Source organism: Symphalangus syndactylus, chromosome 2, assembly GCF_028878055.3.
Source record: "Symphalangus syndactylus isolate Jambi chromosome 2, NHGRI_mSymSyn1-v2.1_pri, whole genome shotgun sequence".
In the NCBI taxonomy this organism is placed as follows: domain Eukaryota; kingdom Metazoa; phylum Chordata; class Mammalia; order Primates; family Hylobatidae; genus Symphalangus; species Symphalangus syndactylus.
The window spans coordinates 65083124-65144071 of record NC_072424.2 but is presented as its reverse complement, the minus strand read 5'-3'; the positions used below and the strand labels follow the sequence as shown (position 1 = coordinate 65144071).

Sequence of the window (60948 nt, the reverse complement as noted above, 5' to 3'; positions counted from 1 at the left end):
TAGGATGGTGGGAGGGAGCTACAAAGTGTACCCCTCCACACATTCACCCGTGGGGCTTGGCATCAGGAGAGTACATCCAGTATGTTCAGAGAAGGGCGTCCAGTTCTCCCCCCCCATCATTCTTGGCTCCCTGCCCATGTTTGCTGGAAGGGTTAAGGTTCTGAAACCACTCTTGCAAAACTTATGACAGTGAGAGAAATCTAGCATAGCAGACTCCATCTTGCTTCTAACCTCAAAAGCTTATTGCCCTTGCTCATTCCTGAGTGTAGGCCAAGCTAACCATGGGAGGAATTTATTGTTTAACATTAAAGCAAAGAAGATAATAGCCCCTTCCCAAAACTACCCTCCTCCTAGTTCAGGGACTAAAACCACCTTTGTAAAATGAATGAAAGGCCAAAAGGTTAGAATTATGGGAGGAGCCTGAATTCTGCTAAGACCTATGCATAGTTCAGTGATAACCAGCCATGTTCCCTAGCTTGCATACTACTCTGGAGTCATGTAGCCAGAGGTCACAAGAGTTGTAACTTTCCCAATTGTTCCTACAGATAACATCACTATTGTAAAACCTAAGATTGTTCTTTGAGATATTTTTCAGATGTTTGCATCCTGATGAACTGACACCACTTGGACCCATGACTCATACCAAGGAAATAAATCAACTGGTCCTGTAACTCCCACCCAGAAGCTGACTGGGTGTGCAAAGACAGTTCCAACACTCCTGTGATTTCATCTCCAACCAATCAGTAGCACCCATTCCCCAGCCCCCTGCCTACCAAATTATCCTTTAAAAACCCTAGCCTCTGAGTTCTCAGAGAGGTGGATTTGAGAAGTATCTCCTATCTTTTTTTCTTTTACAACTGGCAAATATAGGTGAGTCTGTAGCCATACCAGACCAAGTTGGCCCAACTTTTACGTAACAAAGTAGTACATTGTTTTTCAGTTGCCATGGACCCTCAGGTCATGTAATCTGAGCATGCCCAGATGGACCAAGTGTTCAACCACAGAGGGAAACTGATTGCTCTGACTCAGGAGTGGGAACTGAATTAAAGAAGTGGACACTGCATGGCAGGATCCAGAATCCAACTGGATTGAGCTTTGGCATCACCCCATGGCAGGCTCCAGTTAGATCATGCCTCCTAACATCCCCTCATTGCAAGATCCAATCAGATCATGCCTCATTACCCTATGCTTATAAAACCTGACCCAGCCCCCAGCTCAGGCAGACACTGCTTTGGGGACTATCCCTGGTGTTCTCTTTACTCCTTATAAGTAATAAAATCCCCTTGCTAAATCTTCTTTGGTTGTGGTCATTGAGTTGACACCCACTAAGTGACTGAACCTGCCTGTTGTGTGGGTAGCAGGTCTTTCCTGAATTACTTAATATGGGAGTCCCAAAATTTAAATTTTATCCTACTGAATTTGAGAGAAATTGCTTTTTTAAATTCATAATGCTACTGCATTCACCAAATGATAATCTCTCTACTGGAACTTAGCACACCTGCTCAAAACAGGAACAACCTAAGAACACTTTCCTTTACTTGTTTTCTATGGCAATAAATGCTGAAATAATTAATTATATGTCTGATGTAGAAACGAATAAAGACAGATACCGAAGTATGTTTAGGCTTCATCCAAGAAACCTTTCCCCTCTTAATCAGTTTGCTCCCTCTCACTGTTTTTTCTTCTCAGACTTGGCTCACTATAATCTGGAATGTGCTTTTTAATATTTTGGTTTTCCATGAAAATTCTTATAACCCAATAGTACTCTGCACAAGGCTGGGGAATCAATACATGGTTTTTGAGTAAATTTATTTAGTCTGGAATGATGTCTTTTGTAGTGAAATTTCAACTGAAGACTTCTAATCAAGAGTTGTTTTGTTCTCCTTAATAACAAGATTAGAAGGTGTTTTCTTTCTTTCTGGCAGAATAAAATCTGCATGTCCTGGTGAAAGCTTAGGAAAGGTATAATTGATGTATTTTTGAAATGCCATCCTGGTTTCCTGTAATTCCTCCTCTAGGAAATCTTTCCAATTTGTCATGATTCCCAGTTGTTTTGCTATAGACAGCAGCTCCCCCTGGGTGTTAGCCAGTTTATCCATCATATTGCCAAGAGTGGCCTGATGTGTTTTCTCTGCTTCTTGAAGCACTTCCTGTACCTCTTCTTGCCTCTGCCTCTGAGCTATGCCATAGAGGATGTTCATTTCATGTTCTTTTTCCCTCATCAGTCGGGCCACACTGGTCTTCTCATCCTTAATAACTGTGACACCAGTATTCACAATTTCCTCCACGGCTTTGCTACAAAAGATAATATGGATTTATAATTTAGATGGATTGGCCACTAAAAACAAAATAATTTCATCTTTAAACACAGATGAATGAAAATTGTTGAGATGAGCCACCAGCCTGAGACAGGGTGATACGGATGAGCTTTTGGATTGCATTAGCTGTTACCAAACAAAACACATTTTCAGAGCAGGGAGGCTTCCTATGTACTTCCCTGCTGTGGGCTAGGGTGAGGCCACTAGTCTAACATCTAATGGCAACTTTAGGAACCTGAGACCACCTTTTTCAGGAAAATGAGGAGATAGGGTCAGAGTTCCAAACTCTGTAGAGAAAATATTTCTTTATATTAATCCAGCTGCTGACCTTCAGCCGGAGATGAAAAAACTTTATACTCACAGGATAGATTTAGCTTTAATCTTGATTTTATCTGAACAATACTCTATGACAGTCACCTCAAGCTTTTTGGTCTCGGGAGCTCTTTACAGTCTCAAAATTATTAAGGAAGCCAAAGAGCTTTTGTTTATATGAGTTATAGGCATTGACATTAACAGTTATATAAACTAAAACGGCGACATTTAAAAAATATTAAAAATCTCTTATGAAAAACGTTTTCCAAAACAATGAAATATTTCATGAGAAGAATGGTATAATTTAACTTTTTTTTTGAGACAGTGTCTTGCCGTCACCCAGGCTAGAGTGCAATGGCCTGACCCTGGCTTACTGCAACCTCCAGCTCCCAGGTTCAAGTGATTCACATGCCTCAGCCTCCAGAGTAGCTGGGATTACAGGTGTGCACCACTACACCCAGCTAATTTTTGTATTTTTTAGTAGAGATGGGATTTTACCATGTTGGCCAGGCTGATCTCAAACTCCTGACCTCAAGTGATCCACCCGCCTTGGCCTCCCAAAGTGCTGGGATTACAGGTATGAGCCACTGCACCCAGCCTAACTTTTTTTTGCACAACTCTTTAATCTCTGGCTTAGTAGTAAAAAGCTGAATTTTCATACTGTTTCAATTTATTGTGATGTCACACATCACAAAACCCCTGGAGAACACCATTTTATATTCATAGGAGACTAAGAGTGAAAAAGGCAAATAAAGTCTTAGTGTTATTAAGAAAATAGTTTTAATCTCATGGACTGCCTCTGCCTCTTTAAAGAGTCTCAGGGACCTTGAAGGGTCTCTGGACCACATATTCAGAAGCACTGCTAAATGCTTAATATACTTCTGGCTATAATGTAGGGAATTATATAAAATTCATAGCAGCCAACCATGTTGACCTCTTATCATGTCCAAGCAAGTTAATGAGCATTCTATGCATACATTAATTCAATGAATCCTCAAAACAATTCTGTAGTGTGGTTCCATTACTATGCCCTTTTTATGAAGAAGACATTGAGCTCAGGGAGGTTAAGTAATTGGACTAAGTTTGCTTAATAAGTAAAAGAGGCAAAATCTGCAACACAACTCAGGCAGTCTGAGACCAGGGCAAAAGCTCTTAGCCACTGTGATACATTTCCAGTGGATTTCTGCAGTTAACATAGTTTGAGCAGAACCTCAAAGATTTGAGGTTTTAAGATCTCAAATGTATGGTTGTTAATAAAAATCCTCCCCCTCTGCCTCCCAGTCTAATACAGCCTTTCCAAGATTTACCACTGGCCCTATCTCCTAAATTCCATCTTCCAAGATGCAATTCTCTCATCTTCTCTAAGTCTTTCCACTTGACTTTCAAACCTGACAGACTACCCTAGTCTTGAAGTAAATTACATCTTTCTTTAGCCTCCGTAGCCACTATACTATTTCTCTTCTTCCTTTTCCCACCAACTAAGCTATTTCCAATATTAATAACAGGGGTAATGATTATTGAGTACTTACTGTATTGCAGGAACTGTGGTAAGCATTTTACATGCACAATATCTCATTTAATTTTCACAATAACCCATTGAAGCTGATACTTTATTTACTTATTTACAGATGAATCTTGCTCTGTTGTCCAGGCTGGAGTGCAGTGGCACCATCTTGGCTCACTGCAAGCTCCGCCTCCCAGGTTCAAGTGATCCTTCTACCTCAGCCTTCCAAGTATCTGGGATTACAAGTGTGCACTACCACACACGGCTAATTTTTGTATTTTTAGTAGAGGCAGGGTTTCACTATGTTGGCCAGGCTGGTTTTGAACTCTAACCTTAAGTGATACACCTGCCTCGGTCTCCCAAAGTGCTGGGATTACAGGTGTGAGCCACCGTGCCTAACCTATTTTTATTTATAACCTGTGACTATTCCCTTGTAACAGGTGAGAAATGGAGGCTTAGAGAAGAGTGAGTTGTTGTTCAATGTCACACAACTGAGCACGCTGGGGAGTTCCTGCCCTTAATCATTACCTGTTTCAAGCTCATGAGTGGGTGCTATAAATTTTTTGTCAGGAGGGTAGCACAGTGAAAATAACACTTGAGACTTGTTATTCAGGTAACAGTGAGTGAACTGAATCTTAGTGGGGTGAGCTAGAGAGACCAATTGTATCATTTCATAATATTCTTGAGGTGCAATGATGAGGGTCTGAACTAATGACAAAAGTGAGGGTTGGGAAGAGGAGAGAATGGGTTAAGCCTAGGAAATATTAAAAAGTCATAGCTGCCGGAATCTGTGCCTGCAAGGATATAGGGGACGTGGGAAAAAGAGGAATCAAAACCAACTTGCTGATTTTCAACCTGGGTCACAGGAGAATGGAGCTTCCATTAATAGAAGTGGTGCTGTGTATAGAGTGGGCAGTGTGCATCGGACACACATTCTTAGGATTTAGTCTGATGTCTGACAACATCCCCAGACTATTGATGAGATTGTCAGCGTGATGACCAGGGACCAATCTCCAAGGAGGAAGCTGTGCTCCCTGTGTCCTCTGACACAAGCAGGCATGAATTTCCTGCCAGGTGGGGCTGACTTTCCTCGCACCCAAATGGGAGGTTTCATTTATGGGCTAACTGGAAGGTTCTACCAGAATTGAGCTCAGGTAAAAGTGATCCAATAATGTATATCTTGGATGACTCCAGCTCCCACCCTCAATGACAGTCCCTTTCAGACTCCCTGATATCAAAATCTCTTACTGCTGACGGAATCTGGTACTTTAAAAAATCTTTCCAACTTTTCTTTCTTCTTTCCTCTTTTTTTTTTTTTTTTTTTTTTTTTTGGTTTTAAACAGGGTCCCACCCTGTTGCCCAGGTTGGAGTGCAGTGGCACCATCTTGGCTCATGCAAACTCTGCCTCCTGGGCTCAAGTAATCCTCCCACCTCAGCCTCCGGAATAGCTGAGACTACAGGCATGTGCGACCATGCCCAGCTAATTTTTGTATTTTTTGTAGAGACAGGGTTTTGCCATGTTGGCCAGGCTGGACTCAAGTGATCCTCCTACCTCGGCCTCCCAAAGTGCTGGGATTACAAGCATGAGCTACCGCGCCTAGGCCCACTTTTCCCAGCCTGCCTTAGTGCTTGAATATTTGATCCTTTCATTCTGATGAGTTCCCTGAAGTTGTGGTAATTGAAGCCAGGAGTGGGGTGGGGTGCAGTGCGTCAAGGGTGTGACCTGGAATGCCCATTTATCTTTGTATCTCCCCTGCCTAGTGTGGTGTGTGTTGTGGATACAACAGGCAATCAATAAATGTATGAATGAATAAGTGGGTAATACAGATGAAGTTCTCTCTAATACATGTTGTGCTGAATAACACTAAATTTTAAAGCAGCTATATTGGAACATTACAAAAGCTTAAAAGAATTAATGAGGCCAGGCGCAGTGGCTCACGCCTGTAATCCCAGCACTTTGGGAGGCAGAAGCAAGTGGATCACTTGAAGTCAGGAGTTCAAGACCAGCTTGGCCAACATGGAGAAGCCCCATCTCTACTAAAAATACAAAAATTAGCTGGGCATGGTGGTGAGTACCTGCAATCCCAGCTACTTGGGAGGCTGAGGCAGGGAAATTGCTTGAACCTGGAAGGCAGAGGTTGCAGTGAGCAGAAATCGCATCACTGCACTCCAGCCTAGGCAACAAAGCAAGACTCTCTCAAAAAAAAAAAAAAAAAAAAAAAAAAAAAAAAATTCATGCTTAAAAAGGATTCTTAACAAAAGTGAAATATTTGCCATAGGAAAACAGCCAATTCTTGGGATATGTGTAAAATGTTTTTCAATGTACATAAATTAGTCTACCTGTATTTTTTTTTACCGAAAGAGGGCCTAGAAAGCTTATCATATGAGAAAGAACTGTGAAAGAACTAGGTATTAGTACTTTTTGGTTTTTCCTTCCCTTCTTCAAATTAAATTTTGGACATAATCTCTCTCCTCAAACATTTGAAGGATCGCCATGCATAGAGGAGGAGCAGGGCCAGAAGCCAAGGGTAAAGGTGAGGCCCAGAGTTTTTGGATCCACATTAGGAAGAACATGACAAGTAGAGGTGTTCAGCATTTGGACCAACCACCTCAACCAGCGACATCAAGGAGGCTCACCAATGACTGGCTGGCATCTAGCAGAAGGAATGGCACGTCCAGCTCCATAACCCCTAATGCCCATTCTGATGTGAAGTCAATGTCTATGCTTTCTGTTAGCAGTGAGGTTCTTCTGGCATCTCTATCTTTATGAGGCTGTACACTTGTAATTTTGAAATACACACCGTATTTCAGGGTGGCACTGGCCAGAAAAGTAACTATTTTCAAAATAGTTGTAGTGTGTGTCCAAATTTATAGGATTCAGTCTGATATTTTATAAAACAGACTCCTGGAGAATGAAAACAAGTTACTAAAAAAAACATAATCTGATATCTAACAACTCAATCTTAACTGATAGGGAAAAAATAAACCACGGAAAATCCATACTAGCAATTGATCCTTTGCCTGGTTAGTCTGTAAATAAGCTATTAATCTACTTTTCATTAGAACTATAGGACTGTTAGCACTATTTCAATCAGGTACAACCACTGTGTTTGCCAGTAACCTATGTTCTGATTTTCCACCTGGGATATGGGGAACCCCTGGCTCTCTGGTCTGGCAGGAGACTGCAGGCATTTCAGAAGTTAGGCAGGTGAGGAACATCTCCAGATGCCAGCATTCAGCAGTGCATTTCTATCCCCGAGTTATTAACTCTCTTGAACCTCCCCTTGGCTCTGCCTCATTATACATCACACTTTCTCCTTCTATGGCTTTGCTCATTCGATTCTCATTCTTTTGCCTCTCTAACAAGTGGGACCTCCTACTTTCTCTCTAAGGCCCAACCCACGACTAACTTCCTCCAAAAAACCTACCTCACTACACACTCCACCCATACTGCTTGATCTTTCCAGGACTTTGAACTCTTCCAGCAACTATGTGCTATTTGTACCAGTCCATCCAGCCTTGCTTGTTGGGCGCAGCCATGTTCTAGTGATTTTACCCAATGTTGAGGAAGGGCCCTTAATTTGTGCCACATCCACAGAAGGTACTTGATGAGCTCTGGTGAAGTGAACAAACCCTCTAGAAAACTCACATAGCTTCTCTACCTGTAAAGCAGGTAGCATAATGGAAGGTCATAAGCTTTGGCATCATAAAGGCCAGGGTTCAAATCAGGCCCTGTTACCTCTTTCCTCTGTGACATCTGGCAGTTTGCTTAGTTTCCCTTTAAGGCCTTAACCCTCCAGGGTCTTTGCCTGAAGATATGTAGGATGATACAATCTCCTAGGAAGGGATATGCAGATGCAAGAAGGAGTATACAAAAAGCCTTGCATGTGTTGAGAATTGAATAAGGGAAGCTGTCAGTAGGAATTACAGCCATGACCACAAAAAATCCTGAGTGGTCACTTCATTCACGCCTTGCCTTGGGCTAGAAAACAACTAGAACTTTTACAAACAGAGATTTTTTTTTTTTTTTGAGACGAAGTCTCGCTCTGTCGCCCAGGCTGGAGTGCAGTGGTGCCATCTCGGCTCACTGCAAGTTCCGCCTCCCGGGTTCACGCCATTCTTCTGCCTCAGTCTCCCAAGTAGCTGGGACTGCAGGCGCCTGCCACCACGCCCGGCTAATTTTTTGTATTTTTAGTAGAGACGGGGTTTCACCTTGTTAGCCAGGATGGTCTAGATCTCCTGACCTCGTGATCCGCCTGCCTTGGCCTCCCAAAATGCTGGAATTACAGGCGTGAGCCACTGCCCCCGGCCTTTTTTTTTTTTTTTTAACTTTAAGAGAGAGTACAGTGTCTCCTGGGCAATCTGTTTAGAATCTAATCACCTCAATCCACAAAAAGGTTTTCTGCATAGTTAACAAATTTCTCATGATATATAAGTGTTCTGAATCCTTAAGTCTTGATGAAGGTTTATAGTAAAAGATCTGCATAGAATTCTCAACAGTGGTCTCTCTCCATATATTAGTTTCTGCAAATTCTCTAAAGAACAGAGGAATCTAGTATTTTCTAGAAATAAGATTTGGTGTGCTGAAGAGTGGCTTTGACTAATTGGAAGAAATTTAAACCATTCGTTCAACAAATATTTCAAGAATGTCTACCATGTGCCAGACTTTCTTCCAGGCACTTGGGAAACATCAATAAACAAAATGGGCATTCTAGCAGGATATATTTTAACAGTACACATGGCAGTTCCTTAATCCTAGTCTACGGATTCAATAAAAGGCAGACATTGAAAACCTTCCATCAAACCTCACAGAGGAAAGAGCTGGAGGGGGCTCAAAAACAATCTAGCAAGAGAGGGAGGAGTCTGCAAGTGTGTGTGAGGAGGGGACCCAGAGGCTCCCACAGGTGAGACAGAGCTCCTGCAGATGGCCAGCAGGAGAGAAAAGAAAAGAGGATCCACCTTCCAGTGCATTGGGCCACGACGCATTCCCTAACCCCCTCCTGATATCCCCTCTCATCTTCCTCTTCTACCTCCACAATGACCTGCAGTCTATGCAGGAAGAGAGGTACCAGTTAAACTGTCACAGCTGCAGCTCTCATTCTCATTTATCTGTACCTCCTCCAGGATCTTACCTGTGTCCCTGTTCTAAAGAGTTCTAATAAAAAAGATTTTACCCATTAATTATATAGAAATGGATCTGTTAACTCAAGCAGCAAAGCAAAAGGGACCAGTCACAGACTAGGAGGCCAAATAGGGAGGTCTCAGTCTCAGCTCTGCTGCTATAAATCAGTGATTGTGGGCAGGTAAATGACCTGGTAAAAAAATCTGGAAATTATGGTTTTTCTCTTGCACCTGACAATCCCTGAGCTCCTAACTGCTGTCCTGTTCCAGCAAAGAATCATTATGTATATAGAAATATACCTTGGTTTTCTTAAAATATATATATATGTATGATCTGATCTGTGATTATGCACATACATACGGCTGTAAACACATCAAAAGGGCATGGAAGGATATAGACTCTATTGTTTAAAATAACTGTCTCTGGGAGGCAGGGAGAGTGTAGGGGAAGCAATGCATCAGGACTTGCAATTTTTGCTCTATATATTTCCATAATGTCAACTTCTTTTGCAGCATATATTACTTGCATAATAAGAAAAAGACCAAAAAGTAACACAAACACAATAATGTATGATCTAGGCTAGAGAATGTGAAGATTGATTTCAATGATGTGTTTATGGGAAACTGTTTCTTGATTCCTGTCCTTGGCTTCTTAAAACTGGTGACACAGAATGAAAAATACCATATTTACAGAGTAGCTATCTTTCAAGCAGGGACAGGAAGAAGATATGATTGAGGAAGAACACACGAGAGCTTTAGAAAACAGCAATTTTCAATCCCTTAAGCTGGGTGGTAGGTTTTTGAGTATTTATGTTATTATTTTTCTTTAAGCCACACACATACTCTACAATATAAATTGTTCCCTATGTTTGGTATTTTCCATAATAAAAATGTAAAAACACAAAAACTGGGCAATATCTACCTATGTACTATAACCTTATCTGTTTCTCCAGGTTGATTTTGATAAAGGAAGATACTAATTTGCAAATGAGTTCTGGAATACCTTTTCTGGGCCTGGATTGCTTCCTGGGCGATGCGTCTTTCTTCAGCCCTGGCTTTCTCCACAGCTTCGACCTTCTCTCTGTGGCATTCCATCATAATCCTTTGGATTCTGTGGACCATGCGCTGTTCTGCAGCCAAGTGCTCTCTCTCCATTTCGTGATCCATGTTTTGATACATCTCTGTCTTAGTTTTAGCTGTCACTTCCTGAAGCAATGGCAAAATTAGGTTTAGCTATTACAGATTTGGTGTTTAAAACTGCACATTAAGAGACTATTTAAACCATAGTTTTATCTATCTGCTGGCAACTGTGCCTGTTAACACTGATGATTTAAAAGAAGAGTGTGTATGATACGGAAAACTTTTATTTATATGATGTTAGGTGAACCAAAAATGTACAAACAATGTAGCATAAATATCTACGTAGATAATATTGAAAGGGAATATGGAAAAAAGAAAATAGTTGGGTTAGAGGGGTAGGGTTGAAGGTCTTTTTTCTTGATTAAATATTCTAGTATCATATTATCATTATATATAATTACATAATGCAACTCTGCTTTAGTAAGCCAGTCCTGGAAAATGGCAGAAATAATTATTATGCCTCCTGAGTGTCTCCTGGGTAGGAGGGAACCTGAGGTTCAGGCAGAAAACAATGGCATGATATGACAGTCACAGGAAATCTGCCCACCTGTCCCCACCATTTTTCAGTATTCCAGCTTATTAGTGTATTGGGGCCCTTTCTCCTTCAGGGAAGGGACAGGAATAAGTGCTCCATTGTTCCAGGAAGGAGGACCTGAGGAGGGCCTTCAATCAAATAAGGAGAAGAAGCACTAGTCAAACCAAGACCTGTGGAAAACAGAGCCACAAATTGTGCTCAAGGAAAACCCTGTCACCATTTTGGAAATGCCTACTAACTCCACAGTGTGCCTGGCACTCTGAGGCCCAGAAGCTACATACACAAGAAGTTGGGGATCTTGGTCCTCAGGGGGGATTCACTGTCTAGTGAAGGAGGCCAACAACCTAATTGTGCAATACATGTTCCAGAAATATAACAATATGCAGAAATATAACATTATAAAGAGGAGGAGCAATTCATTCTGTCCAGGTATTTTAAAACTTTCATTTAAAGGTAATTTTTTTTTTTTTTGAGACAGGTTCTCATTCTGTTGCCCAGGCTGGGGTGCAATGGCACACTCATGGCTCACTTCAGCTTCGACCTCCCAGGCTCAGGCAATTCTCCCACCTCAGCCTCCCATGTAGCTGAGATGATAGACACTTGCCACCATGCCTGGCTAATTTTTGTATTTTTTGTCGAAATAGGGTTTCACCATGTTGCCCAGGCTTGTCTTGAATTTCTGGGCTCAAGTGATCTGCCCACCTTGACCTCCCAAAGTGCTGGAATTACAGGCATGAGCCACCGTGCCCAGCCAAAAGGTAAATGTTTATCTCTATTTGGGAAGACATCAAAAGAACATAGAGAAGTTATTTCACATAGCACATCAATGGAAGAACTAAGGATAGAAGCCAGGATTGCTGACTGCCAGTTTCTCACTTCATTCCTGGCTGTGATGCTGGAGTCTTTCAAGAGATTCATCAATTGTACAGTCTTTTAAGATATAGTACAGTGGGTTTCTTTCTTTTTCAATAGCTGCAGAATCCCTTCTTTAAATGAAATCTTACCCAGAATAGAAAGGAATAAAACCAGTAAGAGTTCTCCTGGCTGAAGATTGCTCAACTCCCTTTAGCACCATTTCTATGGGAGCCCCTGAGAGAGCCAGCTCTGTTTACAGTATCCAGAGAGAATCCTCAGCTGAAGCTGAAAGTCAAGAGAACTCTAAATTATAAGGCAAACTGAAATTGCTTCAGCTTCTTAGAAGATTATTTCAACAATTAAAATATTTGTTAAGACAAACCTTTCAGCTTTTTCAAGAGAAAAAGTTCTCAACTTCTCACTTTGGCTACTTCAAGGGTGAAAAGTTAAAAATGAAACAGACACCAGAAATCAACTTTAAGAATCTCTCCAAAGTGGCCTCAGTTCATGTATTTAGAAAATCTTTTTAGGAAAACATTGGCCATTTAGAAATGCTAGCTGGGTTTCCTACACTGCAGAAGGCTTTGTCTCTTAAATCACTAAAATTTTTTTGACAAAAGAATATTTTGAATGGAAATGTTTCTAAATGTCTTTAACACCATAAAAAGAACATTATGAAACAATCTAACACTTTCTTAATGATCCAGGCTTGGTAGACAAAGATGAATGATTGTACTGGGCCAAAAACTTCATGTGTCATTTAGTAATTGTTGAAGTTCATAGAGCCACTTGTATCTGTCATAAATGACCCCAGATTACATTGCTTTTTGAAATTTAATCTTTGCTCTTTGTAGGTATCAAATCAAATTTTTTCTTTTCTTCAAAGAACAAGAAAATTACTTGCCATCAGGCTGAGGATGCTGCTGTAGCTGCTATCGGTGAGCCTCCTTTTGTTATTTTTACTTTCCAGTATTTAATCTATTTCCAATTTGAAAAATCAAGCAACCTGCTGGGTATGGTGGCTCATGCCTATAATCCCAGCACTTTGGGAGGTTGAGGAGGGCAGATCATTTGAGGCCAGGAGTTCAAGACCAGCCTGGCTGCCAGGCCAACATGGCAAAACCCTGTCTCTATTAAAAATACAAAATTAGCTGGGTGTGGTGGTTCACACTTGTAATCCCAGCTACTCGGGAGGCTGAGGCAGGAGAATCACTTGAACTCAGGAGGCAGAGGTTGCAATGAGCCAAGATCACACCACTGCACTCCTGCCTGGGCTACAGAGAGACTCCATTTCAAAAGAAAAGAAAAAATAAATAAAAATCAAGCATCTAAGTCTGTTGGGTTTAGGTTGCCAAATAAGCATAATGACATCTGAGTGGGGGTGAAGAGGTTCTGCTGTGTGTAATAAGCCTGAGTTACTCTCTTGTAGTCAGAGGCCTTTATTTAACTCCTTAGGGGGACATTTTAACTTACTTCTGGGTTTTCAAGTACATTCTCAGTAATTCAGACTGCTGGGTGGTGGTTGAGTTTAAGACAGGTGAAGTACTACCATAATATATTCCTATATGAATCAATATTTTTTTCAGAATGAAATGTATTTAATGGAACTCTTGCAAACATCTGTTGAAGAAGGAAAAAAAGCCAGTGTCAATAGGGTGGTGTAAGACTGTTGTATGCCTGATTTTTTTTGGTGCAAAGTGATTGTGGTTTTTTTTTTAAAATTTTCCATTTTTGGGGTGCATGAGGTATTTTGATATAGGCATACAATGTGTAATAATCACACAAGGGTAAATGCAATATCCCTCACCTCAAGCATTTATCCTTTCTTTGTGTTACAAACAATCCAATCATACCCTTTCAATCATTTTTAAACATACAATAAATTATTGAATCATAGAATTTAAAAATGACATTCCAGCCTTTTATTTTGGCTGGGTTCTGAAGTAGGTATTCAGATAATTAGAAATTATCTGATTCCTAATTACTAACTAGGAATTCAGATAATTGGACTCAGTCCCTCTTTTATGTAATGATTTAATAAAACAAAAATTCATTTACTGCCTCACATAGCATGCGGAATACATATTTAAAGCTCCAAAAGTAATTACGTAACCTGCTGTTTGTCAGTGTTCTTATTCAACGTAAGGAGACCTCACATGGAATTAAATTGCTTTTACTGAAATGCATCTTGAGTGAGTCACCCCACATTTTGAGATATTGTAAGAAACAGATTCATGGACTCCATCATGTTAACTGTACAGATGTTTGACAGGCATTTTTACATAATGTCCCCCTCAGGAGACATTGCTCTGAGGTTTCATAACTAGGAATATTTGAGCCTCTCAAGTGCCTAATTTGTCTGTACCTTATGGGCATGGTGAGTCACAACATTTCCCTCTTTGCATTGGCTGCCAGAAAGCTCAAGGCCCAATCAGTGATAATTGCACAAGACATCATGGCATATATACATTTTTAAGTTTTAAATTTACCTATGACTTTATTATATTTTCTACTCTAGTTTTTCATTTATTTATCCTTTAGCTTTCATCTTCTCATTTACTTTTTGATATTATTGTCTTTCAATAATATAAACACCTTTTCAAAAGATTGCCTATCCATCAAATAAGATCCAGAAATTTTATCTAACAGCATGCATTTGAGACACACCAAACTCTTAACATCATGTAAGAGCAATACCTGGTGGTCTCGACACATCAGAATTTAATATTTGGTTCTAGAGGAACTTGGTTTTCTGCTATATATTGGTAATCTCAAACTTTAATGTGTGAGAATCACTTGGGATGCTGGTGGAGTCTGTAGGTCAGAATGAGGCCCAGGAATCTGTATGTCAGGCCCCCAAGTGAACAGATTCTGATGCAGGTGGTTCAAAGACAAGCCCTGAGAAGTAGTACTGATGTCTGTGTCTTGGTATCCTACAGATATAACAGGTTGAAATAACCCCACACACTACTCTTAGACAAATCATTCCTTCATACATAAAAAAATATCTGAAATGGTGGTATAAATGTAAATTCCCAACCCCCAGACAAATATTTCAGGAAGGTCAATCCCCCTTTAACTATTTACCTTTAAATAGGGCTTCTTTCTACTGAAGCACTAAGTGCATCAACTCCACTCAAAGGCTGCGTGGGGTACAATAACATTATTTAAAGAAAGACTAGCATGTGAACCTTCAAACAGGCATCACATCTTCCTTATGTCTTTACAACCTAATGCCAGGAAGGACATTCAAAATGTGTATCAACCAGCACAGTAGGGCCCACCTATCTGAATGGCCTCTGGCTGCAGCATTATAGCAGGGAACTAGAGCCCCTTGCCAAGCCATGAGTTGTCCTTTTAAATTGCTGGATTGGGAGAAGTGCAGGAGTCTGCTGGGGAAGCAACCAGGGTGACCAAGGTGATAGAGGGCTTAGCGGGTGACTATTTGTCAACTGATAGAGAAGTATTTTAATACTTTAATTGCCAGTATGGCCATACTTGTACATAGCAGCTGAACAGCAGGACTGCCTAGGACATGCTATAAATGCTCTTCACATTTTGAATTGAAATGGGGAATGGGCAGTGGACCACCACAGCCAACCCCTCAGACACCATACCAACCCCGGCTGAGGTAGGCCACTGGAGGGAAACAGGGAGCATGCCGCCAGCCTTCAGGACCCATGGAGAGGAGCTCCCCTTCCTGCCAACAAGTCCTCTCTGGGTAGACAGTTGATTTTATCTCATGTGGTACAGATCTAATACATGGTAGGTGCTCATTGTTGCAACAATGAATAAATTGGCCTGCAGTCCCTCAACTGCTCATTAGTGTTCCTAAGTTAGGCCAAACCTGGGGCCGGACCTCTGTCACTTTCCTCCAGCTTCTGCCCATGTATTGTCATACCTGTACCTTACCCTGTCCTGTCCCTCCCTTGACCAAAATGTGAAAATAGTTCTGTAACATTTTCCTTTGAGCAGATTTTGTAATCGAGGTACTGAACTAACAATGAATCCTAGGGTCTCCACCTGAAAGTTTGTAAGTTACCTAGAGTCATGTGCTTGAACAGGCTACAGGTTAGTAACCTTCATCTGTGACATCTGGCCCTGCATTAAATTCTTGAGGGACAGCTCAGATGTCCCCCTTGGCAGTACAGTAAATGCAAAATTTAGAAAAAAGGATGCAATCAGAGAAGGAGGAGAACAGCCTGCTTCACTTGTTCAACTATTTAAGCACGTACTAAGTCAGGGGATTGTGCTGGGCACCAGGGCTAGTCCAGTGATGAGACAGACACCCCTGCTGAAAGCTGCAGTCATGTGGGGGAGTCAGACATTCAACAACTAACCACACAATCATTTATTTAATTACAATGGTGAAGACTGCTATGAAAAAGATCAGGGTGTCATGGACAGTGTGTGGGTGGCAAGGCAAGGTTGGTCAGGCAAAGCTTCCCTTGGGAAGTAAGCTATGGGGTTCTTCTTCACCTATTCATCACTGCTCTAGAGAGCTCAGCATCTCATCTGAGAACCTCCCAGGGATCCCAGCTAATGGCCATGAAACACCAATCTAGATTTTCTTATTATTTTTTTCTCATTCCCTTGCCAACTTTTCTTTCTTTTTACTAATGTAATTACTTTTAAAAGACAACAAATAAGCCACTATAAAAACCTGTAAATCTTTTTGATGTTCCTCTTTCAAAATCTGAATTTCAATTTTGTGTCTGTCATTTGCTTCTTCAAGTGCTTTCTCCACTGCTTGTTTTTGACGTTCATTAGCCTTTGAAAGAAAGAGTCCATTTATCTATTAATGTATCAGAATAAGCACAGGGAAACTTGGCTTATTTAGGATGTTGGTACATCAGGTTTTCAAGTTTACTGAAAATTAGCAACAACCATGGAGTCCCTAATTTCCTGCCCCATTCCCATCTCAAACCTCCCATAGCAAACTGTCTGCCTTAGCCACAGATGCTCTAACGCATCCCAATCCAGGGCTAGCCTTGCTGTTTCGGGAATTGCTAAAGGCAAGGCAGCTTTACTGTATGTAGGCTGCTGGGCTGCCTTTTCTCTTTGGCACTTTATTTCTTGCTTGATTGACTCTCAAAGTAACATATGTGCATTGTGGAAAATCTGGAAAACAAAGTGAAGTGAAAAGATGCACAAAGCTAGAAGGAGCTGTGTAAAGAGGCAGAGTACCATCCAGGTCCCCCACATCCGGTCTTCAGAAAGAACTTTAACTCTATTGGAAAAGAATACACAGAACACTAGACTAACTTACATGCAAATTGTAGACTATTTACAAAAGCATCATCTTGTATTAGGATGTATAATTGATGGTTCACAATCAGTTTGAATTTTACCACTAATAAAAATAGATGACTACAAAGATTTTGAGATAAATCAAAATCTGGGGTATACAGAACTGGAGTATTCATAAAGAACTGGAGTATTATGTATGTTCAAAATATTTTCATAGCAAGCTTTTGCTGGCATTAATACTGAACAATGCTAATACTATTTGCTATAATGTCTATTTTATAAAGAAACTGAGAAACATTGTTCTAAGCACTGTGGTTTGTTCTGCTCTCAAGGAGCTGTAATTCTCTTTAGGAAGTTACTGATGTCATTCTATGATTGGAAGAAGTGGGGCTACAGGACTGAGGCTTTGCTTCAGTTTGATGCCTTGGATCCCACTGTGAGCCCCGATATTCAAATTGCCCTTATAGTGCTCAGCAGTCATATGGACAAGGTATCAAGGATTTGGGAGAGAGGGGAGGAAAAGCGGAGTAGGCCATAATGAAGCATTTGAAGAAACAGGAGTGTTACATGCTCCACAAATGGATGGTCTATATATTAAATGTTAGGCCATAAGAAACAACTATCAACAAGGAGTCTTCTTAGACATTTTTTTTTCTTTTTAGTTTTGGTTTCAGTCAAATGAAAATAAAGGGAGCAGCAGTCCTCCATACAGAGAGGACAGCTGAGAAGGAAGGAAGCTCCTGATGATGCCGGCTTCCTACTAAGCACCTACTGTGTGCCAGGCATATTATTTCACTGAACCCTCCCAACTATCCCACAGAATGGGTACTATTATTACTCTTTTACAATGAAGAAACCAAGACTACAGAGGTTGTAGAACTTGCCCAAGGTCCCACAGCTAACCAGGATTCAGTCAATTCTGACTACTACGCTATACAATTGTTTCAGACAAATCCAAAATGTGAAAGAACTGTAAAGATGGACTTTAGGTTGACATGTAACTTCTTTTACCTGAGCCCATACTTCAGCTTCCGCTTTCGCAATGTGTTCTCTGAGTATATCTTCTTGAAACTGCTCTTCTTTTTTCAGAATATTTGCCCCAATATCTGTGTATTTGAAGAGCAATGGTCACAAACCTCCACCGACTGCTTCCTGGCTTTCCTTTCCACCATTATCTAGTTATTTATGAGGGCTATTTAGGAGATATGTCCTTTTAGGAGATGCCAGTATATATATTTCAAAGATACCCATTGAAAGAGTAAGATTTTCTCTGATTAGGAGGGAATTCATAGCACTGTCAGGCCTGGATAGAGTTGGTCATTCCCCTCATCACACCCAGTCCACACAGCAAGACAACTGGGGAGGTGAAATAAATGCCCTGAAGAAAGGGACACATTTTGTACCCCCAAAGGAGAATGATGAGTGCATATTCAAGAGGTCTTAGCACATTATACAGCTCTCTCTCTCCCTGCTCCTATTTGGGTGCTAGTGCTAAGCATCAGGAGAGGGGAAGTGGAATGCCTTCAACATGTTACATGCCTTTCTTTAGCGTGTGGTTCTTTGTGGGTTTAACTGCTTCAGTATGGAGTGAGCTAAGGGGTAGAAGTTTACTATTTTTCTGCCAATTATCTAATTTGATTTCCAAATAATAACATTCCCATTATAAATAATATCCTCTCTACCCAGACAAGGTAATAAAAGTCTAGAGAGGTTAGAGGACCACGCAATATCAGATAGCCGGGTCTTTTTCCACTGGGATTTATTTTTTTTTTTTTTGAGAGGGAGTCTTGCTTTGTAGCCCAGGCTGCAGTGCAGTGTTGCCATTTCGGCTCACTGCAACCTCCGCCTCCCGATTCAAGTGATTCTCCTGTCTCAGCCTCCCGAGTAGCTGGGATTACAGGCACCCACCACCATGCCTAATTTTTGTATTTTTAGTAGAAACGGGCTTTCACCATGTTGGTCAGGCTGGTCTCGAACTCCTGACCTCAAGTGATCTGCCCACCTTGGCGTCCCAAAGTGTTAGGATTACAGGCGTGAGCCACCGTGCCTGGCCTTCCTCTGGGATTTCTAAGCTTAAGGTAATAGATTCTTAGAGCTATCTGGATCCACATTCCTCCTTTCCCAGCTGCTGGAGTAAGTCTAGCTGCAGCAGTAAACCATTAAGCCAACTCACTAAAAGGGTAAGCATGGACAGATTGAAAGCCTTGATGCTAGATTTCCCTTGGGTTTCTCTGTTAAAAAGAGTCAAGAAATTCCATTTTGTGCAGTCTATTCTGAGTTATGTTTCTGTCACTAGCAATTAAATGTATACGTTTGGTGGCATAGAGTCTCCTACTAGTTCATCAGTGAATCTTAAAAACACAGGGCAGCATATATTACGGTACAGATGGACACATGCTGCAAAAGCCCAACACTGTGTAGAAATAATTAGAAAAGATTTTCTAGGACAAAATGTGACTAAGCATGGACCATCAATGTACTGAACTTCATAAAAATGTGATACAAGTGTAGGCTACCACTATCCTCTTTTATGTTTAAATCCCATTGGTTTTATTAGTTGTTCTCAACCCTGATTGTACAACAGGATCCCTGCAATGCTTTTTTAAAAAATGCATGTACAGTAAAGGGAACAAACTATTAATAAACAACTTGGATGAATCTCAAGGGCATTATGCTGAGTGAAGAGAGCCAATCTCAATGGGTTACATAATCTATGATTCTTTAGATAGCATTCTCAGTGATAAAATTATAGTGATAGAGAACAGATTAGTGGTTGTCAGGGGTTCAAGTTTGGGGAGAAGAGAGTGACAGCTAAGGGGTAACACGAGGGAGTTCCTTTGTGGTGATGGAACAGCTCCATGTTGTGATTGTGGTGATGGTTACATTAATATACACACATGATAAATTTCATAAAACTATATGCCAGGGGAAAAAAAGTGTACATAAGGTCTGTACCTGACTTAATAGTATTGTTTCAATGCCAGTGTTCTGGCTTTGACAAAGTGCCAGGATTACGTAAGATATCAGTGGAAGCTGGATGAAGGGTACAGGGGAACTCTGATCTATTTTGCAACTTGTGAGTCTTAAACTATCTTGAAATAAAAAAGGTTATTTAAACGTGAAGGAAAAAAGACACATGTTTAGTCCTGACCGTAGAGGTCCTAATTTAGTGGCTCTGTGTTAGATTAGTATTAAATCCAGCGGGTCTGTGTTTGGATATCTGTATTAATATTTTTTTTCAAAGTTCTATATAGTGCACTGCCAGGATTGAGAACTATCGTCCTATGAAATACTCACTAGCTCTTCCATGGACATTTCAACATGCCTTTGAACTTACTTATAAAGAACAGAGAATTTCGACTTTTTTTTTTCTAACTTAAAACAGTTCAAAAACAAATAAAGGTCACTGAATAGAAAAGATTAATTTCTAACAATAGATTTAACTTAGCCACTTAAGGTTTGGGTTAGATATTCCATAAGGCATGAGGAATCAATCATTAAGGTGTATCTAAGAATGGAGATACACTGTCTGGGTATGAAAACTCACTTTAGAGATTATAATGAATCATTCATACTAAGCATTTACTAAATGCTAAAAAACAATTTTGGAATTGATGTTTTTAGAAGATGATTCCAATTTGATCTCCCCCTACATTTTAGTTTTTTTTTCCAAACACCTCTGCTCTCCAGCTTCTTATATTTTCAAATATCAGGAGTGAAACGGAATCACCCTTAGTTTACCATTTTAAAGGAAGAGAGGATCAGAGAAGTATTTTGAGAGTTCTTAGGAAAATATCTACAAGGCTCAAGGTCGGATTGAAAACTCTTATGGGGATAAAAGAGAGATGGAAACCTATAGTACAATTTGATTTGCTTATGTATTATATATACATATGTATGTACAGTAAATGTCCTCATGTTATCTATATGTATCTACTTTTATGCCACCAGCTACTATTTAAAGGTTATAGTTTCTTTTACCCATTTATTAGGGTACTTTAAAATTTTTTTCTTTTTTTTTTTTTTTTTTGAGGCAGAGACTCGCTCTGTCACCCAGACTAGAGTGCAGTAGCGCAATCTCAGCTCACTGCAACCTCCACCTCCTGGGTTCAAGCGATTCTCTTACCTCAGCCTCCCGAGTAGCTGGGATTACAGGTGCATGCCACCATGCCTGCCTAAATTTTTTTAGTAGAGACGCGGTTTTGCCATGTTGGCCAGGCTGGTCTTGAACTCTTAGCCTCAAGAGATCTGCCCACCTCGGCCACCCAAAGTGCTGGGATTACAGGTGTGAGCCACTGTGCCCATCCAATTAGGGTATTATTTAGAGAGAATATTTCCTCTCCTACACATACTGAAAGGTGCTCAAGTATGGCCAAGGGCAAAATGAACTCACATTTACTATTAGGTGCCAGGATTTATAATAGATAAACACTTCATTAAAGTCTCATAACAACCTGTAAGATAGGTAATAGTATATTTATTTCCACATAAGGAAACAGATTGAGAGGCTAAATACCCTGCCCAATACACACAACTGTAAGTGGAGAAGCTGTATTCCAACCCATATTCTCCTCAAACATCCCTGAAGGGACAAGCAACTCTGAAGAGAAAAAAGCTGATCAAAGTCTATGTAACGGAAAGAATGACACACAAGGCTATGAAGCGTTAGAACAAAGGAAAACAGTAAAGTCACTTACCTAGTATGTCTTTGTGAGTGTAAAAGCGTGTCTTAAGTGGCTTGTATTCATGGATCCGTTTGAAGGTTTTTCCAAAAGGGGCTGGTGGAATTATTTTATTACAAACAGCACAGCAAACAAAGTTTTTGTAATCTGAATTTCTGATCATAGTTAAATTTCAGATGTCTTCTCCTATTTACAGTTAAAATAATCTTAGAATCAGAAAAAGTCGTTTCAAGAAAAGCTGAACGTTTAAGAAAGCTGGAAGAGGTTCAGGGTTTTAGGATAATGCTAGAGGCTGGTAAGGATTAAATGGTTCACATGATTAGGTAGTGGCTATGTGTCTAACATTAAAGAATGGTACTAAAAGCCCCTGCCATAGAAGGTATGGGCACCAGATTTGAGAAGATTTAAGCAGTTGCTCCTTCCCAGACTCTAGCATTAAGTTGTTAACTTACTTAGCAACTGTTGCTAAGTAAGACAAGCTTTGCTCATAAAAGCAACTTCAAATGACAAAAGGGAGCATGATACAGCCATTCATTTTCCTGATACTTTCTATATTAGTTTCCTGTTGCTGCTGCCTTACTCTGTTTTCTGTTGCTTGTAACAGAATACCTGAAACTGGATAGCTTATAAAGAAAAGGAAATTATTTCTTACAGTTTATGGAGGCTGAGAAGTCCAAGGTGGAGGAGCTGCATCAGGTAAGAATCTTCTTGATGGTGGGAACTCGCTAAAGAGTCCTGAGGTGGTATAGGGTATGACATGGCCAGGAGCTGAGCTCACATGCTAGCTCAGGCCTCTCTTCCTCTTCTTATAAAGCCACCAGTTCTCCTCCCATGATAATCCATCAATCCCTTAACCCATGAATGAATTCACTCACCCCTTAAAGGCCCCACTTCTCAATACTACCACATTGGGGATTAAAGTTCAACATGAGTTTTGCAGGGGACAAATATTCAAACCATAGCACCACTGTGACAAACTACACAAACTTCATAGCTTAAATGTAACACAAATTTATCCTCTTGCATTTCTGGAGATCAGAAGTCTAAAATGAGTCTTAGGGGCTAAAATCAAGTTGTTAGAAGGGCTGGTTTCTTCTGGAGGCTTCGGAGGAGAATGTGTTCCCTTGCCTTTTCCAGCTTCTAAAGGCCATCCATATTCCTTGGGGTCATGGCCTCGCATCATACAGCCTTTTCCCCCAGTGCTTCCATAGTGACACTGTCTATTCCTCTGATCTGCTGTGCTTTAAGGACCTTGGTGATTATACCAGCCCCATCTAGATAATCCAGGATAATCTTCCCATCTCAAAATCCTAAACTTACCCATATCTGTAAAGTCCCTTTTGCCATATAAAGTAACATATTTACAGGTTCCAGAGATTAGGATCTGGACATTTTTGCAGGAAAGGAGAGCATTAGTCAGCCTACCACACTTTGTTTTAAATTGGTTTTTAAAGAATTAATTTCTTTTAAGGCCAGCAATGGAGGTAGCTTAATTTCTTTTAGGTTTTTAATAAACGTGATATTTTGGTGCCATGGTAATAAAACTGGGAAATATCACGGTATCTTGAAGAAGAAATTACTTTCATTAAGTCAGCATTCACAATTACTAAGCCTGGTTTTAAAAATCACATGGCTAACTAATTTGTTCCTATAATTTTAGATAAACAGCCATACAAATTCTGCCTATCACAAAAATCTGTGCAACTGATTACACCGAGTAACTGAATTTTTAAAAATTGCCTGACAATGTCATATGCTGCACTACTTGGCAGGACTATTTTATAATAAGTGAATGCCATCAGTGAAATAAATTTCAACAATAGGACTCCCATAGGGCCCTGAGCTAAGTGTACCACAACTTACTCTATAATTTATATTAACACATACGGCCTGATAACTGGCTGATGACCTTAAGTAACTATCAAACTGCCAGATTTGACTTCAAGAAAAGGGTTAACTGGGACTTGAAGAGGAATTAAAAACAAAGAGATGAATTCGTACTAAGAATGGGGATTACTGCATCCACACAGTTAATTATCTGGATTGAGAACTGAGGCTACTTGTGCCAATGACTTTCCTATCTGTTACTAGAAATTCTTGCCCAGATGGAAGGATAACTGGCCTTGATTTGCCTGGGACTGTCCCTGTTTTAAAACTGAAAGTCCTGAACTTCCTTAGTGTCTGGCAAATTGGAAGAGTTGGGCCTCCTATGGAAGATAAGGCTGTAAAACCAATAAATACTTTCAGTGTTTGCCTTAGGAAATCCTTAAAAACCAACTCATTAATTGGACAGCTTGCTGATCTAGGCAAACAGCTCTTCCATCAGAAGACTAGATAGAATCTAATCTGGGCAAAATCTAGTTTAGTACCATTCTTTAATGTTAGACACATAACCACTACCTAATCATGTGAACCATGTAATCCTTACCAGCCTCTAGCATTATCCTAAAACCCTGAACCTCTTCCAGCTTTCTTAAACTTTCAGCTTTTCTTGAAATGACTTTTTAAGTGAACTCTGGGCAAAGAGTTCACTTAACATTTATTGAACAATAGTTTACTAATCAAGACTTTCTTCAGGATCTAATCTGTTATGTCAGGTATCTTGCCCATTCTCAACCAGATTCCTGCATTGAAAGACCCTTCTTTAATCACTTGAACTCAGACTTCAAAATACTTTAACATCTTCCACTGATCATCCCATTCTTAAATACAGCTAACTTTGTAAAAGTGGTATTTCCCCTTAGTGCAGTAGACTTAATAAGCTTAGTTTTGTTTGATCATCAGATTGTTCTGATGGTCTTTTGAGGGAGGTGGCAGTTAACAGTCCTTCACATAATTCTGTTTAAAGTACAGGAGTGTTTCTCTACTTAAAATCTAAACTTCTGATTTTTAAGGGCTAATGTGGCTCCTTTATAATTATGTGCACATTACACATAGAAGGTGGTATAGTATGGCGAAAAGATCCCTAGACTTTAGAGCAAGAAGATACAGGTTCTAGTCCTGACTGAGAATCTCCATGATCTTTGATAAATCCCTTAGCCATTCTCAGCCTATTGTCTTAACCATAAACTGACAGGATTGGATCAGGTGAAGTTCAATGTTGAGAATCTTTGGACTATTTGAAAGGTATTTTATTTTTGATGGTTATACCCTCATTCAACAGAGAAAGGATGAAAACATCAACACATAGCCAGGCAGCTGTCGACGCTCAGCACACACAAGGACTGTCCTACAACTTGTAGCCACTCTGTAAAAAGTATCATAGTCAGGTACTTGTTCCTAAAATTCAGTATGATTCTTTCCTCACACCACTTTTCACAGCTTTGTGCTTGACTGACTCTAGTTACTTTGGTTCATTGACATAGATCTTACATGACTAAAGTCTGTACCTTGTACAGTTTCTGTTGCCCTCCTGCACTGCAATCTCTTGACAGTTCACGAAACTAATATCTCCTCTGCCACCAAACATCGACTTATTCTGTTGAATAGTAAAAAATTCTAAAAGATGGCAATGTGCATTAAATGCGTAAATTAAAAACAGAAGAACCCTAGTTTTGTGATAGCCAAAATACACAGGGATACCAAAAAACAAAAGACAGTCTTTAAAAGGGATTTTGTATCACTGAAGTGCATTTTAAACTATATGAAGTACATTACACAGAGAGGCATAGCAAATAAATATTTGGGGCTCAGTAGTACAGATTTTATTTAGTTCCATGTAAATTCAATTAGCTAAGTTCTATAATACCTACAAATCACACATAATTACATTGTCATGTACCTTACAAAACCACAATAAAGTATGACAAATTAAAAATAACATTATTATAAACTCTGCTGTGCTGTTATTATTACTTGGTAATATTAATAGCGACTGAAGCAAGACTTCAGAGATGAGATTTACTACTGAGGCCCAATTACAATGATTTGGAGAATTAGGTGTATATCTAGAAATGAAGCAGGTCCAGAATCCTTGTGAGAAAGATTTGAATTCCATAAGGCAGAATCTGGCCAGACACAGGGGCCTAGCCTTGACCTCTGTCCTAGGCCCCTGGGCCAGGTGCCAGGACAACCAAGGCCATTCTGCTGCTCGCCTGCAGTGGGTGCTGACCGTGGGGCTGGGCTTTGTTTACACTCATTTTTACCCCCATTTCTGTCCCCACTTCCATAAAAGACACTTCAAAATGCTGATGCTTCAGAGAGTAAGAAACATTCTAAAAAGGAAAAAAACAAAAAGGCCTGCTGGCATATAAACTTCAAAAGAAAAAAAAGTATGTAAGGTAAACCTGGTACAATAAGGAGACCTTATCTATTCCTTATCTATTGAGTAGTTGTAGTTTTTAAATAACTATAAGAACACTTGGTCTTATGTTTATAACATTACTGTAACATAAATTAACATAAACAAAATTAATTAACATTAATTAACAGAAACAAAAACTAAAATAGATAATATTTAGTTGTCAAAATCATCATACCTCAGTAAAACATACTTTTTTTTTTTTTTTAAAGAAAAACTCCAATTACTCTGGGATATTCTTAATCCTTATTTTAGTAGCTGAGTGGAAGGATCTTTTCCATTAAAATAAAATTCTGCCCCAAATATAGCTAAAATAGAAACTGAAATATATGAACCATTTGTGACACTATAAAAACTACTTGTCAGAGCCAACTCAGTTTCTCATATCTCATATTTTTAATATTGACTTCAGGCTTTAAAATTTCTATTTATCTTTCTTTAAAAATATAGGTTCTATGCCAGGGAAAACATGAACATTTCCTTTGCAAGTAGCAAAACACAAGTAAACTTTCACGACAGCTGCACCGGCATAATTCACCTTAAAATATTTAAAACATCATGCAAATTTAACAGCATGGGTACTTTTATTATACAGAATTTAATAATTAACAAAAACAACTTCCATTCTCATGGCACTTTTATAAGAGGTAAGGAAAGAAAAATATTATGACGCTCGCTCTGTGGAAAAAGAATGAGATAATGGCTGCAGCTGTGAAAGGACAAAATTTACGACAGTTGTCTGGTTGCAACTGCTATCTTCTCTCTCCATTAGCATGTTCTAGAACAAGAAACATGATACTCTACACTCACAAGGTCTTTCATTTGAAGATTTCGGAACCCTTAATAAAGGTCCATCTGCAGTAACCAGCACTACTAATCCCATTTGGATGTTTTCCGCCTCATATAACTGTGCCCCTCACTATCAATAGCTTCATAGAGGTCCTTTTTATTCTCTTGTGTTGCATGTAGGTAACCAATATATGCCATGCAAAGTGAAAGAGTTACCAATCCGAAAGCCATTACAGGTTTGTTCTGTCAAAGAAAAAAAATGATAAAGCTTTAGTAAGACTAACAATTTGAGGAGACCCAAATATCGGTTGCACTTTCCTCCTGACATGCCACATCTTTATTACAACACTAGCATTACCATGGCAATATTTCAATTAAAATCATTTATTCAGTTCTTTATTTGATTAGCTAAACTACTGATCATCTAGAGATTACAGAAGACTCTTGCTTCTCCTCTCTAGTCTTTCTCCCATCTACACCCTGGACATCTCAGACCTCTACTCTCAGGAAGGTGACAGCTGGGAAAGGAGTGGGGCAGGAAAATTGGTCTGGCACCCGGAGTTTTCAATGTTATCTGTGTGAAGTGGAGGAGTTGCTTAACTTCCTGGTTTCTGGGCCCAAGTCTCTCCATTTGCAAACCTCAAATTAGTTCATTTTATTAGGAAGTGAGGAATGAAGTACACATGCTATTCTTCTTGCCCAAGTCATGAATAACTGGCAAAAAACCTCATATATTAGGCACAGAAATGATGATGATGTATACACTCTTCGCTGGGAATCTACTCTATTACCTCAAGAAATTTAGTGATTGGAACAGCTATTATGCTGTTAACCTTGATTTACTCTTGGACAATCCAAGACCCTAAGAGGCAAAGTGATGCTTTCAGGTTAACACACACACACACACACACACACACACGCTGTGTTGTTGTTGAGACAGGATCTCACTCTGTTGCCTAGGCTGGAGTGCAGTGGTGCAATCATAGCTCACTGCAGTCTCAAACTCCTGGGCTCAAGTGATTTTCCTGCCTCAACCTCCCAAGCTGGGACTACAGGTGTGCACCACCATGCCTGGCTACTTTTCTTGTATTTTTAATAAATACGGGGTTTCACCATGTTGGCCAGCTGGTTTCAAACTCCTGACTTCAAGTGATCCTCCTACCTTGGCGTGAGCCACTGTGGCCAGACTAATTTTAAATTTTTTTGTAGAGATAGAGTCTTGGTATGTTGAACTCCTGGCCTCAAGAGATCCCTCTACCTCAGCCTCCCAAAGTACTGGGATTGCAGACATAAGTCATGATGCCCAGACAAAAAAAAAAAAAAAAAAACTTTTACATACAGGAAAGATGTTCACAACTCCAGAAAACTATTTTGTCTATTAACTTTGTTACTCCTCAAACTGTACCTTAGACTCTTTTCTTTGCATGTTTACACTCAACGAATTGGCCTTTCTTAGGTCAATGTAAATGCACAGTAGTGATACAAATAATAGTTTCTGCTTCTGTCACCATACCTGCTGTACCACTACTGTGAAATAAAAGAAACTCTTTAACTGAGGAATGTGAGCCCCCTTTAAATTATCAGGCCCAGAGAGGCACTGGAATGAGATAATAGTCATGTTTTGAGCTAAGTAATAATTTTGAAACCCTTGCTATGTGGGCTCTGGACTGACACCACCAATAGCTATATATTAACCTTACAATGCCATCCACCAGACATTATAACTCATACTCTGTAGTTCAACAATGTACAGTCAATTACTCATCAATGTCATTTCTGCAAACCAATGAAAATTACTGAAAAGCAACTTTTGTACTTGCCTTCTCTCCTGATTCATCTTTTTTCTTAAAAACTCCAGCCTCATGTTCTCACTCACAGGTGGGAACTGAACAATGAGAACACATGGACACAGGAAGGGGAACATCACACTCCGGGGACTGTTGTGGGGTGGGGGGAGGGGGGAGGGAGAGCATTAGGAGATATACCTAATGCTAAATGATGAGTTAATGGGTGCAGCACACCAACATGGCACATGGATACATATGTAACAAACCTGCACGTTGTGCACATGTACCCTAAAACTTAAAGTATAATAATAAAATAAACTAAAAACTAAAAAAAAAAAAAAAAAAAACCAAAAAACTCCAGCCTCTCCTTTGCTCTCCAGAGTGTTTCCCAAGGTTACTCTGAAGTGTTTCCCAGGTTGCAGTCCTCAACCTTGGCCCAAATAAACTCCCTACCTATATTAATTTGCCCCAGTTTCTTCCTTTAGGTGACATTTCCATTTCAAAATAAGGGTCAAACTTTTTCACTTAGATGAACACCTAAGAAAGGACACAGACTCAGAGCAGTTTAAATTTACAATTCTTGAAATGCTTTTAGCAATTACAAGAACACATTAGTTCAAAGCTTTTAAAATATTTTACCTTGATTTAATGATCTGATTCAGTTGATCTATTTAACTTTAAAACAGTTTACACTGGTAACTATGTTACTAAAATTCTAATCAGATTCAACACACTTAAATATTTATCATATTTTAATTTGATTTTACATTTATTTTAAAATAGAATCTACATTTATTTAAAAATAAACTCAGCCAGGCGTGGTGGCTCATGCCTGTAATCCCAACAATTTGGGAGGCTGAGGTGGGAGAATCACTTAAGGCCAGGAGTTCAAAACCAGCTTGGGCAATATACTGAGACACCATCTCTACAAAAAATTTTAAAAATGAGCCAGGCATGAAGGTGTGCACCTGTAGTCCCAGCCACTCAGGAGGCTGAGGTGTGAGGATCCCTTGAGCCCAGGGGTTTGAAGCTGCAGTGAGCTATGATCGTACCAGTGCACTACAGCCTGGGTGACAGAACTTCTAATAAATAAATGAATTTCATCAAATCAAATGTTTTGGAATGTTTCACAAAGGATATTTTATCTAAGCAATGTAATATTGCTTAGATAAAAATATTACCTAGAGGCTAGAATTGCAGTATGTTAAGAATGGTCAGATTTTCATTTTAGTTTCCTTGCTTAAATGGAAGGTCTTATTTACCTAACAGTACCTGATCAAACAACAAAAGTTGTCTTCAAATTAATGCAACTATTAAAATGGTACTTTAGATAGTTTGAGAAGCCAATCCATTAAAGGGCAACCATTTTTCATTATAACTCTCAAATGCCCTTAAAATATTTATGTTTATATGTGTATTTATATGTGAAACAGCATTTAAAATCGTCCTTCCACCTGCTTTTATTCACAGAGAGGTCTTACTTGTCAACATAAAATTTCCACGATAAAATCAATTACAAGAAAATTAGAACTTTCTAAGAGTCTGGTTGGATTAAACATCAAGTCTTATCCTGGATGTATTTCTTACAGGTTTAATGAAGAGCTCTGGATTCACAGCACGAAATAAGGTTGTTGTGCGCACCCCTCTGAGCCCTGGGCTTTGAAAGTCTTTCTCTTTGGGTGGTTCCTTTTTGAATGTTGGAGGCTCAGGTGCTGAAGACATCTTGATCAATGATGATTTATTATCTAAAAACAAAGTAATATATTTTTTCCCTTCATAATTGTGCTTCTCTGATAAATTTCTTTAAAAAGTAATTCTTAAATTCTTTCTTTGAATTCCAACCCAGATACATACCAAATGTGATTGTCAGTTATCTTATTACTTTGTATGATGCACTTTGTAAATGGTGCTTTAACTTTAATTTGGTAATTTTCTTCATTATTTTAATTTTCATCTCAAAATAAAAGTGTTGGGCAAAGGTTGTTTTCCTACTTTTATAGAAGACTGGAGAATTGTTAGTCTGAGTCACGTTGTATCATATGAAACCAGGACTAAGAGTAGGTGAGGCCAGTAGGTTATCCGTTCCTTTCTTTACTTCCTTGTTTTCACTCCTCCTCACCTTTCAACAGCCCCTCCAGAACACCACCCTGAGGGAAGGACCAGCATTCCTTTGCTCATTATCTTCTACAGATTCACTCCTGGCCAGTTTCCCCCACTGCTCCTCTGTCTTCCTCCACTAGCCCACACATGAACTCATTTTCTCAAGCAGTGAGGATAAGGAGTTGTTTGTACTTACTCCTCCTTTGCCAATCAGCAACTTTCTGGGTAGGACATGCCCTGCTATCTCCTTAATCTGAATATCCTTTTTTATCTTAGCTACTCTAAATCTATCCTATTGAATCCAAGTGTGTCTTTTGTTTTCTTGTTTTCCTAGCTGAAATGTCAGCACTTTGGGAGTATTTTTTTCTTCTAGGTATTACTAGGCAAAAGCTTATTTTATCATCTCTGCCATCTAATGCTGGGATGAGAGGTGACGGTTGAAAGAGGGGAGGCAGAGAAAGAAAGCTTCCAAAGATGGACATAAATGACAATATAGTAAAATTACTTGCGGGAAATGCTGCAATCACTGTACAGTAAATGTTATAAAATAAAAGTTAAGAGCCAAACATTCATATTTAAACACACATTGGGGCTTTGTTTGCACACTTTTTTTTTTTTTTTTTTGAGACAGAGTCTTACTCGATTGCCTAGACTGGAATGCATGTGCAGTGGTATGATCATAGCTCACTGCAGTCTGCAGCCTCAAACACCTGGGCTCAAGTGATCCTCCCACCTCAACCTCCCAGGTAGCTAGGACTACAGGCATGCACCACACCTGGCTTTTTTTTTTTTTTTTTTTGGTAGGGACAGGGTCTCGCCATGTTGCCCAGGCTGGTCTCAAACTCCTGGCAACAAAGCAAACCTGCTTCTGCCTCCCAAAGTGCTGGGATTACAGGCATGAGCTACCACATCTGGCCAGTATAAGTATTCATTAAGCTTACTATTTTATAGACTTTATAAAATCAGTATTTTCACAACTTCGTAGTTAAGGAAAAAACTAGGAGCTTGGCTTTTCAAAACACTTTGTGTTGCAGTAATCACTGAATGTTCATCTATATCACTTAATTGGGTATGCACCTCAAGAGGAACATCTGCTTGAAGAAAAAGGAATGTTCTAAGCACTTTCTACACTTGCAAAGGCTTCAGAAATGTTCACTGTTGCTGGTTCCATCACTTATTCCTCATGCATATCATGATCATCATTGTTGCCTTCTTCATCGTTACCACCATGGCCTTCTGGTTCAATTTTTACATCAGTTAGCACTCCTGTAGCAACTTCAGGATTTGGTAACTTGGGAAATAGTTACATTGCTATCTGTAGCCACACAGTCTTCAAAATCAAACTGGTTTGAGACATCAATGACAGTAGCAGTTGAGTGCTAGATTGGTTCAAACACCACATTTGGTTGCAGTCTTCTTACAGGAGGACCTCAGGGGATTCCACAGGAATCATGCCTGTGTTTTGCTAACATTTCATGATTACAGATAACTTTATAGATCACCAAGTCTCTGCAATCATGTCAATGGCTTATTCATGTTGTTTTTCTCCATTTTTCTCTTCATCCTCTACATTTAGAAAGAGTTGTTCCAACAACTGCTTTCAGAGGTGAGCTTTCACTGTGCCAACTGTACCCTGATCCAATGGCTGCAGAATGGCTGTGTAGTTCAATGGGAAAAACTCAACCCCTACATGATCCCAGTGTGGGAGTATGTTGTGGGCAGAGCAATTGTCTATTGGCAAGAGCATACTGTGTATTGCTCCTTGCATTCCCTTGTCAATCTTTATCAGCCATTCAGTAACACATTTCTCATTATTCAGGCATGTGTATTGGCTTGGTAATCACGGGGGAACATTTCTGAAGCACTGAGAGCTGACTTGCCAAAGACAATTGTTCCAGAATGCATTACAGTAGAATACACCAATCATCAATCTGTTTATTTCCTTTGCAAAGTCTACCTTTGGCATGAAGCATATGATAAGGTAACAAGAACACCTGTTTCATTTAAAACACCATTCAGGCTGGGCGGGGTGGCTCACACCTGTAATCCCACTATTTTGGGAGGAAGAGGTTGAAGGACTGCTTGAACCCAGGAGTCTAAGACCAGCCTGGGCAACATAGCTAGACCCTGTATCCAAAAGCAAACAAACAAACAAACAAGCCATTGAAGCTGTAACCAGCAATTTTTGTTTTTGTTTTTAAATTTCTCCTGCATGTAAGTTAGTAATTTTCTCTACTGAAACTGTTTTCTTCACTACAGGCAACTTGTGAAACAATTCCAGAATATGCCCGAAGTTTGTTCAGGCAGCCCGCACTTGCTTGAAACTCACCATGCCTGATAAGCTCTGGATGTTTGTCCCCTCTAAATCTCAAGCTGAATTGTAATCCCCAGTGTTGAAGGTGGAGCCTGGTGGGAGGCATTTGGATCATGGGAGCAGATCCCTCATGAATGGCTTGGTGCCATCCTTGTGGTAATGAGCAAGTTCTTACTCTATGAGTTCATGTGAGATCTGGTTGTTTAAGTGTGACACTTCTTCCCCCTCCCTCTTGCTTCCTGTCTCACCATGTGACATGCCTGCTCCCACTTAATCTTCCACCACAACTGAAAGCTTCCTGAAGCCCTCACCAGGGGCAGATGCTGGCACCATGCTTCCTGTACAGCCTGCTGAACCGTGAGCCAATTAAACCTCTTTGCTTTATAAATTACCCAGCATCAGGTATTTCTTTATAGTGACGCAAGAAGAGACTAACGCAATTCCTAAGGTTGGCAAAAATCCAATGCTTTCTACAGCACAGTTACATGCCCCTTTCTTGCACGAACCTGATATCATGCAAAAACAGTGATAAAAGGGACCTCGCATTCACTTTTGCTTTAGTCCCAGAATCCCTTTTTAAACTTTCTCTTCAATCTTGGCTCAATCTTACAAAAATGTGAACAATGTTGGGGTAGTGGTGTTAAATTCCTTTGCTATTTCTCCTTTGTTGTGGCAGCAATCTACTGCTTCCACTACCATCATTTTTTTCTTCTAATGAGAAGTGCTGGTGTTTCATTTTTCTTCTCTTAGCCATGATGGTGTTTATAAAGGTATTTAGAATTTAAGTAACAAATGTTGGCCACCAGGTGCCTATACCAGGTGTCAGTGATGTTTCTCCCTGTGCTAAAAACTTGTTTGACTATAAATGTGGGTGCTATAGTTTGGATAGTTGTCTCCCAAACCTCACGTTGAAATCTGACATCCAATGTCGGAGGTGAGGCCTAGTGGGAGGTGTTTGGGTCATGGGGGTGGATCCCTCATGAATAGATTAATACCCTCCCTGGGGGAGGGTGGGGAGCAAGTGAGTTCTCACTCTATTAGTCCCCTGGAGAACTGGTTGTTAAAAAGAGCCTAGCACCTCCCCTCTCTTTCTTGCTTCCTCTCTCTTACCATGTGATCTCTGCACATGCCAGATCACCATCACCTTCTACCATGAGTGGAGGCAACCTGAGCCCCTCACCAGAAACAGATGCTGACACCATGCTTCCTGTACAGCCTGCAGAACCATGAACCAAATAAACTTCTTTTCTTCATAAACTGCCCAGTCTCAGTATTCCTTTATAGCAACACAAATGGGCTAAGATAGGAAAAGAAAATGCAAAATGAAGCAGTCATTAAAGTGGAAGTAGTATTATAGTCTGTCAACAGCCAAACCTATAAGGAACATTAGGAAGAAAATAGTTAGCCCATGGCCATGTTGTTAGGGCTGAATCTCGGCCTCAGAGTGTGCCACTACATGAAACTGAGGCATTAGATAAAAATACTAAAAAGGCCTGAAAAAGCAAATATACAAAGGTAAAAGTCTTGTAACCAGAAACTGACATAAACAGCATTTTTCCATTTATTATTGGAAAACAGCTGTGTGTATTTAAAACAAAGATAGCCTATAGAAAACAGATTAAAGTTGTTCATTGGGAAGAAAAACAAGGTAATGGAAAAGATGGGTATAGAAGTTCATATTGCAGAGCACAGAAGGGTCCTCAGAGCATAGTTTATTACATACACTTTGTGTGGATGATCATGTGCCAGGAATTGAGGATGATGAACTCACTCCACGCCTGATGTCCAAAATTATATAAACTTATGTTACATATAATTATACATTAATTATAATATATGTAATTTATTAACACATATATTAATAATGTATTGTAATATACAATTTACATTATATATTATTATTACTCTACTCCTGGGGTATATAAAATTATATACTGTATATAATTTTGGACTTCAGGTGTGGAGTGAGTTAATCATCCCCTCAGGGAGGGCATTAATCTATTCACAAGGGATCTGCTGTCATTTTTATATATATATATGGGGGGGAGGAGACGGGGAGAAAGACAGACTAGTTACAGCTAACAAAAATGTCACTATTTTAAAATTAAACGGATGCAGTGATGCTGAGTGTTATGAAATTCAACCTATATGAAATATGTCTGTAAAAAACTATATAGTTACATAGCATTCTAACACTAATTGTGATGACTTAATTTTAGATGTAAGATTGCTTGATCTCCTTTTTTTCCTTAGCAGAACCTATATTTCCTTTATAATGAATCAATAAAATAATCAGGGTAGTATTTGTTATATTGCAACTCCCAGACACGCACATTTACCTTAACAATTCACTGTTTATGTTAAACTCTTTGCTAGAAATGACAAAGAATATTTTGACTGGAAACTCACATGTATATTTTAAAAGATTTAATATACCACAATTTCCACTGTTATTGACACTTTCTGGAAAGTATGAGAGTAACATTTCCTATTATTTATCATTCTTTTATTAGAAGTAGGATAAAACAGCTCAGTTTTATTGCTGCTTCTCCTTTATGAGCCACAGTCACTGATGATACAACAGTTCTCCCAAAATTGCATGAACTTATTTACACCATCTATCAAACTAAGACTTTTTAACAACCATCTATACTTTGTTAAAAAAAAATTCAGATTACTGAGACCAGAAAGGGTCTTAGCAGCCAAGAATTTGTTATACGTAACTATTTTAAAAACAATAAGAACAACAAAAAAAATCCTTTTCTACATACGAGAAAATTCTTCTGTATTTGTTCACGTGCCAGCCCACAGAGCTGTACAAGTCTGGCTGAAGAATAAATTCAAGATATGCCAGTTGAATAAATAAAACAGGTAGAATGCAAAACCTTCGTCATTTCTTCACAGATGTGTAAATTGTTTTGGGGAAAACAAATCTGTATTTTAACAAGTAAACTTTTAATCCTGAAGTTTAAGTTGACTAGCTATTTTCAAGTACAAAACTAATACAAGTTCCAATTTTAAAAGCTGCAGAACTAATCATAAGGTCAAGGCATGGCAATAACTTACTCTGACGTTACCACTCACCTAAGACAAAACCAGTTAATGTCTAGCACACTTCCATCAGAACTTTCTTAGTCTTCCCACTAGTTTCTCCACCTTCTTCTCTTTTTGTTTCCACTGCAGCTGTCACTCATTTACTTACACATGATATTGACCAATCTTTAGTTATTATCACTTTGAAGATCTATTTATTTTTAAGCTGGATTTAAAAACCTCATTTACTGTGTTAAAACAGTAATGACATAAAACATACATACACACAGATTAGCAGTGATGCTGGGAACCTGGCATTACACTGCTCTTGGCTAAGTAATTTTGTGATTAATTTGTGTGCAGGCCTACCTGCAAAATAATTAATCAGGCACCCCTGGCTGTGCAATCTGCCCCACTCTTATTTCTTCTTCATTTTTCCATCACCCACTTCTTGTTCCCTTTTCTATGCATGATTAAGAAACTGTTATTTATCTTTTCTTAAAAAAAAAAAAATAGAGGAGAGTAGAACATTTCACAGCTGCTTGTAAAAAAGGTCTAAACTAAGGGGTATTTACTTCATTTGTTTCTCCCTGGTAAAATGTTCTTTACCTTTTTCTTCTGTCCATCCTCCTGTGAGGGAAGCGTGCAATGGAAAAAGGAAGAAGCAAAGATAAAGGACTGCCCATTTACCCAACTCCATGAGAGTCACTTACATCTCAAAACGTAAGAATAGTAAGCCCCTGAAATTAATAACACACAATGTGAGAGGCTGTACAGATGGTCCTACACCGAGAGTCAGGACTAGTCATTTTTTAATCATTTTCCCTCCTTTAGTAAAATTCTTGCTCAGGGAGTTATTCCAGAATACAGGACTACCTATTAATATATTGTACATGCAAATTAGACTAAGATATAAAGAATATAAGAATTACTTTAAGAGAAACACTTAATCTTCAAATATACATTTTAGAAATAAGCACCTCAATAGAAGACCAAATAAAATGACCAGAATCATAAAACGTTAACGAGCAGGAACCTTATTAATAATGAAAGCCTTTCCTTTAAAAGACAGAGAATTATAAAATGGGCAAAATATTTTAATGAAAGTATAATACACTTTTTTATAGTTTCACATGCCACATTATCTTAATAAGAAACTAACTTGAAGTTTGGGGCAGAAAAACCTTAAAAATAATTTAAATTAGTTTAAACAAGTTTGGGATAGAATCAGAGGACTTCATGGCTTGAGGGGAAACACAGCATAACCTCAGATTCTCACCTTGCTACTTATAAGCTGTGTCTTTAAGTGACAACTCTGATTCTCATCTTCCCCTTTATAAAGGGGAATCATTTTCTCTGATTCTCCCTTATAAAAGGGGCAATACTATCTATTGCATAGATAGGTACCAAATGTGTGCATTAATTAAGATGACATATTTTAAAGGATGCAGATGTTCAATCAATGGTAGCTACTTTCATACTCACCATTTAGTCTAACTCTCCCTTCTAAACTCCTTTCTGAGAAACCCAGACCCAAGGAGATGTCTTTACCAGGAGGGTGCGATCACCTAGGTCTCCCAATTTCCAGACCACCAATATTTCACCACCTCACCCCATCTTACTCTTGATAAAAGGCCTTTGCATGTATATTACAATATTTAAGAAAAAAATTATAATCACTTAAGTTTTTAAAATTGATTATATATATGTTGTTTTTAAGGTAAAATATACTTTCTAGAAAAGTATCTTTCCTGCCGGGCTGGGTGGCTCACGCCTGTAATCCCAGCACTCCGGGAGGCCGAAGCTGGTGGATCGCTTGAGGTCAGGATCACTTGAGGTCAGGAGTTTGAAACCAGCGTGTCCAATATGGTGAAACCCCATCTCTACTAAAAATACAAAAATTAGCCGGATGTGGTGGCGCGGGCCTGTAATCCCAGCTCCTCGGGAGGCTGAGGCAGGAGAATCACCTGAACCCGGGAGGTGAAGGTTGCGGTGAGCGGAGATCGCGCCACTGCACTCCAGCCCGGGCGACAGAGCGAAACTCTGAACACAACACAACCCAAAACAAAACAAAACAAAACAAAAGTATCCTTCCACCTCTTGGATGTAGTACTGTCCTGAAAAAAGGGGAAAGGCTTTGCTGGCGACAGCCTGAGGACTGACAATCTGAGTCGTATCTGGCTTCCCCCAGTGTCATGGACTACTGTTTGCTGCCGAAGGCTTACTCAAAGACAGATGCACTGGACGCCTCCAAAAGAAACTGCATTCAGTTCAGTTCTACACATTGTGCTGCAGGGCTGAAAAAGCACAAGTGTCCGCACTACGACAAAAGAAAAGCGGCGTCTCCTGAAAACACCATGTTCCCCTATGAGTCTCGTGAGCCAGGACACTAAGAAACTGCAGGAAACGAGAGAGTTCTCGGGGTGAGGGTGTCCATGGATGAAGCACCGAACAGACTGTCTGGGGCCCGCAAGGTGAGTACGGGAAATGGGCTCTGTGGGGCCAGAGAGCTCCACCGACTTGGGGTGCGGGTAGAGGGAGTCCACGGAGAGGCAAAGATTTGGGCTGCCCGAGAGGACGCTGCCTCCCTGGGAGGGAGGCCGGCAGGGCAGCCGGGAAGGGCAGAGACGGGAGCTTGATGGTGCTGCCGCCCCGTCCCCTCCAGGCCGGCGCCCAACCACTCAGCACCAGCGAAGCCGCCGCTTACCTTTCGCGGGGTCACCTCCTCTCCGCGCCCCAGACGCCCCGCCCCGCTTCACCGCCCCGCCTCACCGCCCCGCCTGCTAGAGAGAGCGGCGGAGCGCGCCCGGCCCGGCGCCACAGCGTCCCCTGTCTTCCGGAGGCTGCGGCGCAGCGGCGCGGGGCTGCAGGGACCCAGCCAGCGCTAGCCCTTCCGGTTCTGAGGACCTCGCGCCGGTCCTTGGGGTCTGTGGGCTGGAGTGTGCAAGGGAGGTTTTTGCTTTCTTCCCTTTTTGACCTTTAGTTTTCCATCTCCTAACTTCAAATTACCTTCCAGTTCGGTGTGTATGTTTGTATAAATAAAAGGAGACATCTCCTAGAAGTATGTTTATTTCATGAAAGTGCAAAGCATTCTGATTTGGGAAAGAAAGCTAGATCTGGGCCGGGCGCGGTGGCTCACGCTTGTAATCCCAGCACTTTGGGAGGCCGAGGCGGGCGGATCACGAGGTCAGGAGATCGAGACCACGGTGAAACCCCGTCTCTACTAAAAAATACAAAAAATTAGCCGGGCGCGGTGGCGGGCGCCTGTAGTCCCAGCTACTCGGAGGCTGAGGCAGGAGAATGGCGTGAACCCGGGAGGCGGAGTTTGCAGTGAGCCGAGATTGCGCCACTGCACTCCAGCCCGGGCGACAGAGCAAGACTCTGTCTCAAAAAAAACAAAAAAAAAAAAAACAGAAAGCTAGATCTGATCTCCTCCTACCCCTACTTTAGGGGAACAGTCATTTAAGTGTAGAGTTAATACTCTGCCATTACGTTAGGGCCTTGAGAGTCCAAGATGCAGGATGTATGCAGGTTCAGCTGAGACAAGAATAGATATAGGGATGCTGGTTTGCACATACTTTGCTGATGTTTATGTTTGTTGGGATACACGTGAAAACTGATATGGTTTGGCTCTGTGTCCCCACCCAAATCTCATATGGAATAATAGCCCCTTTGTGTTGAAGGAGGGGCCTGGTGAGAGGTCACTGAATCATGGGGCAGACTTCCCCCTTGCCATTCCCATGATGGAGTTCTCAGAAGATCTGTTTGTTTATGACTGTGTAGCACTTTCCCCTTCACACTCTCTCTCTTTCTCTCTCTCTCCTGCGCCGTGGTAAGACGTGCTTGTTTCCTCTTCCACCATGATTGTAAGTTTCCTGAGGCCTCTGGAGCCATACCTCCTGTACAGCCTGTAGAACTGTGAGCTAATGAAACCTCTTTTCTTTATAAGTTACCCAGCCTCAAATGGTTCTAACAGTGCGAGAAGAGACTAATACAAAAACCAAAAATAAAATTCTAAGCACCACCATCACCCACCCACCCCCGAAAGGAATGGACCTCTGTCTTGGCCAAGGTAATCTCAAAAAAATCCTGAAAGATGAGTTCAGGCCCTGATGGGAAGGGGTGGGCGGTTGGATATGCCTCATTATACCTTCCTCCCGTTGGAGTTTAGACACAACTGACCAGCATTAACATTAAAACGGAGATCTTAAGACTGGTAAAATATACTGTAGCAATAAGAAAATTCCAACCTGACTCTGGAATAACATCACGTGACACATAGTGGGACCTGAAAGAAATAAAAATATGTTACCCCAAAATATATTTATTTGACATATTTTGAAATGGCCTTGCAAAGCTGTCTCTTGTTGGGGAAAACTTACATTCTATAGAGAATCTCTTTCCCTTACTAGATTTTTTTTTTTTTTTTTTGAGATGGAGTGTCAGAGTGTCACTCTGTCACCCAGGCTGGAGTGCAGTGATGTGATCTCGGCTCACTGCAACCTCCACCTCCTGGGTTCAAGCAATTCGCCTGCCTCATCCTCCCGAGTAGCTGGGACTACAGGTGTATGCCACCACGCCTAGCTAATTTTTGTATTTTTAGTAGAGACAGAGTTTCACCATATTGGTCAGGCTGGTCTCGAATTCCTGACCTCAGGCAATCCACCCACCTCAGCCTCCCAAAGTGCTGGGATTACAGGCATGAGCCACTATGCCTGGCCCCTTACTAGGTCTTTTTCAGAGAGTCTGACATCTTTTAAGGTCTGATAAGAGATGTTCACATCTATTCTTTGATAAAGCCTGGAGGCTTTATCTACATAACGAGAACCTTGGCTGCCACAACACCCCCGCTTACCTTAACTCAAGCTGGCTTCACATCTTCAGGCAGAGTTTAACTCTTTCAACTAATTGAAAACGTGAAAAATCTTTGAATTCACCTTTGACCTGCAAAGCAGCACCCCCACGCTGCTTTGAGATGGGCCAAACCAATGTATACCTTACATGTATTTATATATGTCTTTGCCTGTAACTTCCATTTCTCTAAAATACATAAAATCAAGCTGTAGCCCGACCACCTTGGGCACATGTTCTCAGGACTGCCTGAGGCCGTGTTACAGGCCATGGTCCTTAACATTGGTGAAATAAACCTCTAAATTGATTGAGACCTATCTCATAGACTTTCTGGTTTACACAAGTTATATTAAAATGAACAGAATAGTTGGAATAGAAGGTACCCATATTTTGGCATGGGTTTATGTAAAACTTTGGTAAATATGTTTCGAATTTAAAACTTGTTTTCCCAAGCCAAATTAACTTCACATTTGATTTGAAGTTTAATTTTTTTAAATTTTTAATATTTATGTGTATATATTTATGGGGCACATGAGATATTTTGGTACAAGCATACAATGAATAATAATCACATCAGGGTAAATGGGGTATCCACCACATCGAGCATTTATCATTTATGTTACGAACATTCCAATTATACTCTTAGTTATTTTTAAATGTACAATCAACTATTGCTGACTGTAGTCACCCTGTTGTGCTATCAAATACTAGATCTTATTCATTTCATCTAACTATACTTTTGTACCCACTAAAAATCCCCATTTCCCACTCCCCCCACCCCCACTACCCTTCCTAGCCTCTGGTAACCATCACTCTACTCTATCTTCATGAGTTCTTTTGTTTTAATTTTTATCTCCCACAAATAAGTGAGAACATGCAAAATTTGTCTTTCTGTGCCTGGCTTATTTCACTGAAAATAATGTCCTCCAGTTCCATCTATGCTGTTGCAAATTGCTTTTTATGGCTGAATAGTACTCTGTTGTGTATATATACCACATTTTCTTTATCCATTTATCTGTCGATGGACACTTAGATTGCATCTAAATTTGGTTATTGTGAATAGTGCTGCAGTAAACATGGGAGAGCAGATATCTTTTTGATGTGTTGATTTCCTTTCTTTTTGGTATATACCTGGCTTGAGGTTTAATTTTTAAAAATTCATTGACATCTGGTATTACAAGGCAATCTTCTGACAAAATAAGTTAAATTTCAATTAAAAAGCTGTTACTGCAGTAGCTAAAAATAACTGGAAGGCTACAGAATATTATTATGTTGCATCCTAAGCAGACCCAAACTTTTTCTTATCCCTTAGGGTTCTCAGTAATCTGTAACATGTCAAATATCACTGTGGAAACAAAGTACTTTTACTGTCATGATCAATAGAAAGTGATCAGATGAAAGAATACAAGAAACATAAGCATGTGTAAGAAAAGGGCACAAGCTGTAGGTAAAGATAACAGAGAAAAGCCTGAAGGCCTTGCCTATTTCATGGATATGAATACAATGTGAATGATATGACATGTTTAGTCATTTTTGTTTACAATTCATTCCATTGTATGATGCTTTTAAGAAATTACTTTGAAGAGTGATGCCAATCTGATTCAGCTTTTGTAATCTTCATTTTGAGCAGGGCCATCAATATTTAATAATTTTCCAGGAGATTTTGTATTTGATGGGATTGCATAAAGCAAAGATTAATCTGTATGAAAACACATTCAAAGGGACCAACGATATCTATTTTAATCTGGGGTTCCCAAAGTGTGCTCTGGGAACAACACTGGTGGTCTGGGAGCCTTCCCAAGGGACCACTGATGCCACTAGTGCTTTTTAAAATTCAGGCAAGAATAGTTGATTGACAATATTTAATAAAAATCATACATTACTGGTATTTTGTCAAAAGCAGGTCTTTTTTTAAAAAATAATAACATAAATGCTGGCGCTTATTTTTTTGCTAGCAGAAAGCCAAGCCAAAGTAGTTGATATGATCAATGTGAGCCAAGGATATCTGACTCCCTTGAATGAATTATTAGCTGACAAATGAAAAAATTAAACATGTTGTGGTAATTTGAAAAAATCTTCCTAATTCTTCACCCCTCCCTGTGTCCCCACCTTTATCCATGCTCTCCCACTCTGACTCTGGGGGGTCTCCGTTGTGATTTATTTTTGCTAATATGATATTAGCAAATGTGACACAAAATCAGCTGGAAAAACACCTGAACTGGTAAACATACTCCAGCTAGCCTGCTGGAGATGAAAAACATACAGAGCAAAGCCAAGTCATCCTAGTCATTCCAACTGAAGCCACTCTAGATTGACCAGACAGGTGTGCAAGCCTTCAGTGAGGTCAGTCAAGCCTGCCCAGATCAGCTGAACTCTGCAGATTCATGAACTTAAATATGTGTATTTTTGTTTGCCATACTGAGGTTCAATTCGTTGTTGTGCAGAATTATGGTGCCAATAGAAACTGATAATATGCCCTCCATTGTAAATTCCTTGGAATCAAAGAGCATTTGGCTGGTAGCTTAAGGAGTGGTCTGTTTTCTAGTGGTGCTTGTAAGAAGGACAAACATCTTGCTATTTTTGAAAACTATATAGCTGTCTGGCATCACAGGAATGTCTGACCTGGGAAGAAAATGAAATCTATCAAATGGTATGATATATAAATTAGTAAAAAAAAAAAAAAAAAGAATGAGGAACTGATATTATTAGAGGATCACAATTCATTACTCGTTTTCTTCCATATAATTTTAGCAGAACTGTTTTTAATACTTTTCGTGTCAGGTCATTTTGTATTTACTTCTCTCACATTTTGAAATACTAGAAATAATAATAATTTATTCTATATTATTTAAAGTCTTAAAGTACCTTAAAAGTGATATGAGATGAAAACATTTTAATTCTAACTGTTCTTCTTTTGAAAAAAGCATAAGTTTATTATCAGTGTAGTTAGGCTCAGGTTAGCAGGAAAATTTTTGGTGCATTCAGTGTGCCACATGCTTTCCTGGGCACCAGGAATTCAAAGATGATTAAGACATAATCTTTGCCCTTAAAACTCTTAAAGATTAGTGAGGGAGGCCGGCCACCGTGGCTCATGCCTGTAATCCCAGCACTTTGGGAGGCTGAGGCGGGCAGATCACCTGAGGTCAGGAGTTCAAGACCAGCCTGGCTAAAGTGATGAAACCTCATTTCTACTAAAAATATAAAAAATTAGCTGGGCATGTGGCACATGCCTGTCATCCCAGCTACTTGGGAGGCTGAGGCAGGAGAATTGCTTGAACCCGGGAGGCAGAGGTTGCAGTGAGCTGAGATCATGCCATTGCACTCTAGCTTGGGCAACAAGAGTGAAACTCTGTCTCAAAAAAAAGAGGAAAAGATTAGTGAGGGAGACAAATATAAAACAGATAATTTCTTCTTGTTTTGTTTGTTTGTTGTTTGTTTGTTTGAGACAGGGTCTCGCTTTGTCGCCCAGGCTAGAGTACAGTGCCGCAATCTCAACTCACTGCAATCTCTGCCTCCCAGGCTCAAGCAGTTCTTGTACCTCAGCCTCCTGAGTATCTGGAATTATAGGTGTGTGCCATCATGCCCAGCTAATTTTTTTTTTTTTTATTTTTAGTAAAGACAGGGTCTCACCATTTTGGCCAGGCTGGTCTTGAACTCCTGATCTAAACTGATTCGCCCACCTCAGCCTCCCAAAGTGCTGAGATTACAGGCGTGAGCCACCACGCCCAGCCAGATACTTTCAATATGAAGTGATTTGCATAAGGTTCTATGGAAGCACAGAGAATTATATGCTGTTTGGCCTGGATACACCACAGAGGATGGTATGTGGCTGATGACTGAGCCCAGAATCACAATCAAAGTGATAAGCAAGGCAAGGAAGTTAGAAAGGATGTTTCAGGTCAGAGGAGACAGAATGAACACAAACCTCAAAGCATGAAGCCATATAGTGTGGTGTGGTGTGTTTCTTATTGCTAAAGAATGGATAATAAAATGGAACATGAGAGAAAATGTCACTGGAGAAACAGACGGGGCCAGTCCAGGAAGGCTCAGATGCATCCACGTTTAGGGAATGAGTAGAGCAGAAGGAGACCACGAAAGGGTTTGAGAAGAAATGGTCAGAATGGAGCGAGGAAGATCAAAAGAGGAGTGTCTTGAAAGCCAAAGGAGTCAAGATGATTAAGAAGATTAATGCCCCAGGGGCTTTGCCACCAGCGAAGCTCCCCTACAAGCTGTTGTCCTCCTTTCTAAAATACACATCTAATCATGTCACTCTTTGGCTTCACACTTCCTGATGGAACACTCTTTCTTACACCTGCCCTTTGCCTCACTCCTACTTAACCTTCACAAGAATAATCAGGGGAGGCATCACTCCCATAGCTCAGCCCTGTTTGGTGTGTAGGAACTATATTCTCTGGGAGCTGACTTTTGGAGAAGAACTGGAGCTATGCAAGAAAAAGAAAAGGCTAAGAAACTGAAATAATTTTATGAGGAGGGGACTAGAGCAGGACAATCCTGAGTTCTTGCAGAGATTGCGCACATGGATCCAGCAACTTCTACTCCTTCCAAAGTCAAAATATCTAGTGAGTATCATAGGAGTTGATAGGAAAGGAGATCATTTCTTTCTTGGTTAAGTGGGAGGGAAGATATTTGCGCATCAGCCCATGTATACAGAAGAAATAAAGAACAGCAAGTTTTCTTGTTCCTTGGCCAGCTGAAAACAAATCTGATCCCCTAAAGGGATGGTGAGCAGGAAGAAGCTGAAGAGAGAATTTGTTGAATATAGGGTCTTGAAGACTCAGCACATGCCTGTTATTTCAGTTGCAAATGACAGAAACTTGACTGAAACTAACTCAAGTTCAAAAGGAGTTATGTTACCGTATGTAATGGGAAGTCTATGGAGGGAACAGATTTCAGCAGTGAGATATGGGACATCCAAACATGTCAACAGGAATGTCTTGTCTCATGTCTCCATTCTGTTTCTTTCTTTCTTTTTTTTTGAGATAAGAGTCTTACTCTGTTGCCCAGGCTGGAGTGCAGTGGTGCCATCTTGGCTCACTGCAACCTCCACCTCCCAGGTTCAAGCGATTCTCATGCCTCAGCCTCCCAAGCAATAGTAACTACAGGCATGCCCCACCATGCCCTGCTAATTTTTTTGGTATGTTTAGTAGAGATGGGGTTTCGCCATGTTGGCCAGGCTGGTCTTGAACTCCTGACCTCAGGTGATCCACCCGCCTTGGCCACCCAACGTTCTGGGATTACAGGTGTGAGCCACCGTACCAGATGTCTATTCTGTTTCTTAAATACACTCGTTTCATATATTGCGCACATCCCTGCTGGCAGCTCCAGGTTTCTATCCTGCTAAAATACATCCAAGTGGAAAGGAAGCCTTCCCTATCATCCATATATCAAATCTCATAGAACAACTCTTTTGGCCTTGTTTGGGTTATGTGTCCTTTTTCAGGACAAATTGCTTTGGACAGGAGGAAAGATATCATTGCTGGACAGGCCAGGGTTAAGGTCATATTATCGTAATTGTGGAGGTGCAGTTCCCCACCAGTTGGGTTGGGAAACAGATGCTAGGAAGATGAAATCAGCAGACGCCCACTTCACACAAGGGGTTGGAGGGGAATATGCTCCTGAAAAGCAGCGTCCACAAAACAACTCTTTTCCACTGAGTGGTGCTTTTGCCACGTTTTTGTGGAAAAGAGATGCCTTCTTCCAATGGTGGCTAATTAAATGAGGGGTCCAGAGTGGAAAGACAGCTGGGCCTATCTTTGCTCTGAGTACACATGAGAGAGCTATCATCTCTGAGTGCACAAGAGAGATTCCTGAGTTACTTAAAAAAAGTTTATCATTTCTTGACATCATATGATTTATTTCTTTATTGTTTCTCTTCTCCATTAGAATGTCAGTTCTGTGAAGGCGTGGATGCCCCAGGAAAGCGCCACGGAGCTCCATGCAAGCTCCATTCCTAAATGCGTTAAGTTTTGGTTACAGCTGGATTCCCAGATATATTAAAAAGTTCCGGAAATATTAATTGAAGGAATGTTGAGTAGACTAGGGAGATGTTAAGTAAGGAGGTGGGGTGCCATGGTGAAGTGAAGTTAACCAATCCATTGCTTCAAATCCATAGACCCTGAGGGGTCACTTGCCCAGAATGAAGTTGGGAGTGAGATAAGGTCAAAGAGGGCCAAGTGGAAGAAAGTGGAACTGGTCAGGATGGGCCTACAGCCTCTATCCATGTCCTAAAAAATTCCGTAGCTTCTTCCCACAGCACCCAGGGTTACAGAAACAACTTATCTCAAGGTGCTGAGGTACAGGTCTCCTATTTCTTCATAAACTTCATCCCATAACTGAAATAAAAACACAAACCCCTAAACTCACCCTTTTTCTTACTTTTCTACCCTTGCCCAAACCTACTTCCCAGAAAGGAGGGAAAATAGGGGAGCCCTCTGAGATAGAGAGGGGCCCATGTGAGGCTTTGTTGCAGATCTTTTGTAACTAGCCACACCCTTTGGGTAGGGAGGGCTAAGGTCCTAAAGTTTGCAGGGAGAAACAAATAAGTCAGTGAAATGCCAGTATCAATGTTCTAATGGCCTTATATTTACCCAGATACTAGAAAAGCATGGAAACATTTAGGTTGTACTAGAAATTGCTGCTTACCATACAGTGCCTGTGAAATAAAACTTTAATGTAGATATAAAAAGCAGTACATTATGAAATGTATAGCTATTTAGGGGAGATGTCTCGGAGCTTAACAGATGAACTCACAAGATTTCTTACTGCTTCTTAAGACTTGTCAATTGGTCCAAAACATCCACATCCCCTCAGCATTATCCTGCATGAGGAGTTCTCAAACTTGAGCATGCATTAGAATTACCTGGAGGATCTTGTTAAAACACAGATTACAAGATCCCATTCTCAGAGCCTCTGATTCTGTAGTCTGGAGTGGGCCTGGGAATTTCCATTTTTAAAAAGTTCTGAGGTGCTGCTGCTGCTCCTCAAACCCCACTTTCAGAAACACTGACCTACATGATAAGGTGATTTCTTTCCTTTTCCATTTGCCAAATAAGACATAATTGCTTTTTATTACATAGTTTCTACTTTGGGGAGAGAGATGTGTGATATTTTAACTTAAGAGAATTCTCTGAAGATTTAAATTTCTGATCTAGCGAAGCCTCTAGCACAACAGACATAACAACCATTTCAGATGGTTGAGATTTGAATATGATTGGAGTTAATAATAAATCTTTATGGATTAGGAATGGGGCAATTTTATTTGAATACAGTGACATTTATCCTGAGAAGGTACTTCACAAGACTTACAAGAAATACAGAGATTTTGGGGAGATTAAAACTCTATTTTTAACTCCATCCTTTTAGGGCATAAAGCAAATAATTGAGTTACTTAGATGCATTAGCTATAATAAAGTCCTTTACTGTAATAGTCCTAAAAGAGTGTCCCATAATGCCTCAAATGAAACTGAAAAGTCTTAAGTTCAATAAGTAGTAGGAAGAATTCCTTCTCTTTTATTTTTGTCTATCTTTTTATCCCCTTTCTTCTCCTGTTCCTTGATACATTTGAAAACTTGTGAGGTTTTCCTCAAATTATTTAGAAGTTGTTATACAATAGACGACACACAGGCAGGGTTATTTGTAGATTACAGTCATTGTTTTATTCACAGCAGAGCTGTGAATGTGCCAAATTAAGATAACCCAGTGACAAGCTAAGTGCTTTTCTTGATTAATGATAGAAGTTGTTAAAAATGCACAGTGAAAAGACTGAAATCTCCAGGAGAGGACAGTCTTACATGGTAACAGGACTCTTGGGTTTTTCTAATCTGAACAAGATGCTCACCTTATTTCTGTTTCAGATCACTATACCTCTACCACTCACTTCAAGCAACTAGGAATGCCCTGTCTCTTTCAGCCATGGCTCATAAACAACATATATTACACATTTTCTTCCTGAAGAAAGTAGAGCTTTGATCAATAGAATTTGAATAGGGAGGCAGGTAAAGAGTGCTCTGCCATTTGCCCATGAATGTTTGATAAAATAAGGCAAAGTGGCAGCAGGTATGTAATAATGGAAACTGGGTGAATCAAGGCAAAAGGGATAATTGGCTTGTATACTTGTGAGAGATTCTCTTCTTTTGTTAAAATGTTCTTTATTACCGTTGTTGCATTTATTTTCAATAACATACTTAAGGCATAAACTGGTGCTAAACTTAGATCTTTGCCTTGACCACCTCCAGTTTTGTTTGTTTGTTTGTTTGTTTATTTTTTTGTAGACAGAGTCTCGCTCTGTTGCCCAGGCTGGAGTGCAGTGGTGTGATCTTGGCTCACTGCAATCTCCACCTCCCGAGTTCAAGCAATTCTCTGCCTCAGCCTCCTGAGTAGCTGGGATTACAGGTGCCTGCCAACATGCCTGAATAATTTTTGTATTTTTAGTAGAGATGGGGTTTCACCATCTTGTCCAGGCTGGTCTTGAACTCCTGACCTCGTGATCCATCCACCTCGGCCTCCCAAAGTGTTGGGATTACAGGTGTGAGCCACTGCACCTGGCCCGACCACCTCCAGTTTTTAAGTAAACTTTTTGTTTAATTGAAGTATAACATATGAATAGAAAAGCATACAAATTCTAAGTCTACTGCTTGATGGATTTTCACAAGTGAACATACTCAGGTAACCAACATCCAAAATAAGAACTGGAATATCACCAGCATCCTAGAATCCCTTATGTCTCCTCCCACTCACTATCCATTCTCTCCCCTGGGAACTGACTTTTTTACTTCTATCACCACATACTAGTTCTTTTTAATTTTAGGTTTTACAATTCTTCATATTGATGCATTTATTAGTTCATTATTCATTCCCATTGGTGTCTAGTATTCCATAGTATTAAGAATCGAGGGTACCTGCATCAGCCTGAACTTAACTATGGGACTGAGAGCTGAGACCACCTGTGTGAATATTGCTGCTTTTATTCCCCAAGAAATTCTTGCCAGGAAAAATGGGATTGCAGAACAATAAAGTACTATACTGTTTGTATCAGGAAATTCTGCAAACCAATTTATACAATCAGTTTGCTTACTTAGGTAAACAGCTCACTTACTCAGGACAATAGTTTGCTCTTCATAAAACTCATCTCCAGACTGTCACCTTACTGTGTCCACCAGTCCTAAAATACTGTGTCATGAACTTCACACATTCCTATCAGTTCCCCACCTTGAAACACCTGCCTTAACCTCATGAATCCAGAATCCCAAACCCTATATATATTCCTCTCTGATTTCTCTTTTTAGAGACACTAAGACTCTGTAAGCTTTGCTTGGTCAACAGGTTTCCTGGTGGTCTTTGTGAGGAGGTTGACAACATGAATATTTCCCAATGTATCTACCCATTCTAATGTTGATGGGCATTTGGGTATTTCCAGTTTGAAGCTATTATGAATAGTGCTGTTGTGAACATTATTGTATTTTGATGCATATATGTATATATTTGGGATTGGAATTGCTAAGTCATTGGTAACCATATGTTCAATTTTAATAGACTCAATAGTTTTCCAAAGTGATTGCACCAATTTATACTCCCAGCAGAAGTGAATGCAAGTTTGTTTCTATATCTTCTCACCAATACTTAATAGTGTCAGTCTTTTTGGTATTAGCTATTCTAGTGGCTGTGTAGTGGTAGCACATTGTGGTTTAATTTGTATTTCCTTGATGGTTATAATTATTCTCTTTTCATATGCTTATTTTTAAACTTTTTATTTGGAAATAAAGATAGACTTACAAGAAGTTTATTCCTTGTTTTCTCTTTTGGCTCCTGCTTTTGGAATCCTCTCTAAGAACTCTGCCTATCCCCAGTTTGTGAAGATTTGTTTCTGTGTTTTCTTCTGAAAGTTTTATAGTAATATAATATGTTTTACATCTAGATAGATGATTCATTCTGAGTTAATTCTTATACAAAGTGTGTTTAAGTTAAGATGTTTAGGTTAAGTTTCAATATTTTGGTGATTAGTATCCATTTATATGCTTATTTTCCATTGGGGTATGCTTTTTTACAAAGTACCTGTTTTTTGGCTTTGATTGAGTTTCTCAATTTTTCTTGTTGATTTGTATGAATATTTTGTTTATGTTTTTTTATTTCAATATGTTTTGGGGGAACAGGTGGCTTTTCATTACATGGCTAAGTTCTGCAGCGGTGATTTCTGAGATTTTGGTGCACCCATCACCCAAGCAGTGTACATGGTACCCAATGTTTAGTCTTTTATCTGTCACCCCCCTCCCACACTTGTTTATGTTTTCTTATTAATTTGTATGAATTCTGTATAGGTGCTGGATACAGTTTTTTTGTCAGATACATGTATTGCATATATCTTCTCCCATCCTCTGACTGCCTTTTTACTCTCTTGATGGTGTCTTCTGATTAACAAGTTCTTAATTTTCATGAAATTCAAGTTATCAATTCCTTGAAACACTGAAATTCAATTTATTAGGCCTTATGATTAGTGCTTTTCATATCACATCTAAGAAATCTTTTCCTACACCCTGGTAATGAAGATATTCTTCTTTGTTATCTTCTAAAATCTAGAAACTTTATTATTTTATCTTTCTTGATTACATCTACCGTCCTTCTAGAGTTGTATTTTGTGTATCGTGTGAGTTAGCAATCAAGATGAATTTTTTTTCCATATGGATTTCCAATTGGCCCAGCATTGTTTATTGAAAAGACCATTTTCTCCCCCATTACACTGCAGCATCACCATAAAAAATTAAGGACTATATAGGAAACCAGCCTGTTGCATGACAAGAGTGATCCATCTTGATGCAAAATTACCATGATGACCAATGTTTGACTCTTGCATACCAAGGTGTTCTGCAGCAAAGTCTTTAAACAATGCTCATAGCACAGACAACCCCTCATAAAGCTGCTTCTCTGACCTCTCCAGTAGTCACAAGTTTCAGCAAGAAAGTCTGAGGTATGACCGGCTGTATGTCTTACCATAAAAGCTTCCTATAGAAAGGATATTTTCTAGAGGGTAGATGCAGGGATTCACTGTCTTACAGCCACCAGAAACATGGTTTCTGTTTGTAAGTCCCTATTAAATATTTTCTTTTTTCTTCTCTGAGTAATACATCTCAAAACAGAAGAAAAAAAATCAATATTTTCTTTCTGAGAAACTGGTTTTGTCAGCCTCTTCCTTTAGCCTTTCAGCTCCCTTGGCCTTTGGGGTAGGTTTGCATATACCTGCTCACCACGGAAGAGACTGTGTATGTGTGGGTCTGTTTCTGAGCTTTCAGAGCATTGGATTGTGCAATTGTGGGAGCTGGTTGAACAGTCTCTGTGAGGCTGTTGTCTCCATGTGTGGTGCTGGAGTGGGAAGTCCACGATGCAGGCAGTCAGGCAGGGAAGACTCTGGAAGGCTGGAACCCAAAAGCACTAGCTGGAAATCCATAAGAAAGAACTGAAACATTTGTCTTGTTGACTCTGACCTTGGTGACAAGGGTATCCTGCAGAAGCCTGTGCCCTTCATTACAAAGCTAAACACGTACATGGCCCATGAGTCAGGGAAGATGAAGGAGGATCCAGGAGAAGGTAGAGCAATTGCAGGCCCAGCTGCTGCTTCACACCAACAAGGTGAATCAGCGTGACAGCCACAACATGTGTCAGCTGCCAAGGCTGTGGCTTCTCTTCCAAACCTCCCACATCTCTCCCTGACTGTCCACGCCAATCGGAAACATGCAAGAAAGGGAATTCAGCCCAGCCAGAGGGACACTTCCAGTATTCATTACAGATGATTCATAATATCTTTGTCTTTTTTTGTCAGGAAAAGGAGATGGAGATGTGTTCCCTATAAGATTATTTTAATTTGGGTAAATTTAGGTTGCGCTTCTTTTCTTTCAGCATGTCATATATGTCATTACATTGTTTTTCTGGAATCCTTTATTTTTATTATTTTGTTTCTTTAAAAGTCATGCATTTTTTTATCTGTTTGCCTTTAAGGTCTTCTCTGTCTCTGGTTTTCAGTAGTCTTATTGTGATATGCCTCAGTAAGTTTTCCTTTGTGTTAATCCTCCTTGGGATTCATAAAGATTCTTGAATTTATGTTCTGATAACTTTTGCATGATTGAAAAAATTCTTGGCCAATAATCAAAATTATTTCTCCCTATTTTCTCTTTTCTCTCATTTTGGACTCTAAGTATTTATATTTTAAACTTTTCATTATGACCCAAATGTCTTTTTCTTTTTTGTTAAATACATCTTCATCTTATTTTCTCTCAATGCTTCCAGTGACATTTTCTACTGATTTGTTTTCCAGATTAATAAATCTTTTTTCAGTTAATCTGCTATTAAAGCTATCTTTTGCAGTCTTAATTTTAGTTATGGGATATTAATTAGAATATCTAATTGATTTTTTTTATTATACTTTAAGTTCTAGGGTACATGTGCACAACATGCAGGTTTGCTACATATGTATACATGTGCCATGTTGGTGTGCCGCACCCATTAACTTGTCATTTACATTAGGTATATCTCCTAATGCTATCTCTCCCCCCCTCCCCCCACCCCAAGACAGGCCCTGGTGGGTGATGTTCCCCTTCCTGTGTCCAAGTGTTCTCATTGTTCAATTCCCACCTATGAGTGAGAACATGCGGTGTTTGGTTTTTTCACCCTGCGATAGTTTGCTGAGAATGATGGTTTCCAGCTTCATCCATATCCCTACAAAGGACATGAACTCATCCTTTTTTATGGCTGCATAGTATTCCATAGTGTATATGTCACACATTTTCTTAATCCAGTCTATCATTGAAGGACATTTGGGTTGGTTCCAAGTCTTTGTTATTGTGAATAGTGCCGCAATAAACATATGTGTGCATGTGTCCTTATAGCAGCATGATTTATAATCCTTTGGGTATATACCCAGTAATGGGATGGCTGGGTCAAAAGGTATTTCTAGTTCTAGATCCTTGAGGAATTGCCACACTGTCTTCCACAGTGGTTGAAACAGTTTACAGACCCACCAACAGTGTAAAAGTGTTCCTATTTCTCCACATCCTCTCCAGCACCTGTTGTTTCCTTACCTTTTAATGATCGCCATTCTAACTGGTGTGACATGGTATCTCATTGTGGTTTTGATTGGCATTTCTCTGATGGCCAGTGATGATGAGCATTTTTTCATGTGTTTTTTGGCTGCATAAATGTCTTCTTTTGAGAAGTGTCTGTTCATATCCTTCGCCCACTTGTTGATGGGGTTGTTTGTTTTTTTCTTGTAAATTTCTTCGAGTTCATTGTAGATTCTGGATATTAGCCCTTTGTTAGATAAGTAGATTGCAAAAATTTTCTCCCATTCTGTAGGTTGCCTGTTCACTCTGATGGTAGTTTCTTTTGCTGTGTAGAAGCTCTTTAGTTTAATTAGATCCCATTTGTCAATTTTGGCTTTTGTTGCCTTTGCTTTTGGTGTTTTAGACATGAAGTCCTTGCCCACGCCTATGTCCTGAATGGTATTGCCTAGGTTTTCTTCTAGGGTTTTTACGGTTTTAGGTCTAACATTTAAGTCTTTAACCCATCTTGAATTAATTTTTGTATAAGGTGTAAGGAAGGGATCCAGTTTCAGCTTTCTACATATGGCTAGCCAGTTTTCCCAGCACCATTTATTAAATAGGGAATCCTTTCCCCATTGCTTGTTTTTGTCAGATTTGTCAAAGATCAGATGGTTGTAGATGTGTGGTATTATTTCTGAGGGCTCTGTTCTGTTTCATTGGTCTATATCTCTGTTTTGGTACCAGTACCATGCTGTTTTGGTTACTGTAGCCTTGTAGTATAGTTTGAAGTCAGGTAGCGTGATGCCTCCAGCTTTGTTCTTTTGGCTTAGGATTGTCTTGGCAATGCTGGCTCGTTTTTGGTTCCACATGAACTTTAGTTTTTTCCAATTATGTGAAGAAAGTCATTGGTAGCTTGATGGGGATGGCATTGAATCTATAAATTACCTTGGGCAGTATGGCCATTTTCACAATATTGATTCTTCCAACCCATGAGCATGGGTTGTTCTTCTATTTGTTTGTGTCCTCTTTTATTTCATTGAGCAGTGGTTTGTAGTTCTCCTTAAAGAGGTCCTTCACGTCCCTTGTAAGTTGGATTCCTAGGTATTTTATTCTCTTTGAAGCAATTGTGAATGGGAGTTCACTCAGAATTTGGCTCTCTGTTTGTCTGTTATTGGTGTATAAGAATGCTTGTGATTTTTGCACATTGATTTTGTATCCTGAGACTTTGCTGAAGTTGCTTATCAGCTTGAGGAGATTTTGGGCTGAGATGATGGGGTTTTCTAAATATACAATCATGTCATCTGCAAACAGGGACCATTTGACTTCCTCTTTTCCTAAATGAATACCCTTTTTTTCTTTCTCGCCTGATTGCCCTGGCTAGAACTTCGAACACTATGTTGAATAGGAGTGGTGAGAGAGGGCATCCCTGTCTTGTGCCAGTTTTCAAAGGGAATTCTTCCAGTTTTTTCCCATTCAGTATGATATTGGCTGTGGGTTTGTCATAAATAGCTCTTATTATTTTGAGATACGTCCCATCAATAACTAATTTATTGAGACTTTTTGTCATGAAGGGCTGTTGAATTTTGTCAAAGGCCTTTTCTGCATCTATTGAGATAATCATATGGTTTTTGTCATTGGTTCTGTTGATATGCTGGATTACGTTTATTGATTTGCATATGTTGAACCAGCCTTGCATCCCAGGGATGAAGCCCACTTGATCATGGTTGATAAGCTTTTTGTTGTGCTGCTGGATTTGGTTTGCCAGTATTTTATTGAGGATTTTTGCATTGATGTTCATCAGGGATACTGGTCTAAAATTCCCTTTTTTTGTTGTGTCTCTGCCAGGCTTTGGTATCAAGATGGTGGTGGCCTCATAAAATGAGTTAGGGAGGATTCCCTCTTTTTCTATTTATTGGAATAGTTTCAGAAGGAATGGTACCAGCTCCTCCTTGTACCTCTGGTAGAATTCGGCTGTGAATCCATCTGCTCCTGGACTTTTTTTGGTTGGTAGTCTATTAATTATTGCCTCAATTTCAGAGCCTGTTATTGGTCTATTCAGGGATTCAACTTCTTCCTGGTTTAGTCTTGGGAGGGTGTATGTGTCGAGGAACTTATTGATTTCTTCTAGATTTTCTAGTTTATTTGCATAGAGGTGTTTATAGTATTTTCTGATGGTAGTTTTCATTTCTGTGGGATCGGTGGTGATATCCCCTTTATCATTTTTTATTGCATCATTTGATTCTTCTCTCTTTTCTTCTTTATTAGTCTTGCTAGCGGTCTATCAATTTTGTTGATCTTTTCAAAAAACCAGTTCCTGGATTCATTGATTTTTGGAAGGGTTTTTTTTTTTTATGTTTCTATCTCCTTCAGTTCTGCTCTGATCTTAGTGATTTCTTGCCTTCTGACAGCTTTTGAATGTATTTGCTCTTGCTTCTCTAGTTCTTTCAATTGTGATGTTAGGGTGTCCATTTTAGATCTTTCCTGCTTTCTCTTGTGGGCATTGAGTGCTATAAATTTCCCTATACACACTGCTTTAAATGTGTCCCAGAGATTCTCGTATGTTGTGTCTTTGTTCTTATGGGTTTCAAAGAACATCTTTATTTCTGCCTTCATTTGGTTATGTACCCCATAGTCATTCAGGAGCAGGTTGTTCAGTTTCCATGTAGTTGAGTGGTTTTGAGTGAGTTTCTGAATCCTGAGCTCTAGTTTGATTGTGCTGTGGTCTGAGAGACAGTTTGTTATAATTTCTATTCTTTTACATTTGCTGAAGAGTGCTTTATTTCCAACTATGTGGTCAATTTTGTAATAAGTGTGACGTAGTGCTGGGAAGAATGTATATTCTGTTGATTTGGGGTGGAGAGTTCTGTAGATGTCTATTAGGTCTGCTTGGTGCAGAGCTGAGTTCAGTTCCTGGGTATCTTTGTTAACTTTCTTTCTCATTGATCTGTCTAATCTTGACAGTGGGGTGTTAAAATCTCCCATTATTATTGCATGGGAGTCTAAGTCTCTTTGTAGGTCTCTAAGGACTTGCTTTATGAATCTGGGTGCTCCTGTATTAGGTGCATATATATTTAGGATAGTTAGCTCTTCTTGTTGAATTGATCCCTTTACCATTATGTAATGGCCTTGTCTCTTTTGATCTTTGTTGCTTTAAAGTCTGTTTTATCAGAGACTAGGATTGTAACCCTTTCTTTTTTTTGCTTTCCATTTGCTTGGTAGATCTTCCTCCATCCCTTTGAGTCTATGTGTGTCTCTGCATGTGAGATGGGTCTCCTGAATATAGCACACTGATGGTTCTTGGCTCTTTATTGAATTTGCCAGTCTGTGTCTTTTAATTGGAGCATTTAGCCCATTTACATTTAAGGTTAATATTGTTATGTGTGAATCTGATCCTGTCATTATGATGTTAGCTGGTTATTCTGCTCATAAGTTGATGCAGTTTCTTCCTAGCCTCGATGGTCTTTACAATTTGGCATGTTTTTGCAGTGGCTGGTACTGGTTGTTCCTTTCCATTTTTAGTGCTTCCTTCAGGAGCTCTTGTAGGGCAGGCCTGGTAGTGACAAATCTCTCAGCATTTGCTTGTCTGTAAAGGATTTTATTTCTCCTTCACTTATGAATCTTAGTGTGGCTGGATATGAAATTCTGGGTTGAAAATTCTTTTCTTTAAGAATGTTGAATATTAGCCCCCACTCTCTTCTGGCTTGTAGAGTTTCTGCCAAGAGATCCACTGTTAGTCTGATGGGCTTCCCTTTGTGGGTAACCCAACCTTTCTCTCTGGCTGCCCTTAACATTTTTTCCTTCATTTCAACTTTGGTGAATCTGACAACTATGTGTCTTGGAGTTGCTCTTCTCGAGGGGTATCTTTGTGGCATTCTCTGTATTTCCTGAATCTGAATGTTGGCCTGCCTTGCTAGGTTGGGGAAGTTCTCCTGGATAATATCCTGCAGAGTGTTTTCCAACTTGGTTCCATTCTCCCTGTCACTTTCGGGTACACCAATCAGAGATAGATTTGGTCTTTTCACATAGTCCCATATTTCTTGGAGGCTTTGTTCATTCCTTTTTACTCTTTTTTCTCTAAACTTCTCTATTCACTTCATTTCATTCATTCGATCTTCAATCACTAATACCCTTTCTTCCAGTTGATTGAATCGGCTACTGAAGCTTGTGCATTCGTTATGTAGTTCTCATGCCATGTTTTCAGCTCCATCAGGTCATTTAAGGACTTCTCTACACTGGTTATTCTAGTTATCCATTCGTCTAATCTTTTTTCAAGGCTTTTAGCTTCTTTGTGATGCGTTCGAACTTCCTCCTTTAGCTTGGAGAGGTTTGATTGTCTCAAGCCTTCTTCTCTCAACTCGTCAAAGCCATTCTCCATCCAGCTTTGTTCCATTGCTGGTGAGGAGCTGCGTTCCTTTGGAGGGGGAGAGGCGCTCTGATTTTTAGAATTTTCACTTTTCTGCTGTTTTTTCCCCATCTTTGTGGTTTTATCTACCTTTGGTCTTTGACGACGGTGATGTACAGATGGGGTTTTGGTGTGGATGTCCTTTGTGTTTGTTAGTTTTTCTTCTGACAGTTAGGACCCTCAGCTGCAGGTCTGTTGGTGTTTGCTGGAGGTCCACTCCAGATCCTGTTTGCCTGGGTATCAGCAGTGGAGGCTGCAGAACAGTGAGTATTGCTGAACAGCAAATGTTGCTGCCTGATCGTTCCTCTGGAAGCTTCATCTCAGAGGGGTACCCGGCCATGTGAGGTGTCAGTCTGCCCCTGCTGGGGGGTGCCTCCCAGTTAGGCTACTCCGGGGTCAGGGTCCCACTTGAGGAGGCAGTGTGTCCGTTCTCAGATCTCAAACTCCGTCCTGGGAGAACCACTACTCTCTTCAAAGCTGTCAGACAGGGACATTTAAGTCTGCAGAGGTTTCTGCTGCCTTTTGTTTGGCTATGCCCTTCCCCCCAGAAGTGGAGTCTGTACAGGCAGGCAGGCCTTCTTGAGCTGCAGTGGGCTCCACCCAGGTAGAGCTTCCCGGCCACTTTGTTTACCTACTCAAGCCTCAGCAATGGCGGGCGCCCCTCCCATAGCCTCGCTGCTGCCTTGCAGTTTGATTTCAGACTGCTGTGCTAGCAATGAGCGAGGCTCCGTGAGTGTGGGACTCTCTGAGCTGGGTGCAGGATATAATCTCCTGGTGTGCTGTTCACTACGACCATTGGAAAAGTGCAGTATTAGGGTGGGAGTGACCGGATTTTCCAGGTGCTGTCTGTCACAGCTTCCCTTGGCTAGGAAAGGGAATTCCCTGACCCCTTGCGCTTCCAGGGTGAGACGATGCCTCACCCTGCTTTGGCTCACACTTGATGGGCTGCACCCACTGTCCTGCACCCATTGTCCGACAAGCCCCAGTGAGATGAACTCGGTACCTCAGTTGGAAATGCAGATATCACCTGTCTTTTGTGTTGCTCATGCTGGGAGCTGTAGACTGGAGCTGTTCCTATTCAGCCATCTTGGAACCGCCCCTCTGATTGATTTTTTAAATGTATTTTCATCCTCTGATGAAATTTTCCATCTTGTCATTCATTTTCTTGAATACATTAATAGCTGTTTTAAAGTCTGTGTTAACTAACATCAGTATCTGAATGCTTGTCAGTCTGTTTCTTTTATTTTTTTAGTTTAAACAAATTTTTACTACACAAAGTTGTCACATAGTTGGATATTTTCCTAGTTTGTTCACAATTCTTATTCTCTACAGAAAGGCTGCTTAACTTTTCATCTGGTGATAGTAAGCACTAAAATTCTAACTTATAGAATAGTAGTAAAAATACCTCCATGATTTCAGTTGAAAGAAGTACATTGGTACATGGTGGTGCACCCAATATCAGGAATGCACAAATGTCCTTTTATTCAAAAATACAAAATAAATTATTTGTAGGCATGGACAATGGCAGCAGTAACCCATTATTTATTGTCAACTGAAACCAGTAACTGATGGTTATAGTGATTTTCTTAATCATCAGCCTTCAGTCATTTTCTCCAACTGACTTCTCTGAAGTTATTGGTGAGGAACACTGCCTTGAGCTTCCTGTCACAGTTCATTAATAAAGCACTATTCTAGGAATAAGAACATCTCACCTCCCATTCTACCCACTGCACCCATTCCAGGGTTCTTCCCTTCTTTAGAAATTTCTGTAACTACAGCTTATGATTTAGTTAACAAAGAGTGCACCCCAGCAGCACCCAGTAAAGCAGTTCTCACAACGTTTGTTGTGTCAATTTTTCCTTTTTCCACCATATTCATAACATAGCATCATCACCAACTTCTGAGGAACTTTGCATAATTTTCTCAACTATCAAAAATCCTTCAACATCTGCATTCTTAACAATAGTCACTGCAGGATTTTTGAGTGTTATTTTAATAACTTCTATACCAATTTTTAAATCTTCATTAGCTGGAGTTAATGAATCCAAGGCTCAAGTGCACTGGAGCAAGGCACAACCCCCTCCCAGAGCAATGCCTTCTTCAACAGCAGCTCTTACAGCATTAAGGGCATCTGTAACTCTGTCTTTCATTCATTCACTTTGACATCACTTGTCCCACCAGCCTTCAGCATTGCTACTCCATCTGAAAGTTTTGCCAGACATACATTCAGTTTTCCTTTTCATATTCACCAGTTGTAACATCTAACTGCTCAATGATTTCTTGAATATATTTTTCAATTTGAGCCTTAAAAGGAAAAACATTTTCCTTTTAAAAGCATAGCATCATATTTGGTCAAAATGACCTCTCTAACTTTTTCTAAGTTACGAGGCTAAATAGCTTCCAGATTTAGGGCTAACCCCTCTTCACTAAACACTAGACCACCAGTAGGAATAGCTGCATCTTCACGTTGGTTCTTTCTGTTGTCACCAAAATCTGGAGCTTTGACTGCTATGATCTGAAGACCAAATTTTAGCCTATTAAAAATGAATGTACTTAGAGCTTCTCTATCAATATCTTCAGCAATTATGACCAAGGACTTACAGTCAGGA

At 39.9% G+C, this 60948-nt stretch overlaps 2 protein-coding genes and 1 pseudogene across 9 annotated transcripts; all 3 read right to left on the bottom strand.

The window, feature by feature from the left end:
• Positions 1 to 1792: 1792 nt before the first annotated feature.
• On the bottom strand, positions 1793 to 25315 carry C2H6orf163 (chromosome 2 C6orf163 homolog). Of its 2 annotated transcripts, XM_055258165.2 has the most exons (5): positions 21733 to 25315; positions 18047 to 18141; positions 16449 to 16556; positions 10259 to 10461; positions 1793 to 2295 (listed from the first exon to the last, which is right to left on the bottom strand). In XM_055258165.2, exons 1-5 carry the CDS (start codon positions 21878 to 21880, stop codon positions 1860 to 1862), a joined length of 990 nt encoding a protein of 329 aa, XP_055114140.1. In that variant the 5' UTR covers positions 21881 to 25315; the 3' UTR covers positions 1793 to 1859. The 2 variants fall into 2 exon arrangements, with proteins under 2 accessions (XP_055114140.1, XP_063475273.1); XM_063619203.1 differs by lacking the exon at positions 16449 to 16556.
• Positions 25316 to 25398: 83 nt separating this feature from the next.
• On the bottom strand, positions 25399 to 38821 carry SMIM8 (small integral membrane protein 8). 7 transcript variants are annotated; one of them, XM_063619232.1, is made up of 4 exons: positions 38748 to 38817; positions 34188 to 34304; positions 30181 to 30338; positions 25399 to 27049 (listed from the first exon to the last, which is right to left on the bottom strand). In XM_063619232.1, exons 2-4 carry the CDS (start codon positions 34207 to 34209, stop codon positions 26891 to 26893), a joined length of 339 nt encoding a protein of 112 aa, XP_063475302.1. In that variant the 5' UTR covers positions 34210 to 34304; positions 38748 to 38817; the 3' UTR covers positions 25399 to 26890. The 7 variants fall into 7 exon arrangements, with proteins under 7 accessions (XP_063475302.1, XP_063475291.1, XP_055114194.1 ...); XM_063619221.1 differs by having other exon boundaries at positions 25399 to 25931; XM_055258219.2 differs by lacking the exon at positions 34188 to 34304 and adding an exon at positions 36650 to 36670 and having other exon boundaries at positions 38748 to 38805.
• A 21335-nt stretch (positions 38822 to 60156) lies between these two features.
• Positions 60157 to 60948, bottom strand: part of LOC129470398 (60 kDa heat shock protein, mitochondrial-like) — a 1779-nt pseudogene continuing 987 nt past the window's right edge.

Bases quoted from the DNA above. Each gene is read 5' to 3' on its own strand.
- C2H6orf163 (XM_055258165.2), bottom strand. From the start codon at position 21,880: ATGATCAGAAATTCAGATTACAAAAACTTTGTTTGCTGTGCTGTTTGT. The intron at 18,142-21,732 runs GTAAGTGACTTT...TCAAATACACAG, and splicing joins CACTCACAAAGACATACTAG to ATATTGGGGCAAATATTCTG. The intron at 16,557-18,046 runs GTAAAAGAAGTT...TTTCTTTCAAAG, and splicing joins AAGCTGAAGTATGGGCTCAG to GCTAATGAACGTCAAAAACA.
- SMIM8 (XM_063619221.1), bottom strand. From the start codon at position 34,209: ATGGTGTCAGCATCTGTTTCTG. The intron at 30,339-34,187 runs GTGAGGGGCTCA...CTTTGTTTTTAG, and splicing joins GGTGTCAGCATCTGTTTCTG to ATAATAAATCATCATTGATC. The intron at 25,932-30,180 runs GTAAGAAATACA...TTTCCTTTTTAG, and splicing joins CAGAGCTCTTCATTAAACCT to AATGTTTCTTACTCTCTGAA.